This window comes from Cajanus cajan, chromosome 2 (genome assembly GCF_000230855.2).
Source record: "Cajanus cajan strain Asha chromosome 2, NIPB_CcT2T_4, whole genome shotgun sequence".
NCBI classification, from domain to species: domain Eukaryota; kingdom Viridiplantae; phylum Streptophyta; class Magnoliopsida; order Fabales; family Fabaceae; genus Cajanus; species Cajanus cajan.
The window spans coordinates 69029896-69101984 of record NC_138518.1 but is presented as its reverse complement, the minus strand read 5'-3'; the positions used below and the strand labels follow the sequence as shown (position 1 = coordinate 69101984).

Sequence of the window (72089 nt, the reverse complement as noted above, 5' to 3'; positions counted from 1 at the left end):
ACTTTTTGTGAAAGGGCAAGAGGGGTGTGAGGCTACACGATGAAAATATTACAACGTTCTATAAATAGTTAGGTAATTCTTTAAAAAAAAATTAAATAATTTAATCCTAGTTTTTTTTGGTGTTGAATCCTAGTTTAACATTGTTATATTTATTAAAAAGGGGAAATATGAATAGATGAAAATAATTGATATATTTCACATAATGTCATCCCTTTTTTTTGTAGTCATTTATTAAAATTAAAAAGTATTTCCTAAATATAATAATTTATATCATTAGTTTCAAATAAATTATAATTTTTGGTGTCGAAAAAAAATTCAAATTCTGACGAGTTGTCTGAGTAGATTGTGAAAAGGATGAAGAAGAAATTATTATATATAAAAAAAAAAAAATGAAGAAGAAAAGTTAAAAAGTCAAAATTATATAATTGATGTTTCACGGATATAATAAGTGAAATATGTCAAATTTAATTGGATAGATTATCCATAGAAAAAATTAATAGAAGAATATATATATATATATATATATAATATATATATATATATATATATCTTTTTCTTTCTCATTTCCCTCTCAAAGTTTATAGCTAGGGGAGAATGAGGCATGGCCTCGAATTATTGTCTTTTTCTAATTTTCCATGCTATATATAAGATAGCATTCAAAACGTATTTTATCCCCTCCAAATAGTGTTTCTTTTTTCCTTAGACCTTATGTTTTATCTACTATTTTAAATCTTAATTAATTAGACATAAAATAATAAAACTAATTAAAGAAATTAAAAGTCTCTGACACCTATTTTTAATATTTATATAACTTAAACTCAATAACTTAAATGAAATTAATTTTTTTTTATCCTTTTTTACATGAATACATCAACAATTTATAATGAATTCTTATATATTAAATACAAACATCCATTTTACACAAAAGTATTTTTATACATTTTTCTTCAACGAGATGATTTATAGAATTTTTTTTTAAAATTTTATATCTGATTCGATTTTTATTTATCATAATTATTTATTAATTAAATATTAATATTTTAAAATAAATTATCAGTAAATTAAAATTTATTTTTTATAATACAAGTTATTTATTATAAATCTAAAATATAATTTACACATTTAAAAATATTCATATATACTTAATTTAAATATAACTTATATATTTAAATATACTATTATATATAATTATTATAATTTTTAATTATATTATATATAATATTATATTGTATAAGCTAAAATACCAGTGTATCTTATTTTGAACGGATTGTATAATGGAAGAGTCTTTCATATAACTTTTTAACTAATTATTTGGATGATTGCTCAAACTATTGAAGTTTGAATTTTCTATAGATGAATCAGTATCCTAAATAGTTCATTTTCGTAAAGCGTTCCCTTGGGTCAATATAGGGTAAAAAATAAGTATGTTGTGTTTTGAATTGGAGCCAAAGTTCGATTTCAGAAATGATTCTTTTGTTTTTTTTTTTCTTTTTTTTTTCGATGGCCAAAAATGATTCGTTTGAGAGAATATACTTTTTTTTTGAAGAGATGAATAATACTTTTTAAATTGATTATTTAGGTGTAAAATAACTTGATTATTTTATGTTTGTTTTTGCATGATACTAGGGTCATATTATAGAGGTAACATGGATAATTCAGCATCAGACGAGTGGATCACATAATAATACCAAACTTAATTATTCGTTCCTTAAACTGACAAAGTGACAAATTTATAAGTTGATTTAAAACATCATTAAGTTATAAAAGAGAATAATAGAGAATAGACGAATGAATATAAACCTCTATTTTTATAGACTTATTCAAAGCAGCATGAAATGTGGTAGAGGACTAACTAGAGTAGAATCATTATAATTAAAGCCTCATTGTCTTTCGATATGCTTATTCCTAATTTCCTATTATATACATTTTTCTCCATTACTAATTAAACGATCATAGTGCTTTATTAATCTTCCATTTACTTTATTTTTTAGTATTGTGGATGAAACATAAATAAAGATTCTAGTTACATAATCAATGTGCGCCAATCATTTTAGTATCTTTTGATAAACATGAGAAAACCATAATTTTGTCAATCCTCCTTATGTTTGGTTGGGAATTGGGATACAAATGTTTTATTTATTTTTGGGTCAACAACTTTAGAAATAATGGATATTGTTGGCATCCCACGAGGAAAGCAGATCCAAAAAATTGAGCCCAATTAAAGATGCAGTTAGGTTAGCCCAAATCTTGTTTCATTTGACAAAAAGAACTAGTTAGAGATTTTGTCTCTTTTGACTATCTACGGATATCTTCTTACAAATTATTGTACCCACTTTAATTTGACACATGTCATTTCTTTAAATTTTAAGGACATTTAAAATTAACTTCACATATATATTTTTTTAATCCATATTTACTCTCTTTATAGGACCCACTTTTTAGTTTAATTTATACAATTTAGTTTTTGAAAGAAAATATATTATCATGTTTCTGGATTGAAGAATTTTTAAGATTAAAATGTTTTGAAAGGTAAAATTATAAATAAAAAAAACACGTTTTATAATTGATTTAATTTCCTCTTCTATAAATTTATTTGTTTAAAATATTTAATCAAGTAATGCAATATTTAATTATTATTTCTTAACATTTAGTGTTTTACGAAAGTAACTTAATAAAAATGATAGATTTAATCATTAATATTTTTAATAAATTATTTATATGTTTACATTAGGTAATTCTTATGTTTTGAGTCTTTTGATATTATGTTTATTACATTGTTAAGCTCATTAAACTTAAAAAAATATTATCTACTGTGATTTTAGTGTAAATCGTTACTATTTTATCTCGAGAAAAAAACATGAATAATTTAAGGGATGAGAATCATATTTGACATATTAAAAAATATTTTTAGTCTTTTAACTTAAAGAAAGTAAAAGTCTCATATACCTATTTTTAATACCAATACCCGATGGTTTTCCTTAACAAATTTTCATCTGCTCTTTCAAAAAGAAAATCCTTTACACCTTCAAAAACAATCACAAATACTAACTTGTAACATTCACACAAACTAGTTAATTACACTCCAATCTAACATGGACTTACAGTTACATATATACTTAGTTAATTACACTCCAACATTAAAATGGTACAACACAATAAACTTAAATTGACTCAGTCTTCTGTGTTGGTACTTCTTCTCCATTGTGAGAGCTTCTCTGCCAAAACTTGAAGTTGAGAGAATTTCTTTCCAACATCTTCTCCACCTCTTCCATAGGAAGTCCCTTAGTTTCTGGCACGAAAATAATAACAAAGATAATGGCTGCAACGGTGATGAATATAAATATCATGAATGTCCATGACGTCCCAATAGCTTGTGTCAATGATAGAAAAGACTGAGCGACAATAAGGTTTGAGATCCAATTCGATGTAGATGCCATTCCTCCACATATTCCTCGATACCTTAAAGGATAAATCTCAGAGTTGACAACCCATGGCACAGTTCCCATCCCAGGTGAGAAGAATATAATGTAGAGTGCAAGACCTACTATTGCAAGCCATCCAAATTTACTAGGACACCCCCTAGTGTACCATAGCCTATCTTCATTTTGGCATTGATCCTTTGTGGTGTCGTTGGAGATCAAACATGCCCCAGGTAGAAGCTGCTCACAATTGGTATAAAGTGTTACAACTCAATAATAAAGATTATAATAATTTCATGGGATAATTAGTTTATCAGTGTAAAGTTTTTACATTGTCGATCAATCAAAAATTATTATTAGTATAACTTTCAAGGTAGTTGGTAATTATTGTGAAAGTCATCAAATAATCATAAATGATTGATCATAATATCCGTGTATAGTCTTTTTTCTCAATAATTGATGGATAAAGCTTACAATATTATGAATGTTGGTACCATTGTCTAATAAAAAACAAAGTTCCATTTCAATAATGTGTAATAAATGATTTCATTAAATTTCAATATATATTATCAAGGTCAAACTTCAATTTTAATGGAAAAACAACTGTACTTGTGATATTCCATTTAAGTTTTTTCCTAAACAAATTCATATAATAAGAGGGCATGTTTATGTTTACCTTATTGGCTCCGAAAGCACAAAAGCCACACTCTGGAGAAGCCTTGAGACACTTCATGCAATCCCATGCACCGGGGTTCACAGATGTATGGTAATCAGGGCAAGTGTTGCTGAAGTAAGAGGTTTCAATTGGGCTAACCATTGGGGAGTGAGTTGTACTCTGATGGAACACAACGGTTAAAACAACGAGGGAGAACACAACACCAAACAAACTGAACAACACAAGCTTTTTCCTTCCTGTTCTGTCTATGAAGTATATGCTCAAAATAGAACCAAATGCATTGAGTCCAGATGTGACAAGTGACAGAAGAAGTGCTGTTCTGTTGGATGCAAAACCAGCTAGTTGAACTATGGTAGGGCTGTAGTACATTACAGTATTGATTCCCACAAACTGCTGAAAAATTTGAAGGCCCATTCCTGCATACAAACCTCTTCTCACAGTTTTTGTTTTCAACATTTTCACTATGCTGATTTTATCTGTGCCCTCTGCTTCCTTGATTTCCATTTCAACTGATTCCCTCAGTGTATTAATCTCTGCTTCAACTTCATGAGGTGGATAAATATTCCTTAAAATTGCCTTACCCTCTTCTTCTCTTCCCTTTTATTCAATAGAAAGCCAATAAGAAAAGGCAAAAATGATAACTATTTTATGAAAAGTATTAACTACATGCAATTATGAAATGTAATAGGTGATTGATTGTACCTTCCGGAATAGCCAACGCGGTGATTCTGGCAGCATACTCATTAATATGATTTGTATCAAAGCTGGTACTGCTGCTACTCCTAGCATCCATCTCCATGTTCCTGGTGCCTGAACAAATGATCATCAAACAATTAAGGTATATACACATATAACACTAATTTTGATCATCAATAATTTCTATACCATAATGTATTTAAAAGTTGAGATATGTTTTATCGTCTCGAAGAATAAGAATGAATCATATCATGCATATATACATTGAAGAAATTGTTGGAATATATGCATGGTCTCATATCATTAAAATAAGGAGATAAACAAAGATTTTTCAACATACACAAACTATTAGAATAAGATCTTTTTGGATAATGAACAAAAATAAAATAAAAATGTTTAATTTCAATATAGACAATATTATATTAATACAAATATGTATGTAAAAATATCCAAAATATAACGATATATAAAACTTTCTCTTAAAAAAATATAGCTCATAAAAATAATGACCAAAAGATTCATTGAAAATATCAAATTTAATAACTTGTTTTACACGAGTGAGAGAAGTATCAATCATTAGTTTTTATCATTAATGGTTAATTTTTTTTTTAATCATGATCATTCATATATGGTTGTATTCCAATCCTTCTCTCTCTCACACACAGAAGATTTATCTAGTAAGAAGAGTATTTTTTTATACAAAAGTGAGGTCAAGACCAAACCAACAACACATTGTTAGGCTTGCTTAAATAAAATCTTAAAGTAATTTTTTTAAAAAATAATAATAATATCTTTTGATAAGAAAATAAAAATGTTTAAACAATGAACCTTAAAAAGATAATTATATTTGTATATCTTTTATAGATAAACTTTTTTAAGTGAACTTTTAAGAATATAAAAATTGATTTTTGAGTTATGAACCTTGAAAAAAATTATATAAATATTAATGTAAGATAATTGTTTTTTTGAAGAGAGACTAAAGCAATTGTCTTATTGACCGAAAATGGATCCTCTCCATTTCATTTTCCTTCCATTTCTTTTATTTTCTAAACTTTAAAAAAAAAAATTTAAATATAGTTGATGAAGTTGATGCATACTTTAGGAAATATGATATTTATGCTTTTAAAACTTTAGTAATGAAAGAAATGGAGAGGATTTTTACTCTTATTAACCTCATGTTTGAGTCAATCTCAAATAAAATGACTAAATTTGACCCATATATCAAATCATTAATGATCAAGATTTAATATCAGCTGATTACTTAAAATATTATTGAATACTTAAAAAAAACTCATATGACTTGTGTTTTAATATTCATAATAAGATCAGCAATAAAAAAAAAATTCATAATATTAAGATCTATTATTAATATACTTAATCATGGAGTTTGATGCTTACTTTTGTGAAGGCCAAGTTGATGAGGTAGGAAAGAAATTGTCCTCCAGTAATGAGAAAGCCATTGAGACTAACTAAAGCTCCTCGAACTCTGGTTGGAGAAGCTTCTGAGATGTATAATGGGGATGCCATTGAGGCCATTCCAACACCAAGTCCAACAAAAACTCGACCAACAATGAGAATAGATGGATTGGTAGCTGCAGCCATGACAGCAGACCCAATGAAGAAGAGTGTGTCTGCAAGAACAATAGCCTTTTTCCTTCCAAATCGATCGTTAATCCACCCACCCACTGCAGCCCCTATGATTGCTCCAGCAAGGGCCATACTTACTATAGCTTCCTGCATTATCACACTCAATTTTCAATATATCTCCTTATAGTATTTTTTTTATTCATATAATATAATACATAGGAAGATTAGTAAAATGACACAATGCCATTTTGATAATTGCAACTAATATTCAAAAAATATGAGAGGTTTATTTTTCTTAAGAATATAATAGTCTATTAAAAGTGAAAACAAAAAATAGTTATACCATCTCATATCTTCTTTACAATATGTATACATAGATGTATAAATATTTTTTTAAAAATTAAAAATATCAAATAAAGAATGCAAACATTTTTTAAATTAAAAAAGGTTTTTAGTTTCAATAATTTCTAGGAATATCAAGTGTTAATTTTGTTACTGAATGCATGATAACAAAAAAACAACAAAAAAAAAACCCGTGTTATCTTATTATTATTAATTATATTTGATCATTAGGTGAAACCTGAACACAATATTCAAACACAATTATTTTTTTATTTCATTGGAAACATCGTTAGCGCCAAGATGCGTAAATAATCATTTAAAAAACAATTATTTCTGTTTTGGAATCGACCCTAATTTTTATATGCAGGTTGTCGTTGAATGATGTGATCCTTAGCCAAAGTAAGGAGCATTAGTGTTAAGTTTGTAGTGAAAAAAAATAAATAAAAAAATTTACAAGGGTTGTAGTGTAAGACATAGCCTTGGAGATGAAAACTACCTGAAGCCAAGTCTTCCTATCCACAGCTTTGAAATCATCTCTGATATACAAAAGAGCCCCAGATATGACTCCTACACATTTCCATCAAAACAGAGGAAAACAGAGTGTTTTGAAAGCAGGGGAAAACAGAGAGTTGAGTTTGAAGGTGATAGAGGTTGTGAAATTTACCAGTGTCATAGCCAAAGAGAAGGCCACCAATTCCAGCCGAAAAAGCAAGGCGCAGAACATAAGGATTTTTCCAAGACAGAGACAGGCATTCTTTGAAAGCTGAGGCATCAACTTGTGCTACTCCTCCTTCCATCTTCTTGTCTTCTTCTTCTAATGTTGTCAAGCTTAACTATGCTTCCTCTCTTTCTCTCTCCAACACACAAACTCATCAACAAAAAGGAGAATGGACTAAAGACAAATTTGTGTGGAACAAAATAAATAGAACTAAGTGAAATTAGGGAGTGAGGTAGAAGTCAAGAGAGGTGAATTTATAGCAGAGAATAGATAGGGTGACAGAGGACTATGGAAGCATCGGCAAATATTGAATATTCTAATAATTTAAAAGGTTAATATAAAATCAGTGTTGGTGAAGAAAACGAAATTTATAAGAAAAATAAAAACAATATTTAATAAGAATTTTTTTCTTGAAAGTATGGAAACACTTAATTCTTTTACACAATATACATTTCAAAAATCAATAAAAATGTATTTATTATTCCATGACGTTTTTAATATGAAAATGAGAGTGATCAATTTTAACTTTTAAATTAAAATAAATAATTTAAATTTAAAAAATTATTTTAAATTATAACATAATTATAATTATTTTTATTATCATCGTTATTATCATTATAATTATTATTACTGTTATTTTAATTTGTATTGTCAATACAATTATAATTATTAATTCATTATTATTATTATTTTTGTTCTTATCATTATTATTATTGACATTATTACTATAAATGTTGTAACTTTGTTTTTGTAATTTTAAGTAATATTTTTTAATTTAAGTTAGTTATTTTAATTTATGAATTAAAATTAACTATTTTTATTCTCATATGAGAAGGTCATTATCATATATACCCTCTCTTAATTAATGTATTTATCATTCTCTATCATTTTTTTTATAAGATTCAATTTCCCAATTCACTATAATTAAGAAAATTGATTAATATATTTGATACTATTAAAATTATCCTAAACTTATTTTCTTCAAAATTATACTGAACATGAATGAGATTCTTATTTTAACAACTATTAATTAATATAAGAGAAATGACTTTAATCAAGCGTGTTTCTCATAAAAAAAAATTTATTGCAAAAGACACTTAAATTGATTCTTATATTAAATAAATAAACAACTCTCTAAATTTGGATCTTATTAAAGGATAAGAGAGAGTGTATTATTTACTTAAAAATTAAATGGTTTTCAATTTTTTAAAAATATTAAGTACCCGTCTTCTAAAATATTTGTTTTTGTTTCTTAAATGAATTAATAAATCCATATAAATTAATTTCCTCGTCTAGAAGAAATAAACCTCTCGCTCTTAACTAGAAGATATCTTTTGTTTAAAAAAAATCTAAAAAAGAAGTTATTATAAGAAAATAAAAATGGAGTTAACCCACTAAAATTGTTCTGGTAGCTAGTAGGAGTTTAAGTAGTTCAGAGTCTTTAAGTTTCAATTTTGTTCTCTTCGCCATGAAAAGGAAGTTGAGAAAAAGGATAAAAAGACAAATTAGAGAAAATAGTGTGGAAATTACTAGCAATAATTTTTCGAAGTCCTCGAGAGTTGTCTTATATGCATTCTTATCTTACCGTCCCAACCATGGGAGAAGATAAGTGTCTCGTATAAGGCGTTGTCTAAGCTTACACATGGTGCACTCACACCATATATTTTCAAGGGTTAATAGCTTTTTAAGTCTCTCAACTTTTAATAATTCAATTTTTAGTTTTTTTTTTCACTTTATAATTCTCTATTAATTTTTCTATCACATAAATTAGTCTTTAAAACTTAATATTATTTGTCAAATGTTAATATGTGTTAATAAATTATAATTGATTCAATTATTGATTATCACATGTTTAATAGATGTTAAATATATCACAGGTATAATTTTACTATTCTTTTATGGTTACATAGGTGAATATTTGTTTTAATAATGTCTTTTATTTTTAAAAAAGTAATGTTTGGTCATGAACAAAATATATATATATATATATATATATATATATATATATATTATATGATTTGACATCTATTAAATAGTTATGTGAATATCAATAATTATTATTTATTAGCATATATTAATAATTAATAGAGAAAACTTATTTTTGAAGACTAATTTATATGATAAAAAAATTTAATAAAAGACTAAAAGTTGACAAAAAAAATTAAAAGAAACTAAAAATTAAATTTTAAAAAAATTGAGAGACTAAAAATTTATTTAATCATACTTTTAAATACAATCATCATCCTAATTTTTAGATAATAAGAAAAACAAGTTAAATTCGACTTTATAGAAACTCTACATTCCAAAAAAAAAATATCTTTTAAAATATAAAATATAAGTATATGATGTTATAAAATTCAACATTTTAAATATAGAGTTTATCAACTTCAAAATATAATTTATCTTTATCATTTATCAATATCAAACCAAACAAAGGAGGCAACATTCGGCTTACAATATTCATTTTCTTTGATAGTAATCTTTCTCTTAAAAGGTTTGCTAGCTACTGCATTGGGTCTGGCTGCATCCTTTGGATATGTCGTTATTTTTAAAATTGTTAAGTAGTTTTATATAAAATATGAATTTTATTCATCTAACTATTAAATCTTAATAATATATGATATTTATTTGTAATTTTCAGTAAAAAGTTTTCATTTGTACGAAAAATATTTTATCAAGAAAAATGATGCTCGATCATTTCAATGATTTTTACATCTCAAACCACCGAACATCGTACATTGACTGATTTAGGATTACTTTAGTTTAATATGCGATTTCAAATTCTTGTATTAAGTATGCAAATCAAGAAAAACTAAAATTTATAACTATATATTTGGGTGTAAATTTTATATAAAAGTTAAATAACAATAAATTATATAATCAAATGATTACAATTTATCTACCAAAAAAAATGATTACAATTTAGTAATTTACACATAATTTTATAATATATATATATATATATATATATATATATATATATGTATATGTATATCACATTAATATATATATATATATATATATATATATATATATATATATATCAATTGAAAATACTTTTCGAGGAACTAAAACGAAATTGTAAAATTTTTAAAAGGGCTAAAACCATATTATCCCCAAATATAATTCATCAAATAAGTGTGATGCATGCATAAATGTACAAATGGTCAAGTCAGCACTACAACACCCATGCAATTTCAAGCCACCTACATTATCTATAAGGAATTCTTGCCCTAGGTTACCTTTATGATATTGTACCACCCACATGGATAATGTTGCATGAATTGAGAGAAATTATGAACATTGTATAATACTTCTAATTGTGAAAATAAAGATAAATGATGAGACAATTTTTTTGCCAACTTTTCCCGGGCTTATCAAAATCCAATGCAATTAATGTGTGATAACTAACTAGCTAGTGTGATAGTTAATTCATCGTCCAACTACATCATTTAGGATTTTAAAAAAAGTAATTAGAGCCAACATTTTGATATTATATAATTTTTCTTTCTTTATTTACAGTAAAAGTTTGAACTTAAATAAGTATTTTACATAAAATCACTAAGATTAGGGAGAAAGAAGTTGGGATAATAAAATCACGAGGACGTAGTTTTGATTTCCATTATGATCATATTTTTTATATATATATATTTTTAAATTACATGAAAGCATTTTAAATAAACTCTAGCTATTTACTTTTTTTTTGTTTTTCATTTTTTAATTAAGAACACTGGCTACTTGATTATAAACATCCAAATAGTCAAGTGGATAGTTTAGGTGTGAAAACAGTTTTGAAAATAACTGCGTTTGAGGATATAAGAGAATTCCTTTTTCCTTTTTGTTATGGAGTTTTCTAAACTTTAGTTAGTCTTCAGAAACAAGATTATATTGCTTGAGGGAAGAGGGGGAGAGTGTATAAATTCTTATGGTTTACTTTTAATAATATAAGCGTAAATTGATTGAATTAATAAAATTATTGGAATAATACTATACTATTGTCTAACCTTTGTCACATTTGCCTCATCCAAATGAATGGCTGAAACATATGATAAGTATAAGTCAACAAGGGAGTCGTGATGGATAAGTTAGATGAATAAAAGAGTGTATATTAAAGTAAATATATTATTTATATAAAATGTGACGAACATTATAAAACGGAAGTTGCCGACTTGGAAAGAAAGATGAAATCACAAAAGTCCATACATTAATGTATGGGACACAATTTGATAAATCAAATATATCACTAACGTCATCCTTGGACTTTGAGAATTTTGCAGTTGAATGGTGCCTAGAGTCCAATTAATTACCATGCAAGATCAAGCATGTGGATCCTACAGAAATAGAAAAGGAATATTAATTAAAAAAAAAATATATATATATATATATATATATATATTTGGATGGACATGAGTGTCGTGGAGCCACGTCTTTATTTGAAGCATAGGGTTTGTTTTGAAGTTTGATTGAAATTCAATCAGCTATTACTTTGGAAATTCAATTTGAATGGGATTATCCCATTAAAATAGCATAGTTTTTTATTTCATTTTTCTTCTTCTTATTGTTAGGTTAAATTGTTAAATCTAATGGGAAAAGGTCAAAAAGATTACATAGATCAAAATAAAAAAGTGAGATTATTATAGGGATTAAAATATAAAATGATTAAAATAAAAATAACTAAAGTTTAGAAAGACTAAAATGAAAATAATTAAAATTAAGAAAATAAAAATAAAAATAATTAGTATCGAGAGGTTTAAAATTAAAAATAAACTTATTTTAAAGGAACTAAACTTTTATTTAAACTAAATTTATAGAATTTAAACTTTAATTTGTATTTATATAAAATAAAATATTAATTGTTAACGATCATCTAAAAAATAATAATTCTTAAACATAAAAGTTTATAAAAGTCATCCAATAATGTTGTAATCACTTTTAAGTTATAAATAAAATATAATAAATGAAAAAATATAAAATATAAAATATAACAAAGATGTTAAAATGAGTAGTAACATACAAACATAAAATAATAAAAGTTTTACTTAATGTAATCTATAAGAGATATTAATGTAATTTTTTTTCATTATATAAAGTAAGCATATTAATTGTTACTGATCATATAAAAAAAAAATAATTCTTAAACATAAAAGCTTATAAAAGTCATCCAACAACGTTGTAATCATTTTTAAGTTATGAAGAAAAAATAATAAATAGAGAAAAAATAATAAAATATAGCAGAGATGTTAAAATGAGTAGTAACACACAAATATAAAATAATAAAAAAGGATTTTCCTTAATGTAATCTATAAGAGATATTGATGTAACATAGAAAAGATATTAATGCAATTTTTTTCATTATTTATTTGATTTCTACATTATTTTATGTTCACATATAATTCATTTTGCTATTTTTATCTTATTTTATGTTTAGATTTTTTTTTTACTTATCTGTTTTATTTATTTTTTGTACATTTTGTGCCATTAGATAACTTTTACGAAGTTGTACGTTTAATTTTTATAAACATTTTTGCTAATCATCAATGTATTTGTTATATTTTTTTATATTCTGTATTAGTGCGTTTATTATATTTAAAGATTAAAATTTTATAAATTTAACTCAAATAGATATTTATCTCCTATAAAATAAGGTTGATTTCATTTTAATTCTTTTAATTTTAATTATTTATATTTTAGTCCTCTCAAACTTTTGTTGTTTTATTTTGGGTCTCCCAAAATTTAGCTGTTTGATTTGGACCTGTTCTATTTTGAACATTATAATTTTTTAACTTTTTTTTTTTTAGATTTAACAATCAATTTGACCATAAAGATGAAAATGAAAAAAAATTAATGGCAAAATTTTTTTTTTAAAAAAAGTGCTAAAAACAAAAACAACCTATTTTACAGGATCTAGAAAGTTGTTTAAGTCTAAATATTTTTATATAAAAATTATATTTTAAATTTATAAAAAAAAATCATTTAAATTGTTATATAAAGTTATTTTAACTATTGAAATGAGAAAAACTGTTAAATTTCAATATTAATATAGAGATAAAAGATGAAATATTAGATAACTCAAGTGGTTTCTATTTTTCTAACTATAGTAATTTCTGAAAAACTTAGTTTCCATTGAATTTTTCTTTTTGTGGGCACTGTCCTAATTAAAGCAACAACAATATTTTTACTGTTGCGACAAGTTTAATGGAACTAATTAAAATTAATCTATAGGCTTCAAATTCAATCTTACCACTTACCAGCTTAAAATTTGAGGGCCATATTGAGCCCATTATAATAGAAAATGGGCCGTCAAGGATAACAATAGTATACAAGGTACGCTAAATGTTTGTTACTGTCATAAAACCTATATTATATTCCATTGATGTCTTTGTAACTTTGTTGCTCGTGCAAAACCATTTTTTAAAAAAAAAATTTGCCAATGGCGGTAACAGATTGTTTTATTGTAACTTAAACAGAACCATTTTGTTCTATTAACTGATATGAACAAAACATAACACATGCAAAACGTTTGTGATAGAAATATGGCTATTTTCTTGGTATATAGTTTCATTAACCCTCTATTTGGGGAATATTAATTTGCCTACATCAAACGATCCCATATATTCGGTTATTCCCACGAAACTCTCTCTCTCTCTCTATACCTTCCCAAGCCTCAAGGTGATCTCATTGCACCTAATTTAGAAACAAATAACACATCCCATTTCTTCATCTCCCAAACATACCAAAGTGAAAACTCGCACGTAGAAAATAAAACAACTCGTTTTCTAGAGCATATCATGGCCTCATTTGATTACAATTATTACACATTGTCACATGGCTTTTGTTAAGAATGGAAACACAGATAGAAGAGTTTCAGAGTGCACGTTCACTGAGAATTCCGAGAATCTCTTCGGTTGGTAGAGAGTCAGAAATAATCGAGAATTTACAATACACGAGCCTGAAGGACATCATTTGCAACACACCACCAAAGTGTTCGATCTTGTACGAGGGAAATGACTTGGACTCAACCATTGCCATCAGAAACGAGTTGGTGAAGCGTGCAGCTTCGGTTTACTTACAATCCACGGCGTTGTTGGTCACCAGAAACCGAAACTGCTTCGCGGCATTCTGGGAAAGGCTTAAGAACAGAGCAAATTCTTATTCACGATGGGGTGCTTCGGCTGCAAACCCTTTCATCTCTTGCATTTGGCCAATTTACCAGTTTCTAAATCACATGGTGGGGAACATTCGTTCGTTGCCATGAACGAACAAGGGACTACTATTTTATGTTTTCATCATATCATGCATGATTCATGCATGGCGTAGGAGGATTAATTCTTTTATTTTCCGTTTCTGTACATTATCATAATATATATATATATATATATATATATATGTCTAGAATGAGATGTATTCAACTGTTTTAAGTTGTTATTTTTATTTCTGACACATATATGGATAAATTTTTGACCCGAGAATTTATATTCATTACTGCATGCATGGTAATGTAATCTCAAACATTGTGCTGGAGGATCCATTTTCGGTGGGTCGATCGGGAAAATTGCAGAGCTCGACCAATTTTCCTAGTCACCGTTGCTAAAATAACTTTGCCCTGAGATGTTATATTAGTATTTTCATATTATATAGAGAGAGAAAGAAAGCCGAGGGTTCAAATCACATGTACAACTTTTATCAATTTTTAGACCGATCGATAATTTTTAATTAAATGTGAATTTTATCGATATAATAGTAGATTATAACTCTAAATCACTTTATATATGTGTATATTAAATTTTATTAAAACTGAATAATAATTTAAATATAATTAAAGTATTCATATTTGTGTATATATTACATGAACTTTGTTATATAAAAATGAGGTATTAAATTGTCTTCAATTAAAATAAAATTTTATATAATGATCTAGGAATAAGGAATTTTTGATCTAATGATAAGTTTTAAAAAATTCACATTTAAGTAAAAGTTATTGAAATAATTAACAAAAGTTACATCCCTATCGTTTGAACCTTTCTCCTTAAAAAAATTAAAAAAACAAATAAATCAAAAGTATAAACTCAAGTTTCACATCAACCAGAAATAAAACATATATAGAGTATATAAGTGAGAGAAACTCACTTTAAATGTAATTTTTTAGTGTTGAATTAAGCTAAGAACTCACATTCTAAAAAAAATTTTCCAAGAAAAGGTGCTCATGAACACTCACAAACAGATCCATATAGGTAATTATGAAATTTATTTCTAAGATAGTAGTTAGCTTTAGCATTGACTATTGCTCTTCATTTATATACATTATATTAAAATTCTTTCAATCGACTAGAATTCATTAATTAAATAAAACTAAATCTCGTGGAATGATATTAAATATTAGATGATATATTTTGTATTTCGCTAAAAAAAACAATCCTTATTTACCAACCACACCATGTTTGACTAAATCCAATTCTCCCTTACATATACCACAAAGTGTAGCATATTGAAACTAAAATATTTTTTTTAGTTTCTATAGTTTTACTTATTTTATCTTTTAGTCTCTATAATTTAACATATACATTTTTAGTCTATATATTTATCTATTTTAATCATTTTTAGTCCCTATTATTTAAGATAGATTTTTTTTAGTTCTTATACTTATAGGTTTTTAATAATTTTAGTTCATGTCTTTAATTTATTTTTTTTTTGTGACGTTATCTCTTTTGTGTAGACATGTAGATGTATTAACTCAATTTTTTGTATTTCATATCAAATTTACTTTGCTACAACTATTCTAAATTAGGTCTCTTGACGTTTAATGTCTCTTTTGTACCCTTACCTACGACACCCATTGTTGAGACACTTTTTTTTACCCTCACATTATAACAACTCACCATGTCACTACACTTTTAGGTTCAGTTACTCATGGCAGAAATTATAAACATAACTACCTAGAAGTAACATACAAACAGTTCCTAGATATACAATAATAATGATAATATATGTATAGGAAAAAATTAGTTAAAATCATAAAATGTTCCTTAGTGAAACTACATCATATCCTACACACACATATACATAGTAATCCAAAAAAAATTGAATATATCATTGGATTGCCACTCAAGCAACACTACTAATGACTAATTAATTAGCTATACTAAGGTAGCTCAAAAGGGGAAAACACCATCATCCTCCAATATGGCTCACAAAACAAACTTTGTCTCCTGTAACACCAAATTTTTCACAAAATATTATATGAGTATTTAATTAATAATTTTGGTATTTTTATTTTAATTAATAGAGTTGTATTAATATTTATTTTAATTATTTGACATGTTTTGGAATATTATATAAGGTGTATTATTAAATATTTTAATTAAATATTTTATTTTAATTAAATAAAACATAAGGAATTTGTAAGTATGGTTAAGTGTTTTAACTAAAGGGTTAAAGAGAGGTTAAGGTTTTTAAAAAGAACAGTTTTCTGATTAAATCCTTCTATGTTTTCATTTTACGTATGTGCTTCAAAGCTTGAAGAATAGGAGTAAGAAGAAAATTACCCCGAGTCATACACCTATCTTCTTCTACTTACCACGATAAGGAGGACTGAGAAATCTTGCTTTGGGTGTGAGATTGTATGTTGAGTAGTTGGATTGACCCTCAATCCTAATTCTATTGTATGCATATGGATGAGAGATTTTTTTCCAAATGTGTCTACTTTGTCTCTTGTTCTTCTTAGACGTTCCTAATGACATTAATTGTTTGAATGTATGATCAATTGTATGTTTTGAATTATAAGTGTGTGATCTAAGGTTCCTGTCGGTTTCTATGGGAAACCCTAAGAAAACTTGTTGTGATAATTTGTGAAGATATTGATTGATATGTATAAATTAAATTATTTGAAATATTGTTAATTGTATGTCATAGAGCACTTACCAATTGTATATGTGTTTGTGCGTGTAATTAGATGAGTTGTAGTCGTTGAGGAGACATGATTTCTAGGGAAGAAGATCATGTTCTTGCTTAGCAAGAACTAGTATCATATAAAATAACATACATGATACAGGTTCAACAACATATACATGTTCAACACTTAGTCAATAATTCAACATATATTAAATATGCAACACATGCCAAGTGTCATTCTCCCTACACTAAACATCGTTGAGATAGAGAGCCTCTAGCTCACTCATGCTCGACACCAATCTACTTGCACCCGACATGAATGAGATAGAGAGCCCATGTGGCAATCACATTTGGCATGGCCAAAATCCATGCCTGCCTCATTTCAAGCAAAGAGCCTTTATCTAACGAATGCAAGATGTCATTATACTAGCACTCAACATCATTTAGGTACAGAATTTTTGTCTTGATCACGCTTAGTGTCACTTAACTAAGGGCCAACATCACCAAGTCAGAGAGCTTCAAAGGCTTCCACGTCCGATGTGATCAAGTTAGAGAAATCTCTCCTAACTCACACCAGACGTTACTAATCCTATGTTCGATGTTAGTGAGGCAGAGGGCCTCTGACTTGCATCACGTTCGATGCCTTAAAGTTGTGCTTAACGTGATAATGAATTTTAGACTTGACAGATTTGCTAAATTTCTTGATCCACCTGAAACTCAAAAGGTTTCCAACATGAAATGTAAAACAACACATTTATACCCTTCACACAACTCTATTCCAACTGGAATAACAACATGAAACCACAATTTGAAGTAGAAATCATCAAATTTACCTCAACATACTCCACAAGCAACAAAATCCACCTTCAACATTCAATTCTTAAAATCATTTAACATAGCCACAATTTTATGGAAATCAACTGACATACAATTTAGATAATTCAACAAGAGTAAAAAATATAGTTTCCCTTATACCTCTAGTTGATCTAACTAAGAAGAGATGAGGAAGAAGAATGTGAACTTTGCACGATTCTGATTAGAGATTTCTAACTCTGAGGACTTGAATCTCCAACTCAGTCAACTTGAATTAGTTGTAAGGAAGAATGAAGAAAGAATTCAGTAGGGAAAAAAAAACTTTTGGTTCTAAATGCCTTTTCTCTATTTTTTTTTAAACATGAACTCATCATGTTTACTCCTCAAAAAAATTTATATTTTTTCTTAAGTTAAACCAACTTAACTTTGTTTGAGATTATCTCGAAGATAACTTAATTCTCAAAAGCTCCTTATTTCAAAGTTCTAAAATAATAGTAATAATTATAATTCAATAATTAATCATATATCATATATAATTAAATCAAACACCCAAAACATATAAGATTATACACGCAATTAAAGAACTCTACTACAACCACACATCAAAAAACATTTTAAAAAAATTAGCAATAAAAATTAAAAAGATCAAAAACTACAAATATAGAAACTATAAAAGATTTAATCTTAAATTATAGGAAAAAAAAGGATTAAAAAAAATAAGTACAAAAACATTTTAAATTATAAAAACTAAAATAAAGTAAATATAATTATAAAAAAAATATTTGAATCATTATATATATAATTGACCTGAACTTTTTGTGTTAATGTGATTTATTGAAGACAAAGATGGATCGATGGGCATTGATATGCGTGATCGAATGGGTCTGTGGTACCTACCCCGCCATTTAAACTTTTCGATTTCTCAATCCCGATGTGATTGTCATCTGTCACCTCACCACCAGGGATCAATGATAGCCTGGCCTGCCATGCACGCTCTGAAATAGAATATTTGAATGCAAACCAACTTAGCCTGGCATGCATGCACTGGGTTTGAATATTTCAATGCAAACCAAACTTAGCTCTTTCATCTTCAACAATCAACGTCAGTAATATTTCATTTCATCCACTCTCAGTTATTAATAACAAAAACGAAAATGTGTCAGCACTTTCTATGCCAGTTTCCAAGTCGTAAGTTGCTGTCTCCGCACTGGTGCGGTCAGTCATGCACACCGCAGTTGTCTCTCTTCTTCTATCTATAACTTTCGCATCGCAAGTCATCAAAAGTATTTTTCATTAAAATCAAATTCACATTAGTTTATATTTAAGTAAAAAATAATAATAAATTAAAACAATAATAATTGTGAAGAGTAATTAAAATTAAATAATACAAAAATATTAAATTATAACCACTTCATTAAAATGTATAGTTCGATAAAATATTACGGATATGTTTAAATGAATAATTTATTTATATTTAATAAATTACCATCTAATAAAAGTTTGTGTTACGAATTTCTAAAATTTAACACTACAAAAAATATTCCATATAATAACATACAAAAAGTGTCACTATAAGTATAATATATGTAGGTATATACCTATTTAACATATAACTACATACAATTTTAGTATTAATTTTGAATAAGATTTAACAACATATTTTGTGTGTCACTATAGTTTATACCTACACTTTTTAACAATATACCAACATATATTATATTTATTGTGTGGGTAAAAGTAGTTTTTAGTAACATGTATTATGTCACTATAGGGTGTGTCATTATATGACAATTTTCTTATAGTGTAATAAGTTTGTTACAGTTTGATATATATGTTAACAAGTAATTATACCATTTTAAATTGTTTGAATTTATCATTAGTTAAGTATTTATTAGATATTTTAAAAATTACAAATTAAATCTTGATTGAAAGTAAAATATAAAATATAAAAAGTAACTAAATAATTTTTGAAAATGACATTATACATCAATATAATATTAAAAATGATAAAAAAATTACTAGTCATCATTCACCTAATTTTAATTAAAAAAATAAAATTAATAATAAAATTTGAGAAACTAATTATATATATAACCATGATTAAAAATTATGAGCCATAAATTTTAAAAATTAAAAATTAATTTTATATATTTTAGAAAATAATGATTAAAAAATATATAAATATCAACAACAAGTTACTTCAAATGTGTTGTTTTAGTGAAAAAAAAAAGTTAGGAGACTTTATATATATATATATATATATATATATATATAAATAAAATAGGAGGATGTGGATTTTGGGGGAAGAGATGAAAAAATTGGAAAAAAAAACTTTTGGAGCGAGAAACAAAAGTTTTTTAAGGGAGTAATGAAAAAAAATATAAAACTAGTTTTTATTGAAAGAATGAAAAAATATATATATTTATGTCGGTGAAAAAATTTGAACTTGAGTATTTTTCAATAAATTCTCACATAAGTTAAGTAATAAGTTATACTGGATAACTTATCAAAATAAATTCAAAATATTTTATGGACTATTCATAAGATATTTTATAAATTTGTCCAAACATTCTCATAAATATGAATAAAATAAAATAAATACAAATAAGATATTCATAAAACTCTTTCAAACGGGATATATATATATATATATATATATATATATATATATATATATATATGAAGGATCCGTTTACTCTAGGAGTAAATCTACTTAGACTTATTTCGTTCAATAACTCATGTTTTATGTCAAATTTCAACGATCCAATCGTTGAATTTAAAGTTCTTAATGAATATATCAAATCTATAAATTTTTTAAAAAAATTAAAAATTGTTTGACATTTTTGTTTCATTAATTCAAATTAATGTATAAAATAATTTTATAATTATCTTTCAATTTAAAGTTATATATTGTTTTTATCTTTATTATTATTTTTTTTAATCTTTGCAGGAAGATTTATTAGTAGTACTAAAAAATGATATTGTCAATATATATTTGAATTACAATGAAATTTGTGCTAGATTCATTTATGAGCAAAGTTGTATCAACTTTTCTTCTCATAAAATCATAATTGATTACAAAATTACTTAATCGATCATATTAAGTTCTAGGAGTTTGCTTAAGATCATAAAGAGCTTTCTTAAGTTTGAAAACATGATATTTAAAAGATGGATTTTCAAAATCTAGAAGTTATCTAACATAGGCTTTCTCTTAAATGATTTTGTTTTAAACAACACTTGTTACGTTTATTTGAAAAAGTTTTATGTTCTTATGTCCTATAAAAGTTAACATAATTCCAATAGCTATAAGTTTAGCAATATGTGCAAATGTTTTAATGAAATCTATACATTTCTATTGATTAAAGCCTTAATCTATTAATCTAGCTTTATTCCTTACCACTTTACATTTCTCATCTAGCTTATTTTTGAAGACCCATCTAGTTTCAATGATACTTTGATGTTCTGGCTTAGGGACGAGCGTCTGAACATCATTTCTCTCAAACTGATAAAGTTTTTCTTCCACAGCTAAAATCAAGTTGTTGTATTTGATAGCTTCATCAATCGTCTTTCGCTCAATTTCTAATACTATGTCATAGAAAGCATTATCTCTGAATATAGATATCTTGTTCTAATTCGTTCAGTCCTATCTCCAAGAATCTGATCTTGTGAATGATAATTGACGAATTTTCAATCTCTGTGAGATTTGGATGTATCATTTAACTTGTTAATTTGTCCTTCAAATTGAGCAATCATCTGCTCCTTTGCATCTATCTCAGTAGTCTTCTCTAGTTCAATTTGCAAATTCCTCTTCCAAATTTGATAGTTTCCTATTAGTTATTAAAGTGTCATTGAATTTCACATGAATTGATTCTTCAGCAACAAAGGTGCTAGAGTTAAAGACTCTATATGCCTTTGATGTATCTAAATATCCAAGGAAAATACTTTTATCCACTTTAGAGTCAAACTTTTCAAGTTGATTCTTAGTGTTGAGGATATAACATTCACATCCAAACAACTGAAAGTATGATATGTTGGATTTTCTTCCTCTCCATAATTTATAAAAAATCTTATTCAACAATGGTGTTATTAATATTCTATTTTAAATGTAACATGTCGTATTCACAACTTCTACCTAAAAGTGTTTTGGCAAGGAATTTTCGCAAATAAGAGTTCTAGTCATTTCTTATTGTAAGTTCGATTCTTCCTTTCATATATCTAATTTTGTTAAGGTGTTCTCAGTAAAGAGAAGTTGTGAAAGACACAATTTTTTTGCAAAACATTTTAAAATCTAAATTTTCAAACTCAGTTTCATGATCACTTCTAATAACAGTTATACAAAAACCCTTTCCATTTTGAAATTTTTTACAAAATATTTCAAAGATATTGAAAAACTTGTGTTTGTGAGTTAGGAAGTATACCCATGTATATCTAAAATAGTCATATATGATAATAAATTCATACTTTTTGCCTCTCAAACTAAGAGTTGTGGTTGGTCCAAACAAATTCACGTGTAAGAGTTCTGAGCGTCAAGAAGTAAAAATAAGGTTTTTAGATTTGAATGAGGTTTTAATTTGTTTTCCCTTTAGACAAGCTTCACCAAGAAGATGATTTTTTCAAGAAATTTCGGACAATCCTCTCACTAAACCCTTCTTGTTTAGTTTAGAGATATGCTTTAAATGTATGTGCCTAAGCTCTTCATGCCAAATTCACCATTCATCTTCTTTGGAGATCAAACATGTTACATTTGTTTGTTCAGATCATCTAGATTAATCTTATAGAAATTATTCTTTTTGTAAGCAATAAAATATGCAGACTCATCATTATGCACTACAAAAAAAATTGGATTTAGTAGGGGTTAATTTTAAATTTACCTGAGGTTAAAACCCCCGTTAATGACGTTACCCGCGGTTGCATTTTCCGCAGCCAAATTGTCCGTCGGTAACGTGTTACCAGCGGTTTTAACGAACCTTGGGTAAATGCACATTTTTCCGGGGGTTTTAAAACCCCAGTAAATTACCAACGGTTTTAAAGCCCCAGTTAATTACCAGAGGTTTTAAAACCCCAATTAATTACCAAAGATTTTAAAACCCCAGTTCATTACCAGAAGTTTTAAAAACCCCAAATGATTGCCTGGGGTTCTAGAACCCCGGTTAATTCCAAACTTTTGACAATTAGATGAAGTTTCTTTGAAATAATAAAGATTAATAATACTAAAAAAAAATTAAAAAACTAATATGGTGCTGCACTTGTCTACAATTTTTAACTCCTTAATTGTTGAGGATTAATTACTATAAAATATTTTTAGAAGGGGTTATTTAACCTCATCATTGTTATTTTTATTTTAACATCTATTTCTTAATTGTGTACATCAATAAGTTTTTAAACCACTATTATTTTCATAAATTATTATTTTTATTTGTTGTGTATATATACATACATATATATATATGTATATATATAATACTAGTTTTTAGAAGATCTTATTTTTATTAATTAAGCTTGTAAATAAAATCAAGAAATGAATTTACAAGTTATAAATATAAACTAAATTTATATTTCTAGCATAAGGTACTGAAGCTTAAAATTAACATAATGTAGCATAATAGTAATAAAGGAGTATTCTCATGAAGTCACTCCTAAAAGAAGAAATAGACTACAAATTACTCAAAATAAACTAGCACACAGTTTTTATCTTCAAAAAATGAAGCACAAATCAACTACAAATTAATTAATGTGCTTTTAAGCTATCACCCACACCCCATTTCACGTTGAGAATTTGTTTCATATGTTGGCACACTTCCTTGATGAGAAACCTACAATATAAACATAAATCATAATTAGGAACACAAAATATACAATATTAGATATTGAAGCATAAAACGTTGTATATTCCTTAGATTAAAATTAAAATTTAATCATATAATCTTAACATGGAACATTAAAATCCAAAACCTGCACCTGCTGGTAAAAAAAATCTGTATCTGCTGGTTAAAAACATTTGTTGCAGCCAAATCTATTGCAGCTGGTCTGAAAACACCTGTTGGCTAGCTATAACTACTTCAGCATGTTTCATACTTCGTCTTGCATTTAAAATCTGGTCAATACAGATTTTTTCAACAAAAAAATCTAATCAATTCAAAATGTAATTACTAATTAGCATTTAGAACGGGAGATAGGAGAAAAAATATTTCGGATTGGTCATGCTTATAAAAGAGGATATTCTGCACACATACACATACTTCACAGTCATTCATGCACTAAGTCCATCCTAATTGAGGGGTACACAAAACAGAAGGGGATGAAATGGGACACATGTTTCTCACATTAGAACAAACACATTACACATACTCTAAGGAATCATCAATGAAAATTATTTCAAACCAAAACAGCAAAAACTAAGCACCAAATTCAACATTTCCAACCAACAAATGAATTACTAGAGCAATTATATTTTAATAGGTTTAAATTTGTGTTTATAAATAGAAAAATGTGAACGAAATTGGAACAGTAGACTTCATGAAATTGCAATTTAACGAGCTAAAAAAATTGCCTGAATTATATCATAGTTGTTTGGCCTTGTCCAAAACTCTTATACCTCTTCCGCATCTAGTACCAAAGCAATTATATGAGCCCAGAGTAGACTCTTCCTTGATTGCATAATGCTCAAGGATGCTGCTCCTTTATCCTGTTTTGTCCTCTGCAACCAACCGGAGGTATCAACCTGAATGACAGCAAACATTATTATATTTATAAAATGTTACTGACATTTCAATAATAAATATTTGCTTTTATTACCCTTGAAGCAAAACTATATTCAACATGCATATTGAGTACTTTCAATCAAAATATAAATTCAAATACTTATAACCATGCTATATGCATCATGTTTGACAGTTAAATGTACTGCATACAATTAAGGTGCAGAGAATAAATTTTTCACAATAAATACAAGTTCTCACCTGATATGCTTATGTGTGTGAGAGAGAGAGAGTATTATTTGGAGGAGTTTTTAGTTTAACCAATGTTCTTGTCAAAAGAAGATGTGATAAACCAAAAGAATTGCTATTAGCAAAGATCAAAGAAACTCCCCAACATTAGACATAACATAAATCCATTACATACAAAAGAAAAATTGTTACCTAGGCTCTTCTACATCTTCTTTCAGTTGAACATGTTGTCCCCTGTCTAATGGAATGACTTTTATAACTTCATTTGCCAGAACATGAACCTCTCCAGAACAAAATGAAACAATGAGATTGTCTCTATCTGGAACACTTTGCACAAAACCAACACTCTTTGGTTTAGCACCTTGCCATCCATGTGTTGAAGTTGTGATAGATCTTCTAAACTTCACCCAGTCTCCCACTTCAAATCTATATCGTCGTCAGTAAACAAATATTTTAAACATATTAGTCACATATGGGTAAACAGTAAATATCATAAACTAAAAATTTGCAAAAAATAAAGTCTTCCACTCACGTTGTAGGAGACAAATGAACTCCCTTATTCATGAGTGCTTCCATCAGATCTTCAGACTGAGATTGCAAGCACGCCAAGATGCGTTTCTTCCAGACTGAGATTGCAAGCAACACCTTAAAAGCAACACCTTGAAATGAACCGTAAAGTCGGCGCCTCTAGCCTTGCAAGCTGCATATGAAAAATGATGAAATAATGAGATTGAGACCTTAAACGCAATCATTTTCTGGCAAAGGATCTGAAACTGATCAGGAGAGAGAAGGAGCTTCCATTCCTCTTATGTTTTATGAATCGGCGTTGGTGCCCAGAAGAACTGCGCCGCGGTGCATAGCGACGGCAACACGCAGCGCCGGCGACGCGCAACGGCGATGACGCGCAACGGTGTTGGGAACGGTGTGGGGCTCTCTTGACGGGGATGATGAAGAGCTTAGCGAGGATGACAGCGCCGCGAATGGCGGTGGTGACCTCCTTGCTACACTTGACGCCAAGGCCGACATGGCTGTTGTTGTCGCCGACAACAACAAAGGCCTTGAAACGGGTGCCCTGACCGACGCGGGTCTGCTTCTCGGGCATGATCTTCTCCAGGCTGCGGCAGCGTTGCAAGACCTGATGCTGGGCGGCGCCAATGTGAGGGCGGTGGAGGAAATTTCCTTTGTGCGTCACGATTGAAGGAAATAGGGTTAGGAAAGGGAGAAGATCGTGACTCTATAAGTGTCAAATTATTGCAAAACAGTATTCAACAAAACATGAAAAAAAAACTTTGCAAAATAGAAAAACGAAAACTCACCGAAGATCAAATCCAGACAATGGGCATTACTTTTGAAAGGACAAGAAGATGACTTCTCTCAATGAAACCAAGCAGCGCCTCAATAAGGAGAGGTTCAAGACGTTAGGGTTTGTTTTTGTGTTTAAAATGCTTCCCACTCTAAAATGTTTCAATTTATTTTCACGTTTCACAATATAAGTTCGTGTTTTCAGATTTGTTTTTTATTTAATTGTTTTTTTATTTTGTGCTTCTCAAAAGGAAAAAGAAAAATAAAAACTTGACTTTATTAGAAAGAGGGAAACGAAACAATTGGAGGGAAATTATAAAAATAATATTTTAATTAATTAAAATAATATTACCCGGGGTTTCTAAAAAACACTTGGCACTTTCCCGGGGTTTGAAATCAAACCCCTATAATTTAACTAGGGTTATTAAAACCCCCGTAAGTGTTAACATTTCCAGGAGTTATAGTAACCCCAGTTAAATAACCTCAGTTAAAAATATCATTTCTTGTAGTGATGTCTGACTTTGCCCAATCTTTGTCAAAAGATATAGTATATCTATTGAGACAAAATTGACGTATACTAAGTAAATTATATTTTAATCCTTCAACATAAAGTACATTTTCAATAGTAGGTATAATATCAATCTTACCTATACTTCTGATTTTGCCTTTACCGTTACCCCCAAACGAGACTGTTTCTTCATGAGCACAAACCTTTTTCATGTCATGCGTCATGAGCAACCACTTCCAAGTACGTGTGTGAATTTTTTTTCCCATTAAAAATATCTACAGCAGAGGTTATTTAAAATTTTACTATGTAGTTATGTAGTTTTGAATGAGAATTTTTTTAAAAAGACTATTCTACCTTTAATAATGTATAAATAGATATAGATATAGATAATAAAATAGTCTTTCATTTACTATACATGTTTTTGCTTAAGTGTTACATTTATTCTTTTCTTGTTAATAAACTTTTTAATTTATTAACTTTGGAGCAATTTATTTACTTCTTTTGTATTACAATGATTGTAGTTTTAGCATTTGAAAAATATTTCAAAATGAATATTGTTCTCACTTTTTAATATAATATTATTATTTTTTTATTTGTTCCTTCATAAATTATTCAACTACCATAATTAAAAGTAATTTTTTTTATTAAAAATGTGAATTATTTTAGTAAAATTGTATCAAGAAATGATACATTTATTGATATCCATAATTTGTGTGTAAAAACCTTAAATTGCAGTTATTTTGTGACGAAAGAAGTGTTATCTAATAAAAGAACAAGGTTTGAGTCTTGTGAAACTGGACTTAGTTTTCTTAAATAGGGTTTTGAGTTCAAATTTTATAAATGAAAAAGAAAAGTGTGATTAAGAGATGAAGTCTTATTAAAGGTGATCAATTAAATTTTGACAGAAATTAGTCATTAATAAAATTGATGGATACTTCGCATTAATAATATGATTACCAAAAAATAAAATTAATGTATTTTTTTTTTTGTTACAAGAACTTCACATTAGGGAAAATACAACCATATGTAAAATTAGAACCAATTACCAATCTCTTAAAAAAATCTATTGTAAGAATTAAGTATGCTTATTTCATTTCCATACAAATTTGAATAGAAAAATATAAACATAAAAGAAAGGAAATTCTATCTCAATTCCTAACGAGTAGGACTTTTGTTTTTGACATGTCTTTAACTAGACCCTTGTTACTTAACTTTTGGAGAAAAAAAATTTCCCCCCTCAATCAAGTTAATTTATTTACTATTACATTGTTTGAGTAGCTACACATCTGCCGCTTTTAATACTTAGCAATATCTCATCTCTACTACTATAATTGAAGAAGACAAAAGCACCGGTTTTGTATTCCTTATTTCAATAGCTCTAGGACCACCCTTCTCCCTGGATTCATTCCTAATTTTAATAGCACTGGTTTTCTTGTAATGATTTTATATCTTCACAATAATGTACAATAGATTCACTTATTTATCTAAATCTATAATTTAAAATGACGTAGATCTTAGGTTTTTTTTCTTTTTCTTTTTATGTCTGTTCGAGGACACCACCTTCTATATATAATATTTGAGAATATAGTTTCCAACAATATTATTTATATATATATATATATATATTTATTTATTTATTTATTTATTTATTTATCGACATATTAGAGGAAGGGATATTCCTACTTTCTTCCCCCTAAATAAACGAGTTTTAAGTCTCCATATTCATCTACACTGGAGCTTCCTTTTCCAACATACAAAATGAAACATCTATATGTATGGGTGAAAAAAAACATATATATTCTATGCCTTACAAGATTACGAGGTGTTTTTCTAATTGGCCCTAAACTCTAAATTCTAAATCTTGTTTATAATTTTATTGATTTCATCAAAGTATCGAGTAGAATTATTTCTCAATGATTTTGTCTGCATAAGTTTTTGTATGTCGCAATATTATATACCGTAGTTGTTACATTTGCAAACTAAGAATAAACAGAAGAAGGGTTCATATCATATGTGTGTATATAAATATCAACTTATTAGTATATAAATATTAAATCAATCTTCATTTTAGTATACACACCAAAGCATTTTTAAAATATAGATAAAGACTGACATAATTTGAAATGCACGAGTATCGTACTAATTGTTAATGTAAATTAAAGAAAGAGAAAATCGCATTAAAAAGAAAGGAATATTTATAATAAGATAATTGGTTCACTCCATTTTTTTTGGGAAGAGGAGCTAGATAGGTTTGAATTGAGGTGAGAGAAATTTATACAACTTTTTTTTTTCTTACAAGAGGTAAATGGTAATAATCTAATGGAATCGGATGAGGGAGTTAGATAGATTTTTAAATTGAGACATAAAATTCAGATATTATTAAGAGCACACTACCCAGCTTTTGAGGCTCAGCTTATTTATTATTTGGTTAAAAATACTTTTATTTTACTTTTCTTTTAATTTATTATATACACTAGCTAGGAGGCTTTTTTACAATAGTTGTTTTAGATATTTTACCCTTGTTGCAAGATTAATGTTATTCTCACCGATATTAAAAAAGAAACATTTCCATCACAATAAATATGGTCTAATTTGATATTTAATAGATCATTTTACATCTTTGTTCTCAAACGAGGCCTAAATGAGTTAAAAAGAAAAATATTGATAAATTATTTGATCTCAATCATTAAATGAATTGATATTTTTAACATATTAAAATAAGTTTTAAGGCAAAAGTAAAAAGGTAAGAGTGACATAAGAGTTGTAAAGCCAATAATTATTTGAGGCAATGAGATGTGTGGATCTGATATGGTATTATGCAGTCTAATTTAATAAAATAATATTACCTGGATGTAACTGTAGATGTATCCCTACATCCTTGAACTAGTTTGTGTGCTACTTGGAACTTGTAGGGTTAAAGAGTTGGTTTGGAGCTTGGAATCGAAGCATATCATTTATTTTGGCAGTACAGTGTTTTAGCAGTGAATGGCATGTGCAGTTAAAATCTTTCTTGCACACAACTCTATAATTAAGTGGTAAGCTATATTCTGGCTTACGCCTACTGTGGGATATCGACACGTAATAGAAGACAGACGTAAGAGATAAGTAATTCTCGTCCTGTACCACCAACGTGCCGGCTATGCTTTCGCCTAATTTACTCACTAGCACCCCATTGCACCTACCACCTCATCAATTTTTTTTATTTATTTTTTTTACTTTTGACTTAATTGTACTTTTGATCTTCCTAATTTTAGCCTTCATAATTTAAATTACTTAATTTTGGTCCATAAATTTAAATAATGGACAATTTTAGTCTCACAAACAATTTATCATCCAAAATTTAATAGAAGTTAATGATGTGAATTTTAATTTTTTTTTTTCATTTTGGATATGAGCATGATGTAAAACTGGATCTAGAACGGCCCGTTCTCCTCGCAGCACTTGCAGAATGGCCCGTTCTTATTTTAGAACGGGCCGTTCCGAATGCAAAAATATACACATGACGAATGGATCAAAACGGCCATTCTGCTTGGAAGTTTCAGTTTCAAAATTAACAGACTATACGTGCAAGCAGAACGGCCCGTTCTGCTCGGAGAACGGGCCGTTCTGCTTGGAGAACAGGCCATTCCAGTTACAACATTAACACACAACCTGAACTACAAACAGAAAAGAAATTAAATAATATATAACTAATGTTTATTTAGCATAAAATCCATATCATTAAAGTCTGTTAAATTTTGGATGGTAAATTATTTGTGGGACTAAAATTGCCTATTATTTAAATTTATGGGCCAAAATTAAGCAATTCAAATGATGAGGACCAAAATTACACCTACACTAAATTACGAGGATGAAAAGTGTAATTAAGCTTTTATTTTTCCATCCCAAGTACGTTTAAAAAGTGGATATTCCTTTTTTCATATATCTTACTTTATTTTTAATATTCAAATTTCAACTTTAAACAATTTCATTAAAAAATATATATATAAGATGCTATCACTTCATGGTTGTTTCCTTGTTGGCATCTCTTCTAGAAGAATTTAAGCATCACCTACTTATTCTTTTGCCTCGATTAGGAATTTGTTTTAGTATATTTAAAAGCTTTACATCAGTTAAGAATCAAGATGGGAGGTTGTTTATAAAAGTTTTCCTACGTTATTATTTTTAAAGATAAAATTAAATTATGATTTAAAAATTAAATCATGATAATTTAACAAATGTGAAAGTAGATAATATCTCAAATGTTATCAGTATAATATAAATGATGCACTATTTATATTTTTAATTACAAATTAGTGTTTTTGTTTTTGTTTTTTAAGTAGAAAATCATAATTAGAGAAACTTAAATAAATAAATAAAATTATATGGAGTAAAAAGTAACTTCTCCAAAACGCGTGCATGACTGTATTTCTATCTCTACATTCGTACGTACGGCTCCTACTTACCAACATAATATGTCTTTCTAAAGTTTCAATTATGCTCTTATTCGTATTGAGCCGACATCTCGACATCATATTCTGAAAACGCCGTCGTCTCTGTCTCTGTCATCAAATCATCAAACTATATGAACACCAATTCAATTCCCATTTCCTCTGCCCTCGCCAGTGCCACCTTCTTTTTTCAGTTCATTCTTTTCCTACTTTTATAATTTTTTCTTTTTTATTTTTATTTTGGTTAAATACAGTGTTACATTAATTGACCCCTTAACACAGGGTGCTCATGTTAAAGTTTTACAGTATACAATTAAAAGCTCCTTAAATGAACTATTTTTATATATAAAATATAAAAAAAAACGTAGGTTCATTAACTGCATACTTTTTTTATTATCTATATTATATTATATTAATGATTCCTGATTTCACATAATGAAAAAATGACTAATATCATGTAAAATTTTGAAAATAATAAATATTTTTGAAGTAAAATATAATTTTATACAAAATCAAGTTAAATTCGATAATTTTGGTAAAATGTTTGATTTCACGTTAGATTTTCGAAACTTGCATTAAAATATCAATTAATGCGATTTTGTGTAAAAAAAAAACTTTTTTTTTACATATTTTGTTTTATTTTGAGAAATTGATTATATATTAAAGTAACTTTAAATCTAATATTTATACTTAGTTTTGTTATTAATTATTTTTATAAAAAACAGTCAAATAATTTATATCACTTCAAAAAATCGTTTTTATTCATAATCGATTTTTCAACATTATTTGTTTTTATGCTTTTAAGTATACTACTCAAAACAGAATTAATAGACCAATAGAGTATCGATCTCATTTAGTTGAACAAAATCTTAAATATTATAATTCCATTGGCATTAAATTTGGTTCCCATAATAAAGAAAAATAATACTACTATTGCTCAAAACGGAGAGAGGTACGAGCTTTCTATTTTTTTACCGACTGTGAAATTGATTACCTATCATACATTTATTGTACTCGTTTTTGTTTATTTTGGTGCAGAATGATTTATTATATATACTCGGAAAGTTTTAGAAACCAGTAACCAGTTACTGTGTGAAATTTACAATACCATAAATAAACTTGCGTACAATTCTAGAAATATAAACACGTACGTGTATATTCAAAAGTAAATGCAATATTAGTAACAGTAAAACCAACAGCCGTACATTTTATAAAATATTTTTTTTTAAGAGTTAATATTCAAATTAAGTTTTGAAATATTTAGGTTGGTCATATTAATATTTGTGAAATGAAAAGTGATCTTGAAGTCTTTTAAAGGGTAATCTTTCGGTCAAAATAGTACTTAATAAGAGTCAACTAGCGTTAATATAGACATATAGACACATTCAATATCAAGTTTTATATATATATATATATATATATATATATATATTTGTTATATCGTATAAGTAAGAAGCACTTCTATTCCTCTTCTTCCCTAATTGAGATGCTGTTGATTTGCAAATGTAAGTTTAAAGAACATTTTTTTTTCCCGTTTTTTTTTTCCAACAAAAGAAACCTATATTCTCTCACTCAAATCTCCTTAAATATTTGAAGCAAAATTCAAAAAAAAAAAAAAACTTTGAAAATAATAAATTTCTATATATTTTTAATAAATTTTAATTTAGTTTATGCATGTTAAGAGAATGATATAATTGAATTCTAGTTATATAGCATTCTGGATTATTTACGAATTGAGACAAGATGTCTTTGCTGTCTTCTCAAATGCCAAGATAATCTTGCTTAATTAACGTGGCGTTATTGGTTTTTCCCGATCTGTAAATGCCCCTGTAAAACTCAATCAATGGTTTGAACATGAAATTGAATTAGTTGAACAATAGCACTATATATAGTGAAGCTATCAATCTTAAATGTCTCTGCAAAATTGTATGGAATTGTCAAGTGATTTAAAATAAACCATCTCCATTCAAAAGAAGAGTTAGGATCAAACTCATCAGTTTATGCTAAGAGCCATCCCCCAAAAAAATAGTTAAAATATGTTTTTCCATCTTCTTCTGTTTCATTAATTATGTAAAAGGCATGTTTAGACAATCTTTTTCAGAACTATATATGAGAGAAAAAAATCAGAAAGAAAAATAAAATAAATTTTTCTATAAATTAAAATTAGTTTATGTACAAACTAACTTATAATTTTTTTCTACTATTAATTTTTCTAAAATTTTATTTTTAACTCATATGAAGATATTTATTTCAATTTTCGTTCATATTTTTTCCTAGAAATATTTTTGGAGATACCTTTCCAAACAAATCCAAAGTGATCATGATGACGGAGCCAGGATTTCAATACTGGGGGGCCGAGAATTGGAATGATCAAATGAGGCGCTACATTTTTTTAAAAAAAAAAAAATTCCAAAGTGATACCACATAGCAGGCCGTACCAGAAGTCCAAAAGTTGAATAAAAAAATAAATTTGGGTTATTCATTTAATTATACATATGAGTTTATATTAAAAATAGGGGGTGCCATATAGTAATATATATGTATATAAAAAAAAAATTAAAATTGTTGGGGGGGCCGTGGCACCCGTAGGTCCCCCCTTGGCTCCGTCCTATATGAACAGTGTGAGGGTTTTTTCTTTGTACTTTCTAAATTAAAATTAGTTTTTAAAAATAGAAATCAAACATACCCTCAATAATTTAATAATTTGATTTCTCAATCACTTAATAATAATCGCAGCTCTTTACCGCCACTTTATTAATAATAACCTCTTTAATATTAATTATATATAAATAAATATCTACTTATTTTAAAAGTTTAACAAATGAATTATTGAAATTAAATATAAATAATGATCGAGTTATTAAGTGAAGTAATTCTTAAAAAAATTAAACTTACTTTAAGAATTATACATAAGGGATAGCCAGCTCATTACAGTAATTTTGCTTTTCTAGAGTACTTCTCCACCTGCTTCTGTTTGCCCTCATGTTTAATTATTTAATTAATTGCCAAACGTACCCAGCAATTATATTTGGGCGTGGCAAATAAAGTTGAGATGGTGGAACAGAGGTTGCTGTAAGCTAGTTTTAGTACATGAGACATGAACATTTGTAGTGATTTTGTAGTTAAGATAGAGTGAGTGAGTGAGTTGAGAATATTAAAGACACTTCGATATGGGTGGGGGAGATATTAAAGACACTTTGTAGAACTTAGTGAGGGGTTTTAGGTTACTTTCATAAGGAAAAATACTCTTTAATCTCACGTACGTGGGAAAATTAGACATTAGAAATGTGGAAGATGGAATTCATGATCACGTGTGCACTCAATATTAATCACCCCTAACATATATCGTGATAACGACACTGTTAGTTTTGGCAGTAATTTAACTTTATACATTAACGTAATAAAATTCACATATTTTCAATATACATTTATCCTTTTTTTTCTCTTCTGGATTTGATTTTATAATCCTACAAATTTTACCATTTAATTTTCACAATAAAAAATTATTTATTTAATTATTATGTAAGCGCTTTCAAATTTTTTTCCTTACCATTAAGAAAAAGTTAATTTTGTTAACAATGAATAAAATGACACTGACGTAGCACTAATAACTATTGCATTTTACATGTTTTGTTTTAAGGGGTTGCACTTTAAGTGTTAATCTTTATATTTGTAATATTTTATATTTTGTCTTTATATTTGTACAAAACTTACCTTTGATTTTGAGTATTTTTTTAAGTCTGTATCCACACTTCCTCTCCCATTTTCTTCCCTCGCATTTTCATCTCTATGTTTGTTTCCTTCTTTTCTTTCTTTGATCACATCCATTTTTTTTTCCGGATTTTTGTTTCATTTAAATCTTCTTGTATCAACTAAATTCTATTAACCTTAAATTAAAGAGTTGATATGAGATGTTAAGTTGATTATTAACCCACTTATATAAACAAAAAGAGTAAGGAGTCGAAAAATAAATAAATTGTATCCCCTTATTAATTTTCTTCGCAAATAGCTAGCAATAATAATCTTGGATTTTGTTCTCTAAAAATATTACCTAGGTTGGGTTAAAAACTTAACACGAATTCCCAAAGATGATAAAATCTTATCCTTCCCTTGTTTACCTAGACTGGAGTTAAGTCTCACTTTATGTTGGGTTCGTACATTGCAATACATAATCTGATAATGATGGTAAAATAGTTTGGTTATGTTACTTACCAACCTATACTCGTTTGCTTGCTCCATTTACATTATATAAACTCATATATAGACGTATCTTCTTCACTCATATGCATGCTCTCTAGCTCACTCTCTCTCTCTCTCTCTGCAACCCAATACCACAGCAAGTTAATTAAGAATGACGATAATGAAATTGGGTATGGAAGAAATGGAGGCATCATCCATGAACCCTTACGAGGTGCTGCACCACTTTACGTCGCGCAACGCCGTGGTGGTCTTCAGTTCCACCGAATGCTGCATGTCCACGGTCGCCAAACGCCTTCTGTTCAGCCTCGGAGTGGGTCCCACCGTGGTGGAGCTCGACCGCCACGCCGCCGGCACCGCCATCCACGCCCTCCTTTTCCAGCTCGCCGGCACGCAGCAGCAACCCCTCCCCGCCGTTTTCGTCGGGGGAAAGTTTCTCGGCGGAGTCCAGACCCTCGTCGCCACTCACATCAACGGCACACTCATTCCTCTCCTCAAGCAAGCCGGTGCTCTTTGGCTTTAATCAGTCCATATTTTGTAGGAATTGAACTCAGTATCCAAAGATTATAACTGTTTTTATACATTGTTCAACTAAGTGAGTTAGTCATCTTGATCTTCAATTAATTAATATTGATCTTCAATTATGTTAACTATAGTCACTTGCTGAATTATTATATATACATGTGCATGGGAATCAACCGGTAATGGGTTAGAGTTTTTTCAACAATTTAACTAGTAGTCGAGTTTAAATTTTTGATATGCAATTATGTTAATTAAATATTTGAAGAAAGAGCTTTGCTGTCTAAAGGAGTTCTACTATTAGATTACTTCTGGTAGAAAATCCTATGGTTTGGAAAAAAAAATTTATACATATGCATGGGAAACACAGGATTAGGGTATGAATTTAATTCTGAAACTTTGATGTTAATCATTAGCTTTGCATGGAATGAGCATGCATGTGGTGTTCAGTCTGTAGTAGGTGTTTATTAATTAATTGTTAGAAATTCCATGTTGTGCAGGTATATTAAGTTTTGCAGTTGAATCAGTGGGAAGAGTTCAGTTATATATTGACAGATAAGTGAGTGAGAGTGGTTAAGTTGACTAGAGAGTAACCCAAATCTTCTGAGGGGTTCTTGTATTATAGGTCCTCATCATTGTACTTAAATGCATACACGCTATGGTCCTTAAAAGATCATTCTAGCTCCCTCTCCCATACCATTTTTCAAAAAATGTTGTTTAATTACCAACCTACCCAATTAAAAACACACAAGTATCAATAAATCAGGCTACTCACTTCAGACTTTAGAGTATAATATAAATCATTTTAACTATGAGAAAATTATGAATGACTATAATTACATACATTTTGAAGTTATATATGGTAAAATAAATGAGAAAAGTGTATATAGTTGGGTTTGAGGGAGAGAGGCAGGGGGCGATGATATGCATGCAGATAATTAGTACGTAATGTGTTATGTTATAATGCATGTGATGTGAGACAGTGAGAGTGTTGTTGTGTGCATAATGTGATCACACATATCATGCATTGTGAACTGCGAAGAAAAACTGTTTGGGGGTATCTTTGCTCTTCAGTATGTTATCTGCCTATTTGGATAGTGTCTAACATGTAACCACCAAAAATAAATTCGTTGCCTTTTCCTTTTTCTTTTTAAAAAGATTATAATGAGGGTGTCCATATTTTTAATAATTTTCCTTCATGCATTAAGATTTATTTGCTAAATGATATTTTATCTTAATCCTTTTTTAGAAGTTTTTAGTTTGGATTTTTAGTTCCTTAATGTAATATATATATATATATATATATATATATATATATATATATATATATATATATATATATATATATATATATAGAAACTTAGAACTTTCTATTTATTGTTTTCATTTCTCACTATTAGACTAAATGATTCTTAAAAAAAAATCGTTGCTAATTTCATTATTGTTATAAACATAAAATTGAAAATAGGTAAACATATATTAAAATAGTTAATCATTTATACATTGTCAGTGTAAAGTTTTTTTATACTGACAACTAATCATATCTTTTAATAGTGTCACGTCAGTTGCTTATTTAATGAAATAAAAATAAAATAAAACCATTTAAAAGATATGGGTGATTAACTCTATTAAAATTCTCCATATGTTCAGATTGTTTTAACTATAGTATATTAAAAGCAAAAACTTCTTTTATTTACTAAAAAAAATTGAGAGTTCTTAAAACCATAGAGAGAATTTAGAGTTTTTTTTTTTTTTTGTATAAGGTTATTCAAAATCAATATCATTAATAGTGTATTTGAATGAGAAATTTAAATAAAATAATTTATTTATTTGAAAAATTTTAAATTCATTAAGGTGAAATGCTTTGTTTGCATATAAGATTTATAAAAAAATTAAAATTCAAGTATTTGTAAAATTTCTTAAAATAGTAGAATTTCAAATTCTCTAAAAAAGAGTAAGAAATTAAAATTTCTCATATTTGTTTTTCTTATTTCACTTATACATTTTATCTTATTTCTTATCTCTTCATTCTTTTAATTATTGAATATTCAAAAATATTTTTAAAATTATTAAACATTATCTAATATTAAATTTTAAAATTATTAAATATTTTAAAATTGACTAATATTTATTTTTATAAAATTTAATTTAAAAATCTCAATATACGAATATATTTTTAAAATTAATTTTACCATGATAAAATTAAATTATCATATCTAAAGTAAAAATTTAAAAATTTGAAATTGACTTATCCAAATAAATTATTTTAAGAATAATAGAAATTAAAATCAAAGTAATTCAAATACCAAAAAAATTTAAATTTCTTGAATTTATAAAATTTCTCATCCAAACACACGCACCATAAAGATTTAAGGTGGAATAAATTCGTGCCGGTTATCCATGCCCCCTATGTTATATATATATATATATATATATATATATATATATATATATATATATATATATTTATTTATTTATTTATTTTGGAAACTTATGTATATACAATGTATTGTTAATTATATATAATTAAAATTTATAATAAATTATACATGCATGTAAATAAATATTACATTTGAATATATAAAATATATTCAAAATTTATATAAATAGATGTTTTAAATATATAAATTATGTTTTATATATAATATAAATAATTTACATGGTGGCACAAGTTTATTTTATAATTAATTTTAATTTATTTTAAAATATTAAGAATTAATTCATAAATAAATATGATAAAAAAATTTGAATTAATTAGATAGAAAGTTTAAAAAATTTTCTAAAAGCATTTCTGTCAAATAATAGTGCTTAAAAATACTTTTGCGAAGATAGTAAGGCATTTAATATATAAAGATTGATAGTTGATTTAATTCATAAATAGATATAATAAATAAAATTTAATTATATAAGTTAAAAATAATTCTACAAACGCTCTTGTCGAAGAATAATCTTAAAAAAAGCCCTCGTCGTAAGATAATTATTCACATTTTATATATAAAGGTTAATTTTATTTAATAAATCCTTATATATTAAACATGAATCACTATCTTGTATAAAAATTTGTTTTAGGAGTTTTTCTTCGATGAAATAATTTTTAAGAATTTTTTTAACTTTTTATTTAATTTATATTTTAATTATCACAATTATTTATAAATTAAATTTTAATATTTTAAAAATAAATTACTAATAAATAAAAATAATCTTGTACTACAATGTAAAATATTCATCATAAAATCAAATATAGTTTATAAGTTAAAAAATATTTATTTCTATGAATTTTAAATATAATTTATATATTCAAACATGATATTTATTTGTATATAAAATTTATTAAAATTTTTAAATATTATATATAATAAATATTTAACATATACAATGCACAAGTTAAAATACTAGTTAAATCATTTATTTGTAAATCGAACTATATCCATTTAATAATTGCATGACTAGGCAATTTAATTATTTTAAAAAATGTATATATATATATATATATATATTTTTATTTATTTATTTATTTATTTATTTATTTTTGTATAACATGTACGAAATATATAATTAACAATATAAATATTAACATTACGTGAAATATAATTTAAAATTTATAGGAATAATCTTTTAGTGAGAAAATTTGGAGGAAAAGTAATAGTTTTATAATGTGGGTTATGGTCTTATAAGTGTAACTTAATTATAAAAAATCAACTTGTATGAAGAAAGTTATTTGTACTTATAAATTTTTATTTATCTTATTTTTAATCAATTCGAAATTTAAAATTTTTTCCAAAAAAAATTATTTACTATATATATAGAGAGATTATACATCTCAATTTAATTATTTTTTATGAAAATACTTGTGAGTCTTCGCGCACTAATCTAATTCCCTACCCCTTGTGTTGTGTTATTTTCACTTTCATTGACTTCTTCTGTTCTTAGATATTTTAATTTCTATTTACAAGGAAGAAAATGAGAGAAATTAATTATTCTAAATTTTTTGAATGGACAATCTCCTCTAACACTTCCTCACTTTCAACCCACAAATGTCCTCCCCATCACAATACCATTTTATGCTCTCTATTCTCTAAGTCTGGGAAAGAATATTGGTTTTCTTTATAAGGTTTAGAGTGTGTTTAGGTAGGATATTTTAATGGGTTAATTTAATTTTTTTTAAGAATTTAAAATGTTTTAGATGTAGGTTTTCAAAAGAAAGAATTTTAATAATCTTTTAAGTAATGTTTTAAAAACCAAATCAATGTTAAAATTAGTTTAAGTTATTGCATCAATGAGTCATGAATCGATGGATCATTTATTGAATTGCATTACCCGATTTCCATTATATTTTTTTAAAAAAATGTTCATATCATATATATATATTTCATACCTATAAATTTTAATAAAGTTTATATCATATCTTTAAAAAGTCTAAATTTTCATTCAATATAATATTATTGAATCACAAACTAATATATAATTTTAAATTAAAAGCATATTATATAAATTACTTAATTGTATAATAATAAATCATGTTATTTTAATGGTTGTTAAAGTATTAATTACCTGAATATAAAATTACTTTTAAATTTTTTATATGAAAAAATACATTAAAATAAAGTAACATAGCCATAAATATATTTTTATATCTAGACATACAATAAAATGCTTTTAAGTCACATGAAAAGGAAAAGGGAGCAGTGACTTATTGGTATGAAAGCTTACATTTAACCTGGTGTTTGAGAGTCCAATTCCACCTTTTGTAATTTATGAAGCTGGAGAGAGACATTTGTGCATAGCGGTGGGCAAAACGAACTGAACTGAACTGAACTTATAAAAACTATATTGAACTTAAAAGTAGTTTATATGAACTGAACTAAACTAAATATTAGTTCAGACGAACTGAACTGAACTATTTTTTTGTGTCATTGAACTGAACTGAACTATACTATAAAAACTTGAACTGAACTGCAATTTAAACTGCACTAAACTGTTATGATATTTTGAATTGAACAATTTTGACTCATTTATCTATCAAAATAGGACACATTTGTCAACTTTACTTTATTTTCCATTTTATTTAAATTTTTCAAAGGAAAAAAATATAAAATTAAGTCAAACAAACTCAGTGAATTTTAAGCCTAAAAATAAGTAGTTCAACATAGCTCAATTGATCCGTTAAGTTCAACAAAATTGATACAATTTTTTTTCAAATCACTTTTTTTCTAAAATTTTGGTTATTAAACTATCGAGCTAATCTATTAAGACATAACATGTTAAACACATTTTATTTTTATTTTTTTATAAAAATAGTTCAATTTTTATAATTCAGTTCAGTTTTTATAGTTCAATACAGTTCAACTTTACAACAGTTCAGTTCAGTTCAGTTTTTTTTAAACAGTTCAATTCAATTTTTTTTACAAATAGTTCAGTTTTTTATAGTACAGTTCACCACCAGTTCAGTTCAGTTCAGTTCAGTTTAGTTTTTTTTGCCCACCCCTACTCGTGCATGTGGGCTATTAAACTCAAATAGGTTGGAGTGAAGTAAAACATTTAAGGTTGGCTATTTGATTCTTAATTAAAAAATTTAAAGATAAAATGTCTTGATCATGTCCATATTTTACCATAAAAATTGACAATCATAAAATCAAATAATATTAATTGTTATTTTTTCCCCTATTTTTAACAAGTTATTTTATGTAAAGTTTTTATTGTGAAAATGATTGTATTTTCCTTTTTTTGAGACAAACTATTTGTGTGTAACTTATTTTTCTTTTTATATTTTAATTTTACAATTTTAAAGGTTATAAATAATTACATTTGCATTGAAATAACTTCATTAATTTTTTCTTATATTGATGTGATTATAAATTAATTTTAGAATTGAAAGTTATTTATTAATTTTTATCCATGAGAAAAAGTTACTAACACAATGAGTCCATTTGGATAAATAACTTAATTAAAGTTTTATGTTATAAAATTTTATACTATAAATGTTTAAAATTTAATAAGTTATCGCATTTGAATACGCTTGTTAATAAACACTTATGTAATTTTAAAAATTTGTGATGTATTATTGTTTAAGTGCTAATAAGATGTCTGATTTTAAAAATTAAAAAATTACAAATTAATTATCTTGACTGAAAATAAAATATAAAATTAAAAAGAAACTAAATAACTTTTAAAAATAATATTATATATCACAATAATAAAAATAAAATAAATGAGTATTTTTCAACAAGTTCTCACACAAGTTATATAATAAGTTATACTGGACAATTTATTAAAATAAACTCAATATCTTATGGATTACTCCCATAAAATATTTTATTAATTTTTCTAAACACTTTTATAAGCACTTATAAAATAAAATAAATACAAATAAGTTCATAAGTTCTTCCAAATGAAACCTATATAAGAGATTAACATCTTAAACGTTGAGATTTGTTATCATCAATTACATTTTTGGTGTTTCTCATCTCATATTGTTGATGCTAACTAAATGATGTAATATTATTCTTCTATTTTCTAACAATTAGGGGTAACAAATTGATGAATTAGATAACTTTTTTAGGTGGATCATAATAGATTGGATAAAAATAATTTATTAGTACATTTAGATCCATTAAAAATTCACATAAAAATTTAATCCACTCAATTCATTTAAAACGAAAAATTCATCCATTAACAATTTTTTAATGTATGCATATTCAATTCAGTAATGTTTTTAAAAAAATTTAAATATTTTATTTCTCTCTTTCTTTTACAAGATTTTTTTTTAATGTCAAAATAGTATTTGAAAATTTCAATCCAATAAACATCTCACATGGTAATTATGAATTTTGAAAAAGTAGTGAATAAATAACTAATTATCTATCAAATTAAATGGATGAATTAAATCTAATTCATTATTTATTTTTATTGTAATGAATATATTAGATAGATCATATGAATGATGAATAAATGAATTTATTTGTCCCTCTTAACAATCAAAGGTAAATTTTTGTTTAATAATTATTAACTATTATTGTAATAAAAGATAGTTCAGCTAGTAACATAATTCATTTCAATTTGGTAGATTTTTATTACATAATAGGACTTTTTTGTAAAAAATTAGGGTTAATGTGAATAACAATTATTATTACAAATTGATGAGTTTCTTGACAGATGAAACTGATGATTAAGAGTTGTAATCAAGGGCTTTTAAAATATTACATTTTAATGTGTTGTATAGGTAAATATGTTTTCTATTAAATATTCTAATATTATTTTAGAAAACACATAATTATAAATATTTTATATAAAAATCATATTTATATATTATTAAAAGAAATTTAATTTTTATTCTGGCCCTTGCTATGATAAAATCCTGACTTCGTCCTTGTACAGAGACATAATGATGGCTCTCAAACGGTATTCGCAAAATACACACGACTCACCTAGCTTAGGCCTTATTGTTAGCTGATCACTAACAATTTGTGCCAAAAACATTAATTGCACCGGTGAATCACACATACATCAAAGCTATATAATCATGTGAGTGCAATTAACTTGTTCTCATTTCTAATTCCCTGTTTATTTTATGCATGCCATTTTTCTTAAATCAAACACTTATTTTCACTAAGAAGAAAAAAGCATCTCTTTAATTTTAAAAAACAGAAAAAAGATAATACAATAGGTAGTTAGTTAAAAAGACACGAGAAGTTTACAGTAAATTAAAGAAGAGAGAAAGAAACAAAATTAAAAAAAAAATAATTATAAACTTATAAGGACAAAATAGTCTAACAGTATGTATCCACCATAAAAATATATCTTTATTATTAGTATAGATTCTATTTCTCATATTTTTATTCACTCTTTTTCCTATTTCTCTCCTCTCTTTTTTCAATTCTATTTTTCACAATTTTTCTTACCAAACACAGCCTAAAGAAGACAACAGTATAATCCGTATCAGGCAGATTCAATTAAGTTATAGATACAGCAAATTGTAGGGTTTCTAGATGAGGAGGCTGCGCAATAATAGCGCAATGCTCAAACACTCCCATCTTCTAAGGATTGTGGTTAATAAATCTGTCGCATTGCGATTAACCTATATGAACCTAGTCTAGCGTCGTTGTCGACTTTATCTTCACTCTTTTGGCACAATTTCTTGGGACACTATCTTTATTCTTTGATTCTTGTCAAATTGCGTTAAAAAAGATAGTATGAATAAGTTATCCTAAGGCTATAATCTACCATCCACTCAAGCACACACATAGCCCCAAGAAGGCAGGGGGGACCTCCCAAACAACTACTGACTAGAGGATTCACCTCACCCTTTAGCCACCAGTTATGTCACCCTACAAAAGCAACAAGGTATAACGTGGACAATACCTAATTATGTTGCCTATTGAGACAAGATCAAATAAATGTTCCAACTATGGATTAATGATATTCATGCCAAACAATGACTTGTTTTAATTAAATATTAAATCAAAGGTTGACTCTTGACATTCCGCATATAAAGTTCATAAAAGAAAATCCAATAACAACTGCAGACAGTCCAAAATTTAAAGAGATTTAACTATGTATACTAACTGCCAAATCCAAGAGTACATGATCCCAAATGCACAGTATATGGAGATCAACATGAGGGGTGCAAATGCAAACTTATCACCCAAAAGTAGGGGGTGTAAAATTTGGCCCCATATCTCTATAACTACAAGACCTATCAGATAAATCCTCTCAACCCAGCCAATAACAAAACCTTTTTTCATAGTTGCACCCGAATTACCTTCAGTTCCATCATAAAATTGTGCAGAAAAGCCTGACCACATCAAAATGGAGTGCAGAAGCAGCAACAAAACTTTGATCGGATACTCTTGTGCCTCAAATAGTAGTGGAAAAATTGAATAGCAAGATACTGCAAACACAAGTAACGTGTAAATTTTAAGAAATAAAAAAAAAATGAAAAGAATAGCACCGATACCAAATGCTGCAATTTGCAACTTTTGTTTCTTTGACATTCAAAAACATTCTCAGACATTAAAAACATTTTTTAATGGCAAACATACAACCAAATTAATCGAAGACCAGGAAAATATAATTGTTTCGATAGATTTATTTTAATACATCTATTCTGTTTGATTAATGTTGTGCAACATAGGAATAGTTGCTTGCCTCACAAGTACACTTGATCTTCACCATAGTTGGTTATGAAAATATTAATCTCAGCAGTATAAAGAAAACTGTAGCAGAGAAGTAAAGAGAAACTGATTCTGAACATATTTTGCACGAAATAGAAAAGTGAAAGAAAAATATGCTAAGCCCAGCACTACTTGTCCTATAATTTTTTTTTTTTTTTATCAATTACAATTTTTTAAAATGTTACATTTACTAGGGATTAAAGACACCTAAAATGATTCAATGATGGCCTTTAGTATTTCAAGTCATCATGTTACATTTTGTCATCCTTAGTAGTCTTTCCCAGCTCGAGCCCAAATAAGGTGGATCAAATAAAAAAAATATATTAATTCATTCAAGTTAGCAATAACATCTTATTTACTCTTGTGTGCACCAAGTACCTGGTAATGCCCTCAAAGCACATGCTTTCAACAAGACAGTTAGAATATAACGTAAAGAATAGTTGCTCCGGACAACTTCCTAGTACATTGCTAGGTGGCCAAATGTCCAAGCACAGTCCACATTCAGTTGTTTGGTTATGTGGAAAAGCAAAAGGAAAGAAATGAGAGGAAATAATAAAAGACTGCGTTTTCTTTAATGACTTGTAACGATTTATGAATCTCATGACACAATCTATGGTGTTAAGTTCACGGGGAAAGAACTTCGAGAAGAAGCACATAGGCCCCGGTGTGCTATGGGTGTGCTATGGATGGCGAATGAGGACCCTTGAACCAACAGATCTCAGTTCACAGGCCACTCTAATTGAATCATATCTCTTGCAATGAATTAATAAGACTACTATTTTGAATTTTGAAGGTTTTCACAGTTTCATTTTCTGATTTTAAAAATGTTTTTATTATTTGTTTTGATTGATTTTGATAGGGGGAACAAGATATATGAACCTAGCATCTGACAAATCTATATACACCTAGGGCACAAATTACAATACATGGAGAATTATGCACAGAAACCTATAACAATTGCATAGGAAGGGCCTATTTGCAAGACTACAAGAAATTGGCAAACTATTATTAAAAAAAACACATTTAGTGAAATATTGTCTTCAAAGGATACATACATCACTAGTGTTTTCCACTAGTTTTATTAAAAATCACATGTATTTTACGGCATACAAACATTATTCATAAATTTTATTTCATTTTACTTATTTTTCAAGTTTTTCCTTTTTCAATTTTACTATCATTAGAAAATGAAGAAAAAAGAGGAAAGAAAAGAAAAATAAAAGAACTGGAAGCTGGTAAAGAAATTAATGAGCATTAAAATCATACCTATTGACAGCAAAAAGTAATGCCTTGCATCCTCCAGAGTTTGTGCTGCAACAATGGCAAGTGGTATCACAAAATGGAGTGATGCCTTCTCATGCACATGCCACCCAAAAAGAAAACCACAGGTATAAGCATAGGCTATCCATCTACTAATCATCTGTGGCTGTGGATTCTTCCAAGCCTTGAAAAGGCAAGGAGATAAGGCAAGAAGCACCATTATAAAGGTCACAAATGGTGTGATCTGCGTATTAGTAAATAGGAAAAATGAATGCTTTGATGAAACTTTTGAATAAGGAAAAGTAAAGTGGTATAACTAATCGTTGATGTTATATCATAGTCATAGATTTCAAATAACCAGTTATCAAGCCCAGTTTCAGGTGTCATATGAACAGTAGCACCATGGAAGCCTAGGTGTGAAATGTAAAAGAGAATTATACATTCTCCCACCAATTATAAAGTTTCATAAATATCATTACTTGATGTCAAACAGGTGCTGATTTTGAGTAACCAAGTCATGGTTGTTATGTGAACATTGTATTTGTAATCCATATTTTTATTCTTAGAAATGGGACAAGGATCATTCAGTGAATCTGTTAGAGACCAAAAAACAAATAAGGCAATGAAAATGCAGAATAGAGAATGATTTGTATTATTTGCAGAAAAAAGGAAAATACAGAAGGAATGAATCCAACTGTGACAGAGCTAGGCTCCTACACAGAGGCTACTGCCCCCTGCTCCATAACAGAATTCACAATTAGAAAGATGATTCTCTCACTAATCTCATCATTTCCTATGTACCCTAGCTCTAATCATGTTTGGCAATTCTGTTACATCCATTGCCACCTCATCCTTACTTTTCTCACCACACTTCCTCCTAACATACACCCTCCAAACCTTGGGCCTCCCGTCTAAGTCCAGACCCCTACTCCCAGTCCCATCAGAATCAGCTATATATTTTCAGCAAGATTAAATGTAAACTTCAAATCATGGTGCATGATTATGAGTTTAAAGAAATGATATAACATCGTCCTCCATCTCCTTGTACTAATGAATATGAAATGCATAACAGCAAATAAGGTTCAATCATCAGTTTTGACATAACCATATAAGCATGTGATCAGCTTAACCAGAGCACAACATCTGTTGAGAGTGGGAATACTCTGCATTAAAGGATAAAGCAACCTCCTAAAAAATAAGATCAAGACAAAGAAATAGGAGTCTGTATATTTTCCTTCTCCCCCTTCTTACAGTAATACCTTTTGTCTATATATAATAGTCTACAGAAGGAATATGCATAACTGCAACACTAACAAAACAGAATAACAAATAACAACTTTCCTATAACAAACTTATTCTAGAATCATCCGACTCATTTTTCCTATTGACTTAATGGGCTCCTTTGGCCTTTCTGATATTTGATCCACATCAACATCCCGTGAGTACATTTCTTTTTATTGGTTTAAATAACAAACAAGTTTATCCAGATAATAAAAAACACAAAAAGCAAATCTTACCTGAGGTAATACAGAAAATGGCGAGGAATCCCCTACAAGACCAGCGGTGAATGAAGCTGTCGGTGTCTGGATACTAAACCCAAGTTTTCTGAATATGAAAGCAAGCCCTTTGTCTGACATGATATAGAATACCCAAAAATTTGGGGCCCAGTAAGCATGGCAAATCCCCCTGCCAAATGGAAACAACCGTTGAATGACTTGTTGTATCTGCAATTGATAATTTGAATAATCAATAAGAAATCAATAATGCAATGAGTGCATATGAAATATCTTTTCTTTTACACAGGAAACTGAATACAAGAAGCTAACAAAGGGCAATTAAAGCTATTCCTGCTCACTTGAGCATGCAAAGTTGATCATTCATAATTGGTAATATTACTCTATTCATGCAGGCTGCAGCAGTATTTTTTGTGGCTATTTGCTCTAGATTTAATTTATTGCTTCTTGTTTTGGTACAGTGAAAGGGCTTCTACTAATGAGTTTGAGTTTTACCCCATTCAACCTTCTGATCTTTGAGTGTTTAATTTCTAGTTAGCAGTCAAAAGCTTTGTCACTTGTCAAGCATTCACACGGGACCTTAGTAAATAACTGTTGAAATTATAGGTATTTAAGTAGGAAAATATGGAATAAATGGGAGAAAACATGTTCTAACTAAAGTATGATTCTATTTTTTACTTCAGCTTCAGTGGTGTTTGGCACTAGGATCTCATAGTTATAAGCAAAAAATGAGTGGGAAGGACCATCAACAATTCAACAAAAGTCAAAACTAGTGGAGAAGGACTAATAAGCATTCTCATAATAGTAATAACCATTCAGATTGGTTAATTCCCCCTAATTCTAGTACAGGTTTGAACTGGTGGACCTTGCTGCTTTTAATTTAGTTGAATAATGTGGTATTCAAATTTCCAAGATTAAATAATTCACTTGTTTTCTGACATGTGAGGAAGGTATTTGAAGATGATTCATTGCAACGCCAACACTAATAAACAGGCAATTTCTACCATATAAGCTGTCCACTAGAGAACTGTCATATTTCATAACAGTCTACAGTAAAACCCCTTATCTAAACAAGCAAGAAAGAGAGAGAGAGAGAGAGAGAGAACAAAGGAGAAAGAGCATAGCTCTCACATAATTCTAAATATATATTCCCTTCCCAGAATCCTGCATAACTAGGAAACATCCATTTATTTTTTCTTTTAAATTTTAGAAGAAAATTTGTAAAGCAGAGGCCAGAAGGGAAGAAAGTTGCAAGGAATTTGGAGGATAACTAACCATCCACAAAACAATTGGCCCCTTTACTTCTATCTGTTTGGATGTAAACCAAATCCCACATCACTAGAATAAGAGGAGAAACATAGGTTCATAAAACACATACATACTCCATTGGTTATAGGCCTTTTGGATGACAACCAAAAGGAAAACCGTAAAGATTTAACCCAAAGTGGACAATATCAAATAATGTGAAGTGTGTAAATAACCGATGAAAAAACAACAAAAAGATATAATCCTTCTCTTGATAAGTATAACCCACAAATAGATCGACCCAATATCCCTAACAGTGGTATTAAAGTCTAGTTGGATTCGGTGAAAACCAATAACTAATACAAAAAACAATGATACAAATGTCAATACAAAGATAGGTTCCACTGAATAAGAGGTTAGGTCCTTTGTTTGAGGGGAGGATTGTTGAAATGCAAACCAAGTCTCACATCACTAGAGCAAAATTAGAAACAAAAGTTTATAAAGTAGACACTTACTCCATTGGTTAAAGGCCTTTTGGATGATGATAAAAAGCAAAATCATGAAAGTTTAACCCCAAAATGGACATTATCAAACCAATGTGGAGTTGTGTGTAAATAACAGATGAAAAAACAACAAAAAGATATAACCCTCCTCTTGATAAATATAGCCCATAAACAGATCGACCAATAACCCTAACACTATCATACTCACTAAATCTAGTCATTGATATTTGGTCCAAAGACCTCAACCTTGAAAACACTTATCATTCATCCAAATGGCCGAAGTGTCAAGCTATGTTTTTTACAAAGAAACAACCACATAACAAAACAATTGTGTTACCTTGAAATCCTTGACATTAATCATGATTCAAAACAAAAACAAAAAACAAAAGACTTTAAGAAAATTCCAGATGCATATAACACCACGAATCTAACGTAGTGGGCTATTAGGTTATCCGCTAAAAAGTGATTCTCCATGCCACCTACATACACCAAATAATTCTCCCAACAAATTCTAACACATAAAAGGATTATAAAAAATGAAAAATAAATGTTTTCTTTTACAACCTGATCAAGACTCCATACATCTACATTAGAAGATATGCAGCACAACACAACCTTGACATATAAAAGAACACTCTGTGCATATTATGTGGCTATATCAGTATTAGCACCCAATTTGCTCTCCATTACTCAACAAGTTGAAAACAAAATAGATCAACTTATCGTTCCACATTTTGAAAACTAGGGATGGCAAATGAATCAATTCATCTATCACCCATCCAATCCATCAACAAGTAAATTCATCAACTTCATCCATTACAATAAAAATAAATAATGGATCGAATCTAATCCATCCATTTAATTTTATGGATGGTTGATGATCCATCCACTACCTTTTCAAAATCTATTGGATTACATATGGGATGTTTATTGGATTGAGATTTTAAAAGACTATATAAGAATGTAAATGACTTATAAATAAAAAAGAGAAATAAAATATTAAAAAATTAAAATTACTTAACTTTTAAAACATTACTTTTATGGATGGATTGGATATCCATACATGAAAAAATTGTTAATGGATGAATTGGATGAATTTTTTGCTTTAAATGGATTGGATTTATGTGAATTTTTAATGGATCTAAATAGATTAATGGAATATTTTTATCCAATCCACTATGGTCCACCTAAAAAATTATCCAATCCATCTATTTGTTACTTCTACTGAAAACCAACAAACACCTAAAATACGGAGTCAAGGCATAAAAATTGCATTTACCTGCCCAAGGTGGAAAAATGGTCCAAATGCAGATGCAAATACTGCTGTAACCACTCCTCCCATAATCAAAAGTCGACTGAAGCCTCTTATCATTCCACCCCAACAATAGTGTCTCAACAAATAAACAAAATAAACAGGCGCCGCCACTGCAAATAAATGTTTAAAGCACAAGAGAACAGCAAAAACAAACCCACCTAACAAATCCCTTCCTTCCTCTAAATATGAAAGTGAGATCAACAAAATCCCAATGAGAAATCCATTGTACTGAAAATGCACATGGTCCACTATAAAAAGCATTGGTGACCAAACAATCAATGACCAGATCAACTTCTGCTTTCTTGAATCTAGATTCCGAGTAAGTCTGTAAACCCCATAAAGAAGAGACAAATCAGAAAGTATTGCAGTAACTCTTTGGAAATAAACCACCTTGTTTGAGCTATAATTCAGGCCTTCTTGAAGGTGCACTATTTGGGGATCAATGAGGTTAGCAAAGATGGATAGAAATCGTTCAAAATAGGCAAAGAATGGTGGGTAATCAAGAGTCCATGGACTTGTCTCGTCAAAGTACCACTGGGAAAGAGGGAGGGAGTGGGTCAAAGCCAGCCAGTTGCGGTGCACCTCAAAATCTGTACTACGGTAGGATGGGAAAAGGAGAACTTTTATGCAGGTAGCTACAAGAAAGAACCACCAGAGACTTCTTTTGGGGCTATGGGAATGGTGAACCTCTCTGACACTTGGTTTCTGTTTTCCCATATCAGAAATTAGGAGGAACTACAAAGAATAAAAGGAATATAGATGTTGTATTCAACACAGAAACACAAGGCTGTTTTTGTATACTCAAACAGAATTTGCTCGGTTTTCAACCCAATATGGAGACTCTGTTGATGGAAATCATGCCCTTTTAAGCTTCCTGCATGTAAGTGAGCATGGTTACCAAGAAAGTTATGGTAGTATCCATGACTGCAAATATGATTGAAAGATGCACAAAGATTATTTCCATAAAACAGTTACTTAGGAATCTTTAGTCAACTTCTTCATGCACATATCTATTAGTAACAGGTACAAACTGATTATTAGATTTTGTAGCATTTATAGAAGGTCAAACAATTAAAGAAGCCATGGTAACAAATATGCAATCCACAACAAGTGTTTATTCTTTCATAAAAGAACTAATATTAGAGAGAAGATAAAAAAAATTGTGGGAAAGATAAGAAATCCTCCAGAGAAGAAAAAACTAATTTAAAAACTGAAATAACAACAAAACTCATAACTCGAGAGTGCAACAAGGCTGTTAAATACTTATAGTTCTCCGCATATTGCAGATTAAGACACCTCTATAAAAACCCATGAGCAGGGTGCCAAATATAAGCAAATAAAATAATCCTGTCCAACAATACACCAAGGGGTACAGAGGTTTCCTTGAAAATGAGGGAATCCACTCAAACAAAATTCACCATAGAACAGTAAAACTAGCAGTCTGAACTTTTACCCTCCTTATCCTGTAAAACCACCTATGATGCACAGACACTGTTGTTGTCCGACACTTTTCTGGAGCAGCTGCGCCACGGATTGCGTCTACACAAATCGGACACGTTTCCATTGTGAACACTTACAAAACAGACACATCTCCATCCTGCCGTGCACAGCCCAACTCTTTGATGCGTGCAGTCCAACTCTCCAATGAGCAAATTCGAGATTTTTTTTTAAATAAAAAAAGAAAAATCTTGATAAAAATAAAAACAAGAAAGGGAATCATTCTTACCTTTACGTACTTAACCTTCACTTAACAGAACCAGAGTCATAGAATCAAAACTAACTGAAGATTTTTTGTTGTGGACTATGGTGCCTCTTAGTAATTTGTTTTTGAGGCCTAGTAAGATAGTGTCATATCAATATATAATTTTTTTGTCATGATATTCATATTATATATATATATATATATATATATATATATATATATATATATATATATATATATATATATCATACCCACGTGCCCTATGTTTTTTTATTTTGCCATATCCCCGTGTCCGTGTCATATCCCCATGTCATATCCGAATCCGTGCTACATAGGTTGGGAAAGACTTCCACATTTACTCATGCAAAAGCATAAAGCTCCAAAACAAGTGAGGGAGAATTTAATTCCTTCCCACCCCTCAACAAAAACTGGCATGAGGGGAGCAAACTTTAGAAGAGACAACATTTTCTTTTCCCCTCTAGTTAATTATTACTACTTTAAACTCATCTCTTAGCTCAACCTATATCTCAGTCATCCTTGGTCGATCCTGTTTCTGCTCCATTTCTTTTATAGCAGCATAAGAGGAGATTAGAGACAAAGATATCCATAAATGGAATGAGGGACAAAGGAATAACAAGGAAATGATTCGGTGCAGTTACCCTGAAAACAACCACAGCATCATTGTAGAGAGACACAAAGATAGCTTAATTAGAACATGTCCAACATGTGGTCACATATCAAATGCAAAGAACAGATTCACATAAACTCCGTAATTGGTCAATGAATATTAATCATTAACCTTTTTGCTTTTTTCTAATTAAGTTTGAACTTAATGATCTTAGAATGTTTATTTTTAATATTTCATTGGGGTGTTTATTCAAGAATAAATATAAATATGGTGGTAATGATTATCAGGCTGCTGGAATTCATGACTTGCTTGGACTGCCTGCTGGAGTGAAATTTCCTTTGTAATGACACAAATGACGTCAACCAAGACAAACACAAGCAATAAACTAGATAGTAAGTAAGTAAAGGCATAAGCAGAACATTTCAAAAACACACAACTCGTAACAAGAACAACACGACACCGTGTTTTTTTTTTAATTAGATCAAATTATGGAGGTGCAGGAGCAGCAGCAACAATACTAGTGTGTTTCAGTGGCCAATTGAAGTTGAAATCCGGTGCAGAGGGCGAAAGCGAGGGAATTGAAAAGCAAAAATGCAGGGAAAAGGAAACCCTAATTAGGGAAGAATTGAATGGTTGGGAGAGAGGGGAGTAGAGTACCTGGCAGCAGGTGTGGGATCAACGGTGCCTCCGGAGCTGATAACCTCTTCCCTCATTCTCGCGACTTTTCTCAAATTCAGAAGCAAATGAAATTGCTGAGTGAAAGACTGCAAATGCCACCTTCGCGTATATAAACCAAATGTCAGCGCGTAGACACTACTGCCAATACGAATATAACATTAAAAATGAAACATAAATACCATATTATCATAGTATAAATATCATTGTACTTCCCTTCCGAAGCTCAACCATGTTAAAGGGAGGGTCCATCCTAAATATACGAAAAACAGAATTAAAAAAATAAAAAAGTAGGAACTTTTTTCGGTAGGGAGAATAGTAGGAACATTTTTTTTTTCTAGTGAGAACACTAAACTTAAATGTTTAGAAGAGTGTTCTAACTAGTGTTTTAAAAATTAGATCGGACCGGTCGCTCGGACTGGTTGAACCGGGAACTGGTGCTCCAGTCAGTCCGAATCTTGAATTGAATCGATTATGCATTCAATATGTTTTAAGCTAGAGTGAACCGATTAGTTTTCCGATTCAACCAGTGAATCAGTAGGTCAAACCAGTAGGTCAAACTGGTTCAACAAAAAAAAAATTAAATAATTTTTTTATGTATTTCTTTACACAAAATAAAAATAAAGATAATTTTAAATAAGATGAAAATTGAAATTTAAGATAGGATATGAATTTATTGAAATTTATAAGTATAAAATATATTTAACATGAATATTTTTTTAGAAAAATTAATAAAAATCGGATTATGCGGTTCAATTAGTGACCCACTGGTTCAACCTTTGACCCACTGACCTAATACCCTAATTAGTTTGATGACCGGTCCGGTTTTTAAAACTATGGTTCTAACACATTTTCCATAATATACTCTTTTTTATTGTTTATAATTTATTAAAAAATATATAATCAGGACATATATTGAGGAAGAGAGAGAAAGTTATTAAATATGACATGAGATCCATCAATTTTTACATTTTTTTAATAAATTTTAACCAATTAAAAAAATATATTAAAAAATTGTCAAATATTGTATTCCTAGCATTTTTAGTATCTTTGACTAAAAAAAATATACCTTAGTGACTATTGATAGATGACTCCTATTTTGACTTAAAAATCATATACCTTAATTAGTGGCTATCGATGGATAACTCCTTCGTCTAGCTCATTTCAACTTTGAACTTTGAATTGAGATGCATAATAAGAAATATTATTACTAACAACCATACTGGATAAGTTGAACTGGAGACAAGAAATTTCCAATCTTATAGTTTCTCTTCTTAACATTAAAATCCAAAAATGTTACAACATCATGGATTCCTTAAATTATCTCATTTGCATAATATTTTTCGATCTGAAACTTAATTCCCCTTTAACAAGTACCTAGGTGTCAAAAGATCAACTATTCTTAAACAAATGGCCGGTCATATCAAATTAGGAGAGAATATTTATGTATTTTTAATACGAGATTCTTGCTAATGTTTCATAATGCCAAGCATATTATTAATTCTCTAAAAACTTTGTTTATCAAATTAATCTATCAAATATTTCCTTTCTCAATATATTAATTTTTAAAAGTTTCCTTCTAAGTTTTAACCTCATACACGACATTGGAGTGTCTAATCTTTTTCATTATCACTATTTCTAGTTGTATTTGCAACCAGAAAATGGAAATAGAAAATGAATGAGCAGATCTTTGGTTTTGTATTTGAATAAAGAGAAAAATTAAAAGTGAGCTTGTGATGTCAATGTTAAGGTTTTTGAGAACTATTTCAACCTAAATCAACATGCACAAATATATACATTTCAACTTAAAAACACACAATTTTCATCACACTTCTTTACAATCTTTACATTAAATATTATCAATTATTTTTACACAATTCATATAAACAACTTACAACATTAAAACATCATTATACAACAAGGAAATATCACCTAAGTTAAGGTTTTTCCAAAGCAAGGTTTTCATTGAGCAAGCCATTACTGATCATCACTAAGCAACCCAAATTCCAAAGGGAAATTCTTGGTAAAGCCTACAACTCACTCAGCCATCACACATGGCTCAACAAGCTCGAAAACTCACATCATCTAGAGATTGTCACTCACTCAACCAATTCATCCTACTTAATGAAGAGAAAATACCCTCAATCAAGAGATGAGGGCTTGCTAAGCAAAAATAGTATGGTCACATTAGTGACCAATGCACACTTAGCAACTATTTTTCACTCAATGGAGTTTCATTGTTCCTCATTTTTGTTGAGCAACCAACCTATCACTAAGCAAAAACCCGTGAAATTTGGGTTTTACCTTCAACCTATGAAAGCTTTCTCAACGAGAATCATCTCACTAAGTGAGAATGTCCTGCACCTCCAATATTATGTGCATGCATTCTCCAACACCATTTGGCCACCAAAAACAACAATCCATGAAATTGAGCCTCAAAAACTCAAAATCCTACTCAAATTCAACATGCAACAACTTAATGACAAGAAAATAACATCTTTAGGTATTGGGTTCAACATTCTCAAAACTCCAACTTTTTAACACAACTATAATCATAAAAAATAATCAAAATATAAGCCACTAATGAGCAAATAAGAAACTTATACAACGCAATTAAGCTTAAAGAAATTACCCCTGTCTACTTCTAAGAAGCTAGAAATTAGAAGAAAAAGGAAGAACAACAAAATCCTTTAGGATTGACTTCTCTCCTCAAATTTGTGCTTTACGAACTCGTAATCAGCTTTCTAAGTTTAATCTCTATCTCAAAGAAGGATATGGATGCTCCTGGTAGAATCAAAAGGAGAAACAGCCTCTCTGGTTCTAGAGTTTCTCTCTCTACGTTATCTCAAGAATATTTGGAAATGAAACTTAAGAAGTTTTCTATTTACAAAAATCTTTCTTGCTCCAACTAGGCCTCAACACAAAAAATTCATAATAACATAATTCTCAAGGATTTCTTAACCCTCGCAGCTCTAAAAAACAACTAGAAACACAACCCTGTGCATACTACCCCCAACCCCCATTTATCCATTATCCATCATATAACAAATAAATCATCCATATATATTACACAAAAATAAATAAACATAAAATCATATAACAAGTATATATGAAAATACAAGACTCAAATCTAAGACCTTGTGCATACTTCCTCAAACCCCCTTTCTATCACTAAGTCAACCCAAGTGATTCAAAGTTACTATATATATGTGTGTGTGTTTGTTTGTCTGTGTATGTAAATTATAGACTTTTTGCAAGTCTTTTGGTAAAGGATGAATTAATTAAACTGAGATCTATAATTTACATAGACAAAGACACATGCACACAGACACAAAGACAGAGATACACACACACACACACATATATATATATATTATTGTTATAGTATTAATTATATCTTAAACTTAAAGTACTAAGATATTATTTAATTGATGTTATTAATAAAATATTTTAATAAATATCTAAATAAACTAATATTTTTTTATAAAGTATTATTTATCATATTTAATAAATATAATATATATATATATAAAAGTATAAATATATAATTTATTTTATAATTTCTATTTTATTTATTATTTTAATAATTTTTAAAAATTTAATATAATAAAAAATTAATAATACAATATTTATATCTTTAAGGGATGACAAAAATGTATATATTTTAACATATGAAGAGGATAATGTGATAAATGTATCTCTAAGAGAGAAATGTAATTTACTTTAGCATTAAATTAAATAATAAATTATGTATTTTAACATAATAAAAGAAACAGTATAATATACTCTTATTTCTTAGAGAGAGGAACATAATTTACTCAATTATTTAACTAGAAAAAAATAAGCATTTTATGTATTAAAAAAATTCGTTTTGAAAACTTTGTCCTTCTAAAATTTTTTTACACTGGCAACCAATTATATCTTTTAATAGTGTTATGTCAGTTACTTATATAATAAAATAATAATAAAATAATAATAAAATAAGCAACTTTAAAAGATATGATTGGTTATCAGTGTAAAAAACTTTACACTGCCAGTGTATAGATGATTAACTCCTAAACAAATATACTTAACTTGAATTTAATATCATGCTCTTTAAATACATAGACAAAAAGAATTGCACGAATTTTAGATTTAATTCTTTTAAGTCGAGGAAATGTATGTACAAATAAATTAAAGTTATTATATCTATTGTTGGTTTTAACCAATGATTAATATTATTTTATTTTATTATTTTATACATATCTTATTTTAAATAGATAAAATCAAGAAATTTTGTAAAAGTTACGAAAACCTATGCAGACTACAGAGTAATTCAACCAAAAAAATATACCAACGGTAACATATTCCATTCACCAATATGCAGAAACGAATCCCAAAAAGAAACAGAAAAAAATTGTCACTAAATTATAGTTTTCTAGAAGTTATAAAAACCTATATAAAGTATTTCAACCAGAAAGAATAACAAATTATAACAGAATCCATTCATCAATATGCAAAAAGGAATCCTAAAAAAAGAAAGAAAAAATTGTCATCGAATTATAGTTGTTATAAAAAAAAAATGCAAATCAGACTCTCAGAATTCTTAACTAAAATTGTTGGACATTTTGTTATGTCCTTCTTTTACGGGTTAAAAATTAAATTAGTTTTTTTTGTAACCCTTTATATATGACTCATGTTTTCTCACTTTTTGTATTCAGTCATTTGATTTCTGACTCCTCTTTTGTTTAACAAATCTTTCCCAAACCCTTTTTCATCTACTATCAACTTATATAATACAAACTCATTTTGCAAAACAACAAAATATTTGTTTGAGTTTCATTTTCAAATGGCAAGAGAGATGAAATCTGTTCACAATTGGAGTGAAGTTGCACCAGCACTGCTCATTTCTCATTCTCAGAGTAGAAGATCTTCATATTGTTTCAAATTAGAGACTATTATGGAAGAGGAACCACAAGGGTCCAAGTTATTATACAAGAGTGTTGTTTCTTTCCCTTTATTATTTTTTGGGTTCTTGTACATTTTCTTACATAGAGGATTATATTGATTTAATATAAAAAAGAGTATATATTAAACTAATTACGACTCACCTTTTGCTGATTCCTAATATTTTTTTAATCATAAATGTGGAAAACAAACATTATTATAGTAAACTAAATTAAATACGTAATATAAAATTAAGTCATTTTTTTAGTAATTATATAATTCTTTGATTTTTAACAATACCTTAATCTGAACTAATACAACAATTCATTGTACAATATCATTTTTGCATTTATCTTTCTTCAACATTACTTACAAAAAGAAGCGTTCATATATTTGGCCTTACTTTTACAAAAACAAAAAATGCAGATCCAAAATGTAAAAATTACAGGTGATATCGAGGAACTTTTATGTTAACGTGAGAATTAGGCTATGTTTTGGCGGTCAGTGCAGGAATCTTGGTGCACAAGAGAAATACAATGAATTTTTGTGATAAAAACCCCGTTACTTTTTAAAGTTTAAACTATTTATTTGATTCTTATAATTGTCTCCACAATACTATTCATAAGATTTCTTACATGACTTTTTTTTTAATATATTAATTTTTTTAATTATTTAAATAACCTGGACCCATTTTTATTTACCAAAATAACCCATTTTTATTTACTGGGTACCTGATTTCTCAAAAGAATTTTTGAAAAAATCTTAAAAATCCTTTTGAAAAATCGATTACCCAATAACCGATTTCTTACTTGGATTTTTTTTGTTTTTAATTTTCTTATTTTAAAAAATTAAAAAAAAATAATTTAATTTAATTTTTAGCCAACAAAGTGAAAAGGCGCTTCAAGCCAAGAAGTGAAGTAGCGAAACGGGCAAGGAGTTGACTTCTCGAAATGAAAATGAGTTCTTGTAGAAAGGAGCTCAACGAAGTGAATGTTCAAGCATCTAATGCCAGCCTCCCTCACTCTGCTTGGTAAGGCAGAGCCCTATGTTAGTCACATAGGCACCCCCGGTTTCTTAGTGAAACTCATCAAGGTGAGGTTTGGTGGGCTAGCTTATAGCTATTCTATCACTCAGGGATCCAGAATGGAGCAACTGGGGGTGACGCGGAAGCCACCCGGGTGGGGCTGGTAAGATATGATATCAAGCGGTCTAGAATCTCGAGCACTAGAAGATGCTTATATCATTCAGGATTCCCAGATATGTTCCCGGAGGAATTACCAATGCCTCTTGAGTGAGTAGTAGAGCGGGACCCACTTCTAAGACCCCCTATGGAAAGGTATAGCAAGTGCATTGAACGAGTACTAGAGACCGATCATCTAATACTAACTGGGAAGGTAAGAGCACTCTCCCTTCCTTCATTACCGGTGACAAGAAGTTCACAGCTCAACCAAGGAAAGCTTCCACCATGATCCGGCTAAGACCCTCTCCCCACCTATCCATTTTTGAGGTAGGCGGGTTGGGTTAGCCAAAGTCCCCTCTCCAAGAAGGAGCTGCTTTCTCGACTCGGCATGGTGCTCACTAACCCTCCGTAATATCTAACAAGTCGAGTCTTATGTCGGTCATATAGAACACCAATACATAGAAAAAGGGCTGAAGGAACCAGTCCATGACTTAACATCGGTGGAATGCTACCTCCAAGTCCTTGTTAGGTCGTGCAGTTCTGCAAACAATGAAAACATACACTCCACATCCTCATCATCTCTAAGACGACACGCTGTATATTGATATACACCACCGATACATGAATTTGGGTATCGATAGTGGATATCTATGACAACTTTGTAATGAGGAAGATTAAGGTTATTATTAATAAACTGCTTAAGTTGCTCATAAGTCATCATGTTGCTTACCAGTAGGGTTCTAACCTCATTGCTAACAAACGTATCTCCATGCTCAGTGGAGACAATTTGTCCATCATAATAAACAATGGCCGGAACAGTTAACGACTCCATTGATTGGATGTTTCAATCTTATGCATTTTAGCCTTTATTACATAACATTATATAGAACTAAAGCAACATGCTTGCAAGCTAATGTAGACAAACATAAAGTAATTGGATTCCTGACACTCTAAGACTAAGGCAATGACACTCTGCGTAAAGCATTAATTTTAATATTAATTTTATTATTAAATATTATTCTTTAAAAATTATTTAATTTAAATATTAAATATATTTTTAATTTTTGAAAATTAAATTAAATTAATTTTTTAAATTTTTTAAAATAAGAAAGTTAAAAACAAAAAATAAAACCCAAGTGAGAAATCGGTTACTAGATAACCAATTTCTCAAAGGGCTTTTAAAAAAATTTAAAAAATTCCTTTGAGAAATCAGTTACCCAGTAACCGATTTTTTACCTGAGCCTAAAAATGGGTTATTTTGGTAAATAAAAATGGGCCCAAATTATTTAAATAATTAAAAAAATAATATATTAAAAAAAAGTCTTCTTACATCCATTAAAAATATTTTATTTCTATCCATTATTCGTCCATTATTATGGATTTCTCACAATTACTCTCGTATTACAAGCTTGGGTCTTTCTAAGTGTGAGGTGAAAATAGTGGGAACTAAAAAACATAATTTATTAAATCAATCTCATTTAAGATTTTTAAGTTAATTGTGTTAAGTTTTCAATTAGTAAGTCTAATTGTATGTTAGTCGTGATTATTTCATATCCGATTAATTTAATTATTTTTAATTAACATAAAAAAATATCCTTAATCGTAATTATATGTTGATTTTGTTATAGATTTACATCTGACAATCGGGCATGACATCTAAATATATGAATCATGTAATTTATTGTTTTTATAGTTTTAAATTAGAAATTCTTACATACCTTATGATTCCTCAATTCTATAAAAGCCTTGATGTAGAGAGTTTAGGCATGCTTCTTTGTTGATTTGGGTCTTCTTCAAGTTTGTAATATAGTCTATATCAATGCCCGAAATGTTTAGTTATATATCAAGTTTGTAACAGCCTATATCAAGTAAAAAAAGTTTAGTTATCCACTTATTTTTCAAAGTAAGCTCACTTTTATATAATTATTATAAATTTTAAATAAAATAATTTTTATCATTAATAGTTTTTAATATAATATTTATTGATAATTTATAATTATTTGTTCTATGTATAATATAGTTGCATATATTTGTTCAATGTACAAACCTCCTTCTGCAAACTTTAGATAAATATTAGATATGTAAGTTGTTTAAAAAAATCACTTTATTTTAATGATTATCATTACATTTGGTTTTAACCTATAATAATAATAATGTCCTTTCATTATCAAACCATGGTACAGATACTATACTCGAGGGTTCAAACTTAAAGAAGAAGATGCATTGGTCTCTCCTAAAGTATATTATTTTAATTCCAACAATTAATGCTATTTTTTTAAGGTATTTTGTGTTGAATTACTGTGGAGAAAAGATAAACACTAAAAGGGGTCGAATAATGTATATAAAAAACTCACACGTTTTCTATAGTGAGGTAACAACTATAATCAAATAAAGTAGAAGAGTAGCCAAATGGAACACTGAGTGTTTTTCTACTGGTTCGCCTTAACCACCAAAATTATGTCCAATTCTCGATTCAACTAGATTGAATTTCACTATCTTTCAACAAAGATACAAGTATTCTTTTAACAAGTCACTTATGGCTCAACCTTGAGTATTTTTTGATTTGTCTCTTCAAAAAACTATCCAAGTATTCTTTGATTTGTCTCTTCAAACAACTATCAAAATATTCTTTTAACAACAAGCCTCTACATGCTTAACAACATTGTATTATTTTACAGTCAAGCCTCTTCAGGCTCAAAACAAGTATTCTTTTACAAAGAAACCTATTTATGCTCAACCTTATAACGATGGTTATGAAGGTTATACAAATATTGTATTCGTCTCACTTAGACGTTATACAACCAATTATAAAGCAGTGAGTGTTTACAAGAAATTTGTATCATTCTCTTTCATCGGTGTACGGTGCTTTCAAGCAATATCAGTCCTCTTAGAATTAATGGAATTGGAAGATGACACTGTTTGTGGCTGGGTGTTTGATCCTACCTCCCCTAACATTGTCGTAGACTGTGGTGGTCGCGTCAGAGGCGACAGTGACGACAGAACTCAAAGGAGGAGGCGCGTAGAAGGAGAAGGAGTGGAGCAGAATCGCACGCGAAGGGAAAAAGAATGGTTGCGCGTGAAGGAACAACATTCGCACACAGAGGAGCAGTAGTGGCATGCGAAGGAGCAGAGGTCGCGTGCGAAGGAAGAAGAAGCAGTCAAGTGGTGGTGCACGGTGGCGCACGGAGGAGTAAAGGTCGCGTGCAAAGGAAGAAGAAGCAGTTGTACGATGGTGCTCGGAGGAGTAGAGGTCGCACGTAGAGAAAGAAGAAGCATTCACGCAAAGGGAGAAGAGAAGAATCGCGCGCTCAATGGTGGTCGCGTCGGAGGAGGCGCGTCATTGCACGGAGGAGACAATATGAACTTAGGGTTCTGTGGCACGGTTAACCTATTTTGGAAAATGAGGTTAATGGATCGTCCAAACCTGGAAAAACGAAGAAAAAAAAGCCCACAACGACACCATGACTGGCAAGAACACCATGTACCGCCATGTCATTACCGCCGTAACGACTAGCATATGCAAAATGGCAGATCCCCGCCATACACAAGCCAAACGACCATAACGGGTCACGGCGACGGCCGCCATACCGTTATGACACCGCCATAATGCCCATTGGACAACACTGTTAGGTTTTTCTCTTATTTATTGAGTTAAGATATAGGTTAACAGAAGTCTTATTTTCCACCTGGTGACTCTTAAATTGCCTAAACAAAGGGCTTGATTGAGAGAAACATGGACTTCCGAGCAAATGAGGATAGGTGTGAACAATTTAAGTATTAATTTATTTTTGTGCATGGTGTGAGGAAATAATAACAGAAAAAAGTATTAAACTATTAATTAAATAATACCATTTACCATGTCAGAAACTTTGCCTTGGAAGACACCTCAGTCTTCACGTGCCCCAAAGACAATATTTTCTTAAAACCCCCACCACTTTGAAAAATCTATGCTCTCACTTGGACCCATTTTTTGCTGAACCAACACAAACAGCAAGAGCCTACTTTCCCAAAACACCAACACTCACGAGTCACAAGTGCTAGCTAACCCCGTGACCATTAATGAGAAAGTTGAAAAACCATTCTGGATTTCTCTCCTGTCATCATCAGGCATCCATACTACACAATTGTGCAAATCCAATGCCTTGGAAAGCTCAACAAGATGGTATGCTTATCCAGAGACTTCCAAATCTCACAGGTCAGCATCCTAACATGCCAACTAGCTTCCTTCTGTTTATTCATCATCCCAACCTCTTGGCCTAACTCTAACACATTCTTCCTCACTTTGATTTTCAGCAGAAGAGGAATGACAGTGGGAAAGGTAATGGCAGTGGTACAAGAGACAAGCGTAGTGAGGAACTTAGCAACAGTGAGGGAAAGAAACAACTGGAAGGAATGGGGGCCATAGTAAGTATAGGCATTGAATAAATGGGTCAATCCACCGAGAACTATGAATGTTATGAATTGAAAGAAGACCAATTTGAAGGGGATGTAGGAGCGGCTCACAAAGTAAAGAAGCTCAATGGGGATAGAAAAATAAGCAACGGAAATGAAAATTTCACTCACTTTATTGCAAACCACCCCGTTCTGTATGCTCTAAATTATAATGACAATTTAAATAAATTCATATGATTAAATAAATAAATAATGCGACTAAATTATAGTTAACTAATTGGATACAACAGGAGAAGCTCACACCACTAACAATTTGGGGGCAGAAGCCAATAAGACAAGAAATCATGGCTTTCTGTGCTTTTGGTGAACCATACACCTCAGGAGAAGCTCACACCACTAACAATGACTTTAGAAGTTTTTAAAATTCAGAAGAAGCTGCTATTATTTGTAAGGCATGTGTATTGACCAGTTATTTAAATATACAATGGAAACTCCTTTACCAAAATAACAACAGCTTTCACCACAAATCACCAAGTATAAACCACAACCATTTTCACCTCACACAATTATCCAAAACAAATCAAATGCCACTTCAGTACAACAGAAGTTGTTAAGGCACCAAATCCGTTAAAATGGAAATCAAATTACCAAACAGATACCAAAAAAAAAAAAAAAAAAAACCCTAGATTAGAGAAGAAATCAGAGATGAGAAGAAATACATAGATAGTCCAAAATTAAAACACACCAAAACGAAGCCTAGATTTGAGAAGTAATGCAGAGACAAATAAGAAATAAACGAACCAGAGAGAGAACTCGAAGAAGCGAGATGCGAGAGAGAGCTCGAGAAAGCCAGCGACGCGAGCAGCAAGCCAGTGACACCAGTCCAAACAGTAAATTTTATAAATAAATACTAAACAAACTCCTTCTTATAATTACATTCACTTTTTCAAATCTTTGATATTTGTTTTTACTTAAAAATGATAAATAGGAGATGCATAACTATGATTTATTAGAGAATTTCATTTATACTGTCAAGAGATTTTTTTGAATAATTATATCTCAAGAAATGTTGAATTTATATTCGACCGAATTATATATTATTTATGTCAATTTTCAGTTACCAATCTTTCATTTATACACATTATTATAATTTTAATCTCTAATATTTATAATACTCTTTTCAACTTAATAAAAATAAACCTTATTCCTGTCAAAAACAAATCTTATTATTAAACTGATGGATTATTTTTATTTTAATATTTTTAATTTAATTTATATTTTGATTCCTTATTTTAATGAATTTTTGAAGAAATAATATTTTGTATTTTAGATATATACACCCATGTGAGGGGTAAGTATTATATGTGAATTTATAAATGTTTGGGAGAAGTTTTATTTACTATGTGTGTGGAAAATTACGAGTAACTATTGATAGAGGGGTAAATATTATATGTGAATTTATAAATGTTTGGGAGAAGTTTTATTTACTATGTGTGTGGAAAATTACGAGTAACTATTGATAGAATTAGGTCATTTTTTTTTTTTTTGTTTTTGGGTTGACGTAGATTGGATTAATTTTCTTAATTTATTTTTGTAAAATACTATGTGTATATAGGTTAGAGTATCCTTTGTATTTTTATTAATAAAAAATATATATATTAAATTTTAATAATTTAATTATTAAGTTAAAAGATTTAATGAATAGATCAAATTTATAAATTTTTGTATATACTAAAAAAATATTACATTCAATGACATACAAAAAATGTCACTATAGGTACAATATATGTAGGTATATGTCTATTTGACATATAGTTACACACAATTTTAGTGTTGATTTTGAATAAAATTTAACAACATATTTTGTGTGTCAATATAGTCTATACTCACACTTTTTAATAATATACTAACATATATCGTAGTTATTGTGTGGGTAAAAATAATTTTTAATGACATGTATAGTGTCACTATAGGGTGTGTGTCACTGTATGACAATTTTGTTGTAGTGATAATTTAAACTTTGTAATACTTCATTACATTAAAAAATGATATATGTTGTTTTTACTCTATTGAAGCAAAAGTGAGTTTAAATTAAAAGGTCCTAACAACTTAGAGTTAGTGATAATTTTAGGATTTTTGGAGGATAAGAAGCTCAATAAATCTATAACATATGATAAATGGAATTGTTTCATTTGATATACACATTTTTTTAGACGTTTTATCCTTAAATTTTTAAATAATAAAAAATAATATTAAAAATTAATCATTCTTACAAAGACACATTTTTTAGATAATTTTATCCTTAATTTTTAAACAATATAAAATAATATTAAAAATTAATCATTTTTATTGAGGTAAGACTTAAACTCAAAACCTTTACATTTAAAGGCTAAATACAACACCAATTGATCTATCAAACATTGATAATTTTTAAACATTTTTATTAAATAAAATATAGAGATATAAAATGTCTCGAACTTCCTAATTTTTATAATAGATTTCTTTGTATTTTAAAATAGATTTTTTTTATCATGTTTTAATATAGATGTTACTCATGTTAGGAGCTCAAAAGGCTTAATGTGAAATGAAAATGGTGGGAGAGGCCATATGGATTTTAATTTATCTTTTTATAGGAGAAAATTAGTGAAGGACAAACATTATAGGAACATAATTAAACGATAATAAATTCGAAACTTAAGTTTATACTTTCAGTTTTCCTTAAAAATATTCTGGGTTTAAAATTTAGATTATGTAACTAGAGAAAACAAGCGTTTAAGTATTAAAAAAAATCGTTTTGAAAACTTTGTCCTAAATCTTCTTAACTTGAATATAGTATCTTGATCTTTAAATATATAGACCAAAACAAACTATAAGAATTTATGATTTAATTCTTTTAATTTGAGGAAATGCATCATAGCATGTATAAAGAAATTAAAGTTAGTATACCAATTATTGATTTTAATTAAGTATCTTGTAAAGTTAATTTACTTTAATCAATGATTGATATAATTTTTTTCTTCTTCTTATTTTTGTATCTTTATTTTAAAATAGATAAATTAATTACGAAAACTTATATAGAGTAATTCAACCAAAAAGAATATACCAACTGTGACAGAATGTGCAAAAGGGAATCCAAAAAAAAAAAAAAAAAAACTGTCACCAAATTTTAGTTTTTTTAAAACTATAAAAACCTATATAGAGTAATTCAACCAGAAAGAATAACAAATTGTAACATAATCCATTCACCAATGTGCAAAAGGGTATCCTAAAAAAGAAGAAGAGAAAAACTGTCGCCAAATTCTACTTGTCGTGCAAAATATATGCAAACAAGATTCTCTAAATTCTTAACTGACATTGTTGGACATTCTGTCATGTCCTCCTTTTCCGGGTTAGAAACCAAATTAAATTTACGTAACCTTTTATATATGACTCATGTTTTAGCACTTATTGCATTCAATCAATTGACTTCTGACTCCATTATTAATTGTTAAACAAAATATTTTCCAAGCCCTTTTTCATCAACTTTCAACTTATATATAATACAGTCTCATCGTGTCAAAGAACAAAGGATTTGTTCGAGTTTTATTTTCAAATGGCAAGAGAGATGAAATCTGTCCACAATTGGGGTGAAGTTGCACCAGCCCTCCTCATTTCTCATTGTCGGAGTCGTAGATCCTCAAATTCTTTCAAATTGGAGACTATTATGGAAGAGGAACCACAAGGATCAAAGTTATTGTACAAGAGTGTTGTTTCTTTCCCTTTTTTATTCTCTGGCTTGTTGTACATTTTCTTATATAGAGGATTATATTGATTTGGTGTTATGTGAAAGTTTTGCTTACTTTATCGTAACAACAATATAATGAAAAATCCTTTGTTTATTTTGGTAACTTTCTTAAGCTCGTGTGCGATGAGAGTGTTGCTAATTAATCAGAGAGATTGTGAAAAAGAACTTCAACCAAAGCTTTATACAATAAACATTATTTATTATTTATTTTTTCAGAAAAGGGAGGGAGTCCATGTTAATATAAAATAAACACAATTTATTCTAAGCTTTGGTTGCCATCCCTCTTCTTTAAAACTTCATGTTACAAATTGTACTACAAGCCTAATACAATTGGCCTATAACTTTGAATTGAAATGTAACCGATAATAAGAAGTTAGGGCGAAACAAATTATTGATGGAAAATATCTTTAAGGGAACTTATCCCGAAACACTTTTAAGATGTAAAAAAATAAGAAATAAATTAAATAAATTTTTCTATAAACTCAAATTAGTTTATGTAATGAAATTAGATTTACAATACTCAGGCAGTAAATCTTTTTTCGCTATGACGGAGAAAAAGCAAGGCGATTTCTTCTCTGACCCACTTGAACCGGAACCACCGGATCGTGAAGGCTCATCCACCTCACTCCCAACGTCGTTTAAAGACAAAGTCTTGGGGAAGACTTCTCGACCTTCCCAAACTCGTGATCTTGTTAAAGATGGCTCAATGTCGCTGGAACTGGTGGAAGGAAACCGCCTCCTTCCAAAGTTTAGCATTGCACCAACGAAGTATGAAGAATTGTGCGGACCATGGAAGAAATGCTTGATAATAAAACTCTTGGGGAAGAACATTGGCTTCTTAACTATGAAAGACAGATTAAGGGCCTCTTGGAAACTTGAAGGTGACTTTGACATTATAGATGTTTCTAATGGTTTTTTCTTGGTGAATTTTGATCTGAATGCAGATAAAGAGAAGATAATGCATGGAGGACCTTGGATGATCTTCGACCACTACTTAACAGTTCGACAATGGGATCCTGAATTCTCCGCTCTTGAATCCAAAGTGGATAAAACTCTCGTCTGGGTTCGCTTCCCGGGCCTCGGCATGGTTTACTACAACGAGAGCGTGCTCCTCACCATCGCGGCAGCAAACGGTAGACCAATAAAGGTTGACCTAAACACCTTGAATATGAATAGAGGAAGATTCGCTAGGGTGTGCGTAGAGATCGATCTCAACTCTCCCGTGGTGGGGAAGTTTTGCTTGAATGATCGATGGCACAAGGTCGAATATGAGGGCCTACATCTCCTATGTACTGGATGTGGATGTTACGGACATCTTATACGTGAATGCCCAAAAACAATTTTTGAGTCAACAAAGAAGCATGAAGATGGATCCGAAAACACTCAGAAGGAGGAAGAAATACATAAGGCATCCAATCAAATAGAGACCCAGCCCATATCAAAGACAGAAGGAAACAGTAAAGCACAATCATTTGTTCCCATAGACGTGCATGGAGAATAGATGATAGTAACTCGCAAGAAAAGAAACACTCCCCAAGAAAGAAAAATTCTTGGACAAGGGAAAATCCACAAAGGTAGTTCTTTTGGAAACCCCAGCAAAAATGGTATAATCAGTGATAAGGAGAAGGAGAAAAATCTCCAGTTTAAGGATTTAACTACCCAAGAAGGTAAGTCTAGCGTGAAAGACATAGGTGGTAGTGCTAAGAATGATAGGAAAAGATCTAGATTGGATAGTAACAGGAATCTAAATCCCAAAGCCATAATATCCAGAGGGAGTGAAACCCCATCAACAAAGACGATAGGTTTAGGGTCGAACCCTTTTTTGGAGGGTCCTCGGAGTTTAGCAGATGGCTCTAAGACAACCCATGATATTACTTCACTGGGTGGCCCTCGTTATCTTCTCCAGTTTGAGAAACCCTCACAGGTCGAGAGTTGGTCTGATGATTCCTCAAATGGATCGCTGTCACCTAAGGAAACTCAGGAAGGAATGCATATAGATACCTTACCCTCTAGTCAAAGGAATGATACAACCTTCAGGGTAATGGATACTGACATGACCTAGTTTTGTGTCAATTAACAGTCATTTCTTGTTTATGATGAACAGATTCAAAGATATGAATATCTTAGCATGGAATATTAGAGGCGCAGCTAATGCAAAGGGTCACTACAGAATTAAGGAGTTAGTCAGACAATTTAACCCTTCTTTAATTATTTTGCTTGAAACTCATTGTAAATTTGCTTCCACATCTCGCTTCTGGCATTCGATTGACTATGAAGCCCTACACCTTGTGGAGGCCACTGGGCATGCTGGCGGCATTTGGGTCCTTGCTCCCAAGTACAGAGATTTTACTACTTTGGAGGTGAAAATGTTCTCACAAGCTATCACATTCAAAGTTTCTTCAAAAGCTTCTCATTGGATCTGCACTGCAATATATGCAAATCCCCATCGTCATATCCGCCAAGCACTCTGGGACCATCTAGATAGTGTTCGTGAAGAGGTGTCTCTTCCCTGGTTGGTTCTTGGGGACTTTAATGAGGTCACGTGTGCATCAGAAGTGCAAGGTGGCCACTTTTCTCCTGCAAAAGCTACTCGATTTAATGAAACCATTGACAAGTGTAAACTCCTTGACCTTGGTTGTACTGGCAAGAAGTTCACGTGGCTAAGGAACAATAAAAAGTATAGAATTGCTAAAAGGCTGGATAGAGCGCTCATGGATAGCTCATGGAGGATAGCCTTCCCTGAAGCTTTTGTAGAGAATCTGTGTCGTGTTTTTTCGGATCACTGCCCCATCCTTATTCGTTGTGGCGGGATTAGTGATAAGCTCCGTGATAGGCCTTTCCGTTTTCAAGCAGCTTGGACTACACACAAGGATTACAACATGGTTGTTAGTAGAGCCTGGAATAAGAAAACCCCAAATATTCATCTTTGCCTAAAACAGGTAAAGGAAGATTCCCTCCTCTTCAATAAGAATCTATTCGGAAATATATTTAAAAGAAAGAAAAGAGTAATTGCTAGGTTGAAAGGGATTCAGTTAGCTCTTGAAAAAGGCTATTCATCTAGCCTCAACCGTCTTGAACAAAGTCTACAAGAGGAATATAATGAGATTCGTCTCCAAGAAGAATTCTTGTGGTATCAGAAATCTCGAGAGAATTGGGTCCGCTTTGGAGATAGGAACACCAAATTCTTTCACACACAAACTCTTGTTCGTCGCAAGCGTAATAAGATTCATGGTCTGTTCCTTGATGATGGGACATGGAGCACTGATCAGGAGGTGCTTAGGTTCGAGGCTCGTAGGTACTTTCTATCTCTCTTCTCAAATGAAAATATGTCTAACTCACATACGTTCCATAACAAAATCATTCCCCAGCTAAGGCAAGATGAAGCTAATCTGTTGATGGCGCCTGTCACAATGGAGGAAGTTCATAGTACGATTTTGGGCATGAAATCCATGAAATCCCCTGGGCCTGATGGGTTCCAACCATTCTTCTACAAGAAATATTGGCCTATTGTTGGTAAGGACCTATATATAATGGTACAAAATGCGTTCAGATATGGATTTGCAGATTCAAACCTCTTAGACACTCTCATTGTCCTAATCCCAAAGGTGGACCATCCCTCTAGCTTAAAGGAGTGTAGACCCATAAGCCTCTGTAATGTGGCTTATAAAGTCATCATGAAGGTTCTGGTGAAGAGGATCAGACCTTTCATATCCAACTTGATCGGACCCTTCCAAAGTAGCTTTATTCCTGGAA

At 29.3% G+C, this 72089-nt stretch overlaps 5 protein-coding genes across 10 annotated transcripts; 2 read left to right on the top strand and 3 right to left on the bottom strand.

The window, feature by feature from the left end:
* Positions 1–2994: 2994 nt before the first annotated feature.
* LOC109819270 (putative inositol transporter 2) lies at positions 2995–7702 on the bottom strand. The gene is made up of 6 exons (XM_020384944.3): positions 7385–7702; positions 7217–7287; positions 6190–6525; positions 4798–4905; positions 4096–4692; positions 2995–3659 (listed from the first exon to the last, which is right to left on the bottom strand). Exons 1-6 carry the CDS (start codon positions 7515–7517, stop codon positions 3162–3164), a joined length of 1743 nt encoding a protein of 580 aa, XP_020240533.1. The 5' UTR covers positions 7518–7702; the 3' UTR covers positions 2995–3161.
* A 15303-nt stretch (positions 7703–23005) lies between these two features.
* On the bottom strand, positions 23006–26895 carry LOC145954504 (E3 ubiquitin-protein ligase KEG-like). 2 transcript variants are annotated; one of them, XR_014431743.1, is made up of 5 exons: positions 26403–26895; positions 25619–26265; positions 24735–25512; positions 24098–24233; positions 23006–23952 (listed from the first exon to the last, which is right to left on the bottom strand). XR_014431743.1 is itself a non-coding variant. In XM_083068856.1 (5 exons), the coding sequence occupies exons 1-3, from the start codon at positions 25660–25662 to the stop codon at positions 24803–24805; spliced, it is 336 nt and encodes a 111-aa protein (XP_082924982.1). In that variant the 5' UTR covers positions 25663–26895; the 3' UTR covers positions 23006–23952; positions 24098–24233; positions 24735–24802. The 2 variants fall into 2 exon arrangements, 1 of the variants encoding a protein (XP_082924982.1); XM_083068856.1 differs by having other exon boundaries at positions 24735–24860; positions 25279–25512; positions 25619–26895.
* An 8706-nt stretch (positions 26896–35601) lies between these two features.
* Positions 35602–36206, top strand: LOC109819269 (glutaredoxin-C9). Its single transcript, XM_020384942.3, has one exon. The coding sequence runs from the start codon at positions 35678–35680 to the stop codon at positions 36044–36046; it is 369 nt and encodes a 122-aa protein (XP_020240531.1). The 5' UTR covers positions 35602–35677; the 3' UTR covers positions 36047–36206.
* An 8254-nt stretch (positions 36207–44460) lies between these two features.
* LOC109819271 (ALG6, ALG8 glycosyltransferase family) lies at positions 44461–65446 on the bottom strand. 5 transcript variants are annotated; one of them, XM_083068853.1, is made up of 6 exons: positions 65354–65372; positions 54037–54156; positions 51014–51923; positions 47990–48196; positions 46479–46716; positions 44461–44929 (listed from the first exon to the last, which is right to left on the bottom strand). In XM_083068853.1, the coding sequence occupies exons 3-6, from the start codon at positions 51764–51766 to the stop codon at positions 44577–44579; spliced, it is 1551 nt and encodes a 516-aa protein (XP_082924979.1). In that variant the 5' UTR covers positions 51767–51923; positions 54037–54156; positions 65354–65372; the 3' UTR covers positions 44461–44576. The 5 variants fall into 5 exon arrangements, with proteins under 5 accessions (XP_082924979.1, XP_082924980.1, XP_082924981.1 ...); XM_083068854.1 differs by lacking the exon at positions 51014–51923 and having other exon boundaries at positions 47990–48158; positions 54037–54195; positions 65354–65446; XM_083068855.1 differs by lacking the exon at positions 51014–51923 and having other exon boundaries at positions 47990–48158; positions 54037–54192; positions 65354–65445.
* Positions 65447–68880: 3434 nt separating this feature from the next.
* On the top strand, positions 68881–69837 carry LOC109812068 (uncharacterized). Its single transcript, XM_020375938.2, has one exon. The coding sequence runs from the start codon at positions 68881–68883 to the stop codon at positions 69835–69837; it is 957 nt and encodes a 318-aa protein (XP_020231527.2).
* The last annotated feature ends 2252 nt before the right edge of the window (positions 69838–72089 follow it).

Coding starts and splice junctions, on each gene's coding strand:
- LOC109819269 (XM_020384942.3), top strand. CDS start 35,678: ATGACGATAATGAAATTGGGTATGGAAGAAATGGAGGCATCATCCATG.
- LOC145954504 (XM_083068856.1), bottom strand. CDS start 25,662: ATGGAAGCACTCATGAATAAGGGAGTTCATTTGTCTCCTACAAC. Junction 25,513..25,618: donor GTTCATTTGTCTCCTACAAC/GTGAGTGGAAGA, acceptor ACGACGATATAG/ATTTGAAGTGGGAGACTGGG. Junction 24,861..25,278: donor GAAGATGTAGAAGAGCCTAG/GTAACAATTTTT, acceptor GCTGTCATTCAG/GTTGATACCTCCGGTTGGTT.
- LOC109819271 (XM_083068853.1), bottom strand. CDS start 51,766: ATGGGAAAACAGAAACCAAGTGTCAGAGAGGTTCACCATTCCCATAGC. Junction 48,197..51,013: donor CATTTTTCCACCTTGGGCAG/GTAAATGCAATT, acceptor TATCAATTGCAG/ATACAACAAGTCATTCAACG. Junction 46,717..47,989: donor CATTTTCTGTATTACCTCAG/GTAAGATTTGCT, acceptor ACTAATACGCAG/ATCACACCATTTGTGACCTT.
- LOC109812068 (XM_020375938.2), top strand. CDS start 68,881: ATGACGGAGAAAAAGCAAGGCGATTTCTTCTCTGACCCACTTGAACCG.
- LOC109819270 (XM_020384944.3), bottom strand. CDS start 7,517: ATGGAAGGAGGAGTAGCACAAGTTGATGCCTCAGCTTTCAAAGAATGC. Junction 6,526..7,216: donor ATAGGAAGACTTGGCTTCAG/GTAGTTTTCATC, acceptor GTGATAATGCAG/GAAGCTATAGTAAGTATGGC. Junction 4,693..4,797: donor CGCGTTGGCTATTCCGGAAG/GTACAATCAATC, acceptor ATTGAATAAAAG/GGAAGAGAAGAAGAGGGTAA.